The sequence below is a fragment of the Talpa occidentalis genome, unplaced genomic scaffold (genome assembly GCF_014898055.3).
Source record: "Talpa occidentalis isolate TD23 unplaced genomic scaffold, MPIMG_talOcc4v2.1 talOcc4.2, whole genome shotgun sequence".
Classification (NCBI taxonomy): Eukaryota; Metazoa; Chordata; class Mammalia; order Eulipotyphla; family Talpidae; genus Talpa; species Talpa occidentalis.
The window spans coordinates 50,246,614-50,318,702 of record NW_023602073.1 but is presented as its reverse complement, the minus strand read 5'-3'; the positions used below and the strand labels follow the sequence as shown (position 1 = coordinate 50,318,702).

General features: G+C 46.5%; 1 protein-coding gene across 1 annotated transcript; it reads right to left on the bottom strand.

The window, feature by feature from the left end:
• Positions 1-15,394: 15,394 nt before the first annotated feature.
• Positions 15,395-25,237, bottom strand: LOC119251366 (butyrophilin-like protein 1). Its single transcript, XM_037518680.2, has 7 exons — positions 24,936-25,237; positions 23,661-23,758; positions 19,895-20,242; positions 16,889-17,170; positions 16,513-16,539; positions 15,519-15,545; positions 15,395-15,456 (listed from the first exon to the last, which is right to left on the bottom strand). Exons 2-7 carry the CDS (start codon positions 23,746-23,748, stop codon positions 15,395-15,397), a joined length of 834 nt encoding a protein of 277 aa, XP_037374577.2. The 5' UTR covers positions 23,749-23,758; positions 24,936-25,237.
• Positions 25,238-72,089: the final 46,852 nt, after the last annotated feature.

Below are 72,089 nucleotides of genomic sequence, written 5' to 3'. Positions count from 1 at the left end.
TGAAATTGTCCTCTCTCATGACAAGAAGAGTCTGACCTTTTCCATCTGATGATGGAAAAGAATCAGGATACAGTGTTTGGGGTCTTGAGGGCATTACATCAGGGCGCTGTTACTGGGAAGTAGAGGTCAGAAATGCAGAAAAAACCTGGTGGGTGTTGGGGGTCTGGAGGAAAGATGAGGAAAATAGATACGGTGATGTGTCCCCACTGACAGGGAATTGGGTTTTTGGCCAGCACAGTAATGATTTCCAAGCCTTTACTGACCGTCTTACTTCACTACCCCTTAGGCAGATTCCCCACAGGGTGGGGGTTTTCCTGAACTATGCTTACGGGGACATCTCCTTCTATGACATGACTGATGGCTCCCACATCTTCTCCTTCCCTCCTGAGTCCTTCTCTGGGACCCTCCTTCTATGCTTCATCTATTATTCAGGAGATGTGTTCATGACCCTCTGCCCACTGGATGCTGGGCCCCAGAAGCCCTCTGTGCCCATGAACAATCCCCCTTCTTTGGAGGAGCCTGCGAGTTCCCCAGGGGTGGGGATCCCCTCAGGCTCTGGTGTGGGTGGGGCTCCCCCAGGGCCTGACGCCCCCCTCCTCCCCTGCAACCCTGAGACTGTGTCCCCATGAGGCCCCTCCCCACCCAGCCCTGCCCTGGGCTCTTCTTGGGGCTGCAGGTTCCCTGTGGACAAACCTGTGAGTGAGTCCTGGATGCTGGAGTCTTGTCCTCCTCCTCTGGATGCAGATTCCTGGGCCGTGGCTGTGAGGTCAGGTCAGGCCTTGTGCTGAGACACAACTTTGAACCTGTTTAGGGTATGTGAATTCTTTCATGAGAAATCATTTATCATTTGGTAAAGAATATATTTAATAGGGATTTTATGCTGTTAGGACAAGAAAAGGCATGAGCTCTGAATGGAGTTTACTAAATTAATTGAGTTTACTTTATCCAACTTGACTTTGTGTGGAGGAAACTAGAGCCTGATGGAGGGTCCCCAGATCTATTTTTAGGGGTCTGGAATATCTACCAGGAAAATCTGCCTCCAAAATATTTGGGGAAATGGCAGACAATGGACTTTACAGGAGCCTAATATTCTGTTATCTGCTTCCTACTCTGGAATGGATGAAAAACACTTCATTTAATTAAGCCTGATGAATTTCTGTTACCAGTGATAAACTTGCAGTGTGTTAATTTGGTGAACTCAGGAGAAGGATCTTGGTTCTTCTTTTGTGTCAACACCATTTGGAAAGCAGATAACTGCTCCCTGAATTAAGATGAGAATGAAGAAGAGACTCTCAGACTCAGCGTGACTTGGGGAGCTGGGACCTGATCTCCAGGGATCCCTGTGCTAACTTGGTCCTTCCACACACTGTGGCAAAGGGTCAAGGGAACCACAGCTGCCAGAGGACTTGGGATCCTGAGCCCCAGACCTGCAGGGAGGAAGGTGTGATCCTCGCCCAGGGGACACTGGGGTTCTGGTGGGAGGAGAAGACAGAGAAGGGGTGGGTGGGGGAGGAGTCAGACACCATGACAGTGTGTAAATATAAAGAGACTGTAATGGTTTTAACAATTTCTCTTGTGTGTGTTAATTTGTATTTATTACCCATTGTCTTCATTTGTCATCTTCCCTTGTGCTTATACAAGTTGCTGCAGTCTATGTGTATAATAGAGTGTTGGTAACAGAATAGATAAAGGTATTGTGAGCCATTTTGAGAAATACTTACTATGGCATGTTAGATACAAAAATTGGGGCTGTCTGTCCCCTCATGTTGGGGAAAGGTGAGCACTTCTTCACTTGTAAAGGCAGCTTTCCCTTGATATTTAAAGATAAGCCATGTATACACTGTGAGTGTGGGGCTGAGTAGTCGAATGCGTGGACTCTACCATCACCCCTTCACTGCAGTGGCTGTGAGAACAGTCAGGTCAGGCCTCATGCTGAGGCCACAGATGGTGAAATTGACTGACTTGAACCTCTTTGGGATAGGAAGAGTGTTACCATGGGAGACCATTTTTCTTTTCATAAAGAAAATATTTCAGGGCCTCCCCGGTGGCGCAGCAGTTGAGCGCTTGGTTGCGAAGCTGCCCGCAGCCTCTGAAGCGCCAGTTCGATCCCCGGAAGCTCCCCGGCCACCAGAGGAGGGTCCCACGTGGCGCGCAGACCTCTCCTGCCGCCCGCTGCTCCCCTCAGCAGTGTACTTCGGTCCTTCTGCCTGCTCTGCTCCCCGCTCTGGCTCTGGTGAATTCCCTCTCCCTCCCGTGCTTCTGACTGTACCCAGTGCTTGTATAAATTTAAAAATAAATAAATAAATAAAACACAAATGTTTAAAAAAAGAAAATATTTCAAGGGGTTTTCACACTGTTTTGACAAGGAAGGAAATGAGCTATGAATTTGTGTCCTAAATTAACTGGAGTTTATCCAACTTGAGCTTGTGCTGAGGAATCCAGATGCTGAAGAATACCTTATGTTTATGATGTATTTTTTGGGTAACAGATGAACAGTTGGATTGTGACTGAACTTGAGAAATAAGTAATATAGATACAAAGATTGGCACTGTCTGTTTTGGAGACGTGTAAAGGGAGCTTACTCTTGGTAGTTAAAAACACACAATTGTATTGTGTGGTTGTTCAAGTGTGTGTGAATTGTGCATATGGAGCTGAGTAGTCACAGGTGTGGACTCTCCCATCACCCATGTGTCGCTTCCTGGCCCACATCCCCCATGTGCCCTCCTGTGTGACCTGGAGCTGGACCCCAGGAGCGTGTCCCTTGGCCCCCTGCACAGTGTCAGGATGAGCCCTGGAGGGGACACTCCAGTCACAGCTGAGGACACGCGTCTCTCCTTGTAGTGCTGCTTTTCTTCTAGATCTTGCGATGGGATGTTTGTCTTTTTTAAGATTTACCCTCAGCTCTATCCATGAAATGTTTCCTTCTATTGTTCCACAAAACTTTTAAAAACTGATAAGTAAGCTGTGTGTCATGTCTTTTGATCAATGAGGCATTACAGAGATTTTGTAATTAGATTCAAACTTATGGAACTATTTAGAAAATGCAAAAGGTTTGACTTGGGTTTTTATCATTAATTAAGGATGTGTTTGCTGTGAAGTCACATACTGTCTGTAAAGCAAAGAAGAGAATTCCAAAGACTAATTTTTTTATCCATAGATAGTACAAGTTTTGTTCTTTCTTAGTATATTTTATTTTAAGTTGCTTTCATGCTGGACAACAAAGGATCTATTCTTCAAAATCCTCTTTGTAGCCTGTTGGAATAATACCAGTGCTGTCACTGATTAATTAATAATATTAACTGTTTATGTATTTGCTGAGAGTCATGTTTATGATTTCAAAGACATTACACAAGATGACTTATTTCAAGACAGATTTTTATACAGGAAACTTTGTATTGATTATAGTAGAAAACTTTTATGCTAACCATTTTAAAGTAAATGCATTAAAAATCCCCTGCTTTTAACATAAAAATGAGAAACTGAAATCCCAGCTATCACACAGCTCAGCACCTCCCCCTGCAGGCCTGAGGAGCAGCCTGAGGAGAGGAGGAGACACCAGGCCCCAGACAGGACGGGGCAGACCCTGGGTCTAGACTGAAGCTGCTCCTCTAACACTCATGGTCCTTCTCACCTCAGGAGCTTGTCCACTCCCAGCTGAGCCCCAGAGTCCATGTCCCCAGAGTCCTGGGCGGGGCTTGTCCCGTTGTTTTCTGTGAGCTGTTCCCCATCCCTCCTCTCTCTCTCTTTGGGCTCTGGGAGAGTCATCTGAGGAGGTGAGATCTTCATCCAGAGGGAGAGGAGCCCCCAAGTGGGCATGTCAGGGGGGATTCATGAGATTCAGAGTGTCCTCAGGATCCTCCTTCCAATATGGCTTCTGATTCCTCTCATGGGGACCCCAACCCTCTCCCAGCTCTGCGGGGACCATGTCATCACTGTGATCTCAGGCAGAGCAGATATGGCTCCCTCAGCCCTGGGCCATTCTTGTCTCATCTTTCACTCTACTGGGCTCATATCTCATCCTTCTGTGTCTGTCCTTTCCTTCCTTCATATTCCATCTCTTACAGTCACTTGGTCTTTCCCATGTACTTGTCATAATCCTGTGTTGATCAGGAAGATGATCCATGTTACACCTGATCATCCTCTCAGGTGCCCCAGAGACATGAACCCCAAGTTTGGAATCTTGCCTCTGGCCAGCTGCCCTGGGAAGCCAGAGGTCACCCTGCCCAGGGGAGGAGTGTCCCCTGCTGAGAGCAGCCCCAGGGCAGGAGGCCTCACCCTGCAGGGGGAGGGGAAGGGAAGGCCCAGGACCAGGGGCAGGTCCCCTTGGGGAGGGACAGTCTGTCTCAGTATTGGGGCCTCTCCTCTGCCCTCCTGCACTTTAGTCAAGGGAGAAGTCTTCTCAGAAGATCTGGGGATAGAGGGGGATGGTGAGGGGGGATCAGGGGACCACTTGGACCTGTGGGTGTGAATAGAAGATTCTAGTGCCACTTGGGTCTCCTGTGTGACCCCTGATGCAGGGAACAGCTGGTGGAGGAACCCAGAGAACTGACTGCCAGGAAAAAGACTTGTGGGGAGCTGGTCAGGGCAAAGAGAGGCTGCTTCTCTCCCACAGAAACCCATTTCTTGGGGGACAGTGAGGGAGGAGCAAGCCTGAGAGCAGTGCAGGGGGGCAGGTGGACCAGGTGAGGGGAGTGGGCAGGGCAGAGCTGAGTCCCCCTGGGCAGGCAGAGGGTGGGTAGGAAACAGAACAGAGGGACACTGCCCTGTGAGCCAGGGCCCTGGGCAGAGCCTGAGAGCTCATTGGCAGGAGAATGGGGAACAGGAGTGTCTGGTGTGATCTGAGGCTTTTTCCCAGCCCCAGCTCTGCGGGGACCAATGTCATCACTGTGACCTCAGGCAGAGCTCAGCTAAGGGTCTGCTCAGCCAGGGAGCTGCCACTGGTTTTCAGAGTAATGTGGACACAGCTCAGAGCCTCATGCTCTGAAAACCTTATTCCCTTTTACATTTCTTACAAGTTCTTTAAAACCCTCTGCATCTTTGTGTGTGTGTGTGTGTGTGTGTGTGTGTGTGTGTGTGTGTGTGTAGAAAATGGCTGTAGGCCAGAGGTGGGTGGGGAGAGGATTCACCAGAGACAGAGTGGTGAACCCCTCTAACTCTTGATTGTGAATGGAAGGGACAGTGGAGGCCACGCCTGTGGTCTCAGGAGAGGTGGTGGCAGAAGTAGGTGAGGGTGTCCCTGGGATGAGTGTAGAGAACCCACACCTCAGGTCTGTTTTCACTTCTGGGAGCCCCCGGCCTCCCAGCCAAGGAGTCCCCCTGTTGCTGGAGACCCTGTCAGCTGGAGGGCTGGGGAGAGCTGGGTCTGCAGGCCCCACAGTGGCTGGGCTGTGACTTGGGCCTGGAGAAGTCAGGGCTCTGCTGTGTCCTGCTCCAGAGCTGCCCTGGGGACTGTCCACGTTCCCCCTCCACGGGCACCTGGATCCCCGCACTGGGCTTGAACCCTTCTCACTGGTGTCACATCTGGGAGGAAGGAGAGGGTGGGGTGTCTTCCCAGACTCCCACCTTGACAGGCTCCCCCTTTCCTGTCCCTTCCTCTCTCAGCAGGGGGTGAAGCTCCTGCTCCTCAGCACCCTGTGCCCCCTCAGCTGCCCCCCCAGACACAGGACCTCCTCACAAGGCTGCAGGGGAGCAGCTCAGAGGAACATGTATCCCCCTGACCCCCATCTCCCCTTCTTCTCTTCTCCCTCCGCTTCTGTCCAATCAAACATTATCCAGGAGGCTGCTCCCGGCAGAGGTGCTGAGACGCTCCCTCAGCTCCAGCCCCGAGTCTCCAGGGAAGCCACATCCCCTGGTTTCCACAGCACTGTCTCATCCCCGTGTCTCTGCTCTGAGTGCTGGGAGCCCTCCCCCTCCTCTCCCCTCCCTCCCACCTGCCTTTTGCTTTCTTTTCTTACACATCTTTCCCTCAACAGGAAAGGAGGAACCTGTCAGGGAGGGAGTCTGGGGAGACACCCCACCCTCTCCTTCCTCCCAGATGTGACACCAGTGAGAGGGGGACAAGCCCACTGTGGGGATCCAGATGCCCATGGAGGAAGGAAGTGGATGGTCCCCAGGGTAGTTCTGGAGCAGGACACAGCGGAGCCCTGACTTCTCCAGGCCCAAGTCACAGCCCAGCCACTGTGGGGCCTGCAGACCCAGCTCTCCTCAGCCCTCCAGCTGACAGGGTCTCCAGCGACAGGGGGACTCCTTGGCTGGGAGGGTGGGGGCTCCCAGATGTGAAAACAGACCTGAGGTGTGGGTTCTCTACACTCACCCCAGGGACACCCCCACCCACTTCTGCCACCACCTCCCCTGAGACCACAGGCGTGGCCTCCACTGTCCCTTCCATTCACAATCAAGAGGGAGAGGGGTTCACCACTCTGTCTCTAGTGAATCCTCTTCCCACACACCTCTGGCCTACAACCATTTTCTACACACACACACACATACAAAAGTTGCAGAGGGTTTTAAGAAATGTAAAAGGGAACAAGGTTTTCAGAGCATGAGGCTCTGAACTCTGTGTCCACATTACTCTGAAAACCAGTGGCAGCTCCCTGGCTGAGCAGACCCTTGCTGAGCTCTGCCTGAGGTCACAGTGATGACATTGGTTCCCGCAGAGCTGGGGCTGGGAAAAAGCCTCAGATCACACCAGAAACTCCTGTTCCCCATTCTTCTGCCAATGAGCTCTCAGGCTCCTCCCAGAGCCCTGGCTCATAGGGCAGTATCCCTCTGTCCTGCTGCACTTCCCATCCACCCCCTGCCTGCCCAGGGAGACTCAGCTCTGCCCTGTCCTCTCCCCTCACCTGGTCCACCTGACCCCCTGCACTGCTCTCAGGCTTGCTCCTCCCTCACTGTTCCCCAAGAGACCAGCTTCTGTGGGAGAGAAGCAGCCTCTCTTTGCCCTGACCAGCTCCACACAAGTCTTTTTCCTGGCAGTCAGTTCTCTGGGTTCCTCCACCAGCTGCTCCCTGCATCGGGGGTCACAAAGGAGACCCAAGTGGCACTAGAATCTTCTATTCACACCCACAGGTCCAAGTGGTCCCCTGATCCCCCTTCACCATCCCCCCTCTATTCCCAGATCTTCTGAGACAACCCCTCCCTTGACTAAAGAGCAGGAGGGCAGAGGAGAGACCCCAGTACTGAGACAGACTGTCCCTCCCCAAGGGGACCTGCCCCCTGGGCTTGGGCCTTCCCTTCCTCTCCCCCTTCAGGGTAAGGCCTCCTGCCTGGGGCTGCTCTCAGCAGGGGACACTCCTGCCCTGGAGCAGGGTGACCTCTGGCTTCCCAGGGCAGCTGGTCAAAGAGCAGATTCCAGTTATTCCCAAATTAGGGGTTCATGTCTCTGGGACACCTGAGAGGATGATTCGGTGGAACATGGATCATCTTCCCGATCAACACAGAATTATTACAAGTACATGGGAAAGGCCAAGTGTCTATAAGAGGTGGAATATGAAGGAAGGAAAGGACAGACATAGAAGGATGAGAGATGGGCCCAGTGGGATTGAGAGATGAGGCAGGAATGGCCCAGGGCTGAGGGAGCCATGTCTGCTCTGCCTGAGGTCACAGTGATGACATGGTCCCCACAGAGCTGTGAGAGGATTGGGGTCCCCATGAGAGGAATCAGAAGCCATATTGGGAGGAGGATCCTGAGGACACTCTCACTCTCCCAAGTCCCCCCTGACCTGCCCACTTGGGGGTTCCCCTCCCTCTGGATGAAGGTCTCACCTCCTCAGATGACTCTCCCTGAGCCCAAAGAGAGAGAGAGAGAGAGAGAGAGAGAAGAGGAGGGATGGGGAACAGCTCACAGAAGACAAGGGGACAAGCCCCACCCAGGACTCTGGGTACATGGGCTCTGGGGCTCAGCTGGGGGTGGACAAGCTCCTGAGGTGAGAAGGACCATGAGTGTCAGATGAGCAGCTTCAGTCTAGACCCAGGGTCTGCCCCATCCTGTCTGGGGCCTGGTGTCTCCTCCTCTCCTCAGGTTGCTCCTCAGCTCTGCAGGGGAAGGTGCTGAGCTATGTGATAGCTGGGATTTCAGTTTCTCATTTTTATGTTGAAAGCAGGGGATTTTTAATGCATTTACTTTAAAATGACTACAATAAAAGTTTTCTACTATAATCAATACAAAGTTTCCCGTATAAAAATCTGTCTTGAAATAAGTAATCTTGTGTAAAGTTTATGAAATCATAAACATGACTCTCAGCAAATATATAAACAGTTAATAATATTAATTAATCAATGACAGCACTGGTATTATTGCAACAGGCTACAAAGAGGATTTTGAAGAATAGATCCTTTGTTGTCCAGCATGAAAGCAACTTAAAATAAAATATACTAAGAAAGAACAAAACTTGTACTATCTATGGATAAAAAAATTAGTCTTTGGAATTCTCCTTTTTGTGTTACAGACAGCATGTGATTTCACAGCAAACACATCCTTAATTAATGATAAAAACCCAAGTCAAACCTTGTACATTTTCTAAATAGTTACATAAGTTTGAATCTAATTACAAAATCTCTGTAATGCCCCATTAGATCAAAAGACATGACACACAGCTTACTTATCAGTTTTTAATAGTTTTGTGGAACAATAGAAGGAAAAATTTCATGGATAGTAGCTGAGGGTAAATCTTAAAAAAGACAAACATCCCATCGCAGGATCCAGAAGAAAAGCAGTACGATCAGGAGAGACGCGTGTCCTCGGCTGTGACTGGAGTGTCCCCTCCAGGGCTCATCCTGACTCTGTGCAGGGGGCCAAGGGACACGCTCCTGGGGTCCAGCTCCAGGTCACACAGGAGGGCACGTGGGGGATGTGGGCCAGGAAGCGACACATGGGTGATGGGAGAGTCCACACCTGTGACTACTCAGCTCCACACACACAATTCACACACATATGAACAACCACACAACACAAGTGTATGTTTTTAAGTACCAAGAGAAGCTCCCTTTACACGTCTCCAAAACAGACAGCGCCAATCTTTGTATCTATATTACTTATTTCTCAAGTTCAGTCACAATCCAACTGTTTATCTGTTACCCAAAAAATACATCATAAACATAAGGTATTCCTCAGCATCTGGATTCCTCAGCACAAGCTCAAGTTGGATAAACTCCAGTTAATTTAGGACACAAATTCATAGCTCATTTCCTTCCTTGTCAAAACAGCGTGAAAACCCCTTGAAATATTTTCTTTATGAAAAGAAAAATGATCTCCCATGGTAACATTCTTCCTACCCCAAACAGGTTCAAGTCAGTCAATTTCACCATCTGTGGCCTCAGCATGAGGCCTGACCTGACTGTTCTCACAGCCAGGGCAGTAAAGGGGTGATGGGCGAGCGAGTCAACGCATTCGACTCCTCAGCCCCACACTCACAGTGTGTACATGGCTTATCTTTAAATATCTTTAAAGCTGCCTTTACAAGTGAAGAAGTGCTCACCTTTCCCTAACATGAGGGGCCAGACAGCCCCAATTTTTGCATCTAACATGCCATAGTAAGTATTTCTCAAAATGGCTCACAATACCTTCATCTATTCTGTTACCCAACATTATATTATATACATAAAGTACAGCAACTTGTATAAAAGCACAAGGGAAAATGAAAAATGGGTAATAAATAAACAATGGGTAATAAATACAAATTAACACACACAAGAGAAATTGTTAAAACCATTACAGTCTCTTTATATTTACATACCATCATGATGTCTGACACCTCCCCCACCCACCCCCTTCTCTGTCTTCTCCTCCCACCAGAACCACGTCAGTGTCCCCTGGGGGAGGATCACACCTTCCTCCCTGCAGGTCTGGGGCTCAGGATCCTGCTTCTTCTGGCAGCTGTGGTTCCCCTGACCCTTTACCACAGGGTGTGGAAGGACCAAATTAGCACAGGGATCCCTGGAAATCAGGTCCCAGCTCCCCAAGTCACTCGGAGTGTGAGAGTCTCTTCTTCATTCTCATCTTAATTCAGGGAGCAGTTATCTGCTATCCAAATGCTGTTGACACAGAAGAAGAACCAAGATCCTTCTCCTGAGTTCACCAAATTAACACACCACAAGTTTATCACTGGTAACAGAAATTCATCAGGCTTGATAAAATTAAGCATGTTTCATCCATTTCATAATAGGAAGCAGATAACAGAATATTAGGCTCCTCTAAAAGCCTATTGTCTGCCATTTCCCCAAATATTTTAGAGGCAGATTTTCCTGGTAGATAGTCCAGACCCCTAAAAATACATCTGGGGACCCTCCATCAGGCTCTAGTTTCCGCCACACAAAGTCACATTGGATAAAGTAAACTCCAATTAATTTAGTGAACTCCATTCAGAGCTCATGCCTTTTCTTGTCCTAACAGCTAAAATCCCTATTAAATATATTCTTTACCAAATGATAAATTATTTCTCGTGAAAAAATTCACGCTGCCCTAAACGGGTTCAAAGTTGTGACTCAGCACAAGGCCTGGCCTGACCTGACTGTTCTCTCAGCCACGGCCCAGGAATCTGCACCCAGAGCAGGAGGACAAGACTCCAGCATCCAGGACTCATGCACAGGTTTGTCCACAGGGAACCTGCAGCCCCAAGAAGAGCCCAGGGCAGGGCTGGGCAGGGAGGGGCCTCATGGGGACACGGTCTCAGGGGTTTAGGGGAGGAGGGGGGCTTCAGGCCCTGGGGGAGCCCCATCCACACCAGAGCCTGAGGGGATCCCCTCCCCTGGGGGACTCACAGGCTCCTCCAGAGAAGGAGGATTGTTCATGGGCACAGAGGGCTTCCGGGGTCCAGTCTCCAGGGGACAGAGTGTCATGGACACGTCTCCTAAATAACAGATGAAGTATGGAAGGAGAGTCCCAGAGAAGGACTCAGGAGGGAAAGAGAAGATGTGGGAGCCATCGGTAATATCATAGAAGGAGACATCCCCGTGATCATAGTCCAGGAAAACCCCCACCCTGTGGGGAACCTGCCTAAGGGGTAGCGGAGTACGAGGGTCAGTGAAGGCTTTGAAAACATTTCTGTGCCGGCCAAAAACCCATTTCCCTTTCAGTGGGGACACAGCACCGCGTCTATTTTCCTCATCTTTCCTCCAGACCCCCAGTGCCCACCAGGTTTTGTCTGCATTTCTGACCTCTACTTCCCAGTAACAGCGCCCTGATGTGATGCCCTCAAGACCCAAAACACAGGATCCTGATTCTTTTCCATCATGATGACAGGTCAGACTCTTCTTGTCATGAGAGAGGACAATTCTACTGTGGCAAAAACCTGGATCCAGAGTGACAGGCCCTGCAGAGAGAGAACCCATGCACCAGCCTGACATAACAAGGGCACACACCTCCTTACCCCAGATACTCAGCTTTATGGGGAGAGGGATATGTTCCCTGAAATGAGAGCCTGGTGACCCAAGCCCACAGCCCCCAAGCAAGAGAAGGAGCCACAATATTATTGGGGGTCAAGTATGTCACAGGACCCCTGGGGACCCACCTGGACCCCAACGACTGAGGAGCCCCTTCAGCACCCTTGACCGGTCACCCCCAACCCAGCTGTGTGACATCACAGCTGCACCAACCCCACCCCACGGAAGGTCCAGAGTCTGTGTCCACACAGAGAAGAGAAGGAAATTCCAGAAGCTGAGCAGCCCCAGAGAGAATAGAGTCACTCACAGGCCCAGAACCGCTCCTTCCGCCAATCTGCAAGAGACACACATGTCACGTGAGGGACTCTAGATACTCACACATCAGGGCCCATGCCTTGTTTTCTACAAGACAGTGATACAGAGTTCACGGGGAAAATATTTGGATTTAGTGGATGCATTTAACTTTTAGATTCATACACACGCACACACACACACACACACACACAGTTCTTATGCTGCAAATTTCCCATGATTTAAGACATAAAGCTTAATACTCAGGGGTGACAGGCTGAACACCCACTCAACAGAAAGGTCTTTACCCGGATACGACCATCAAATTATACTTTCAGGTTACCGGCCAAGACGTATCCTGGAAACTAGGTTTTCTTGAACAGGTTCTATGGAGATGAAATGCCCAGCACTGCATGTGCTTGTGAAGAACTAACAAACCTGGACGTGCAGGTTTTCTCTGAGCCACGGGGCTTAGAGATACAACCAGCCCAGGCCTGTGTGTGGCCCGATGCTCCTGCCTCCCGGGGCAGCAAAGGCCTGCAGAAGCCTGGAGACGTGGGGGCTGGTGGGCAGAGCTTTCCCCTCTGATTGTGAATAAATCTGTTTGTCAAACAAGGGGAGAGAGACAGACAGAGAGAGAATGAAACAACGTGACTGAGCTGCACGTGGGGGTGACTGTGACATGAGTGAGGGGACAAAGGACACTCAGCACAGGGCCCTGCCCACTCAGGAGGGGGTGGAGAGGGTTCTAGGGGGAGAGAGACATGCAGAGTAGGGAACATGGACACACACTGAGAGGATCAAACACTAGTGACAACTTTCCACATTTTCATGTGTGGTGGAAACAAAACCATCCCTGCAGACAGAGAAGAACACAAACACATTGGATTGACACAACTGTTTCCTTCAAGAAGAGCCCAGAAAGATGGAAGCTTCATAGTAAGACCTCTCTGTATAAGCAGAATAATGACTTCAATGATGTCCGTATCCCCATCCCATGGCCCTGTAAATTGTGTCCTTGACAGAGGAAAGAGAAATCTGCAGGTGGGGCAGAGACAGGACCTGGACACAAGGATGGTACTGTGGATCATCAGGGGGAACCAATCACATGAGCCTTAACAGCCATGACCCTGCACCTGTGCTTAGAGATAGTCGCAAGGCAGGCTGTGTAGACAGAGGATGGGATCCCCAGTCAGTGCAGGGAGCCCTAGATCCTGGGAGAAGAAGGGGCTCCTGGAAGGAAGGAGCTGCCAGATGCTGGAGTTGCTCCCAAGACATGGTCTCTGATGTCTGTCCGGCAGGCGTGTGAGATGATAAACTGTGTGGGTGACGCTGCTCAGGGTGTGGTGACGTGTGTCAGCAGCAGCTGGAGCTCTGATGCCCCATGTGGGGGCCCAGGCAGGTGAGCAGGGCCCTGGCAGGGGAGGGTCTGGAGGGAGCACCAGGACCCCATGATGCACGTGGACAGATGAGGACCCAGAAGTCACCTGCTCTGGGGGAGAAGGAGGGAGAGAGAGGAGCCTGGAGACCAGGGAGGGAGGAAGGACAGGTGAGGAGAGGAGTTCAAGGATGTGGGACAGGAGGAAGGAACGAGAAGGTTGATCAATTTGCTGACCAGAGACAGACCAGACCCTGACTGTGCTGAAGAGGGAGGGTCACCCGCAAGCCCTAATGACCAGACAGGACGAGCTCTACCCACCTCAACGTGTGCCACACAGGCTCTTTAGACCAGTGGCCTTGAGAGAGCCCCTGAAATGACTGAAAGGGGAGTACAGGTCCCTCTACCCCAGAGCCCCAAGGCCATGTCGTCTCCCACCCCACCCCTGCCTGGGAAGGAGGAAGCAGGTCATTCCCCAACACTCAGGTCAGACACAGCAAGACTCTGAGGCTGTCAGAGGAGAGCCTGAGCTTCCCAACCGTGTGAGCAGAGAGGCAGAGACAGGAGAATCCAGGATCCACATTTATAGGAATAAGGAACATTTCTTGTGCACAAGGTGTGTAAATGTGTGACACCAGGCACACCTGCACAAGCTCACTCAGAGAAACTGGCATTTCCATCTTTGCTTGCAATGATTAGGTGGCATATGTGTGACCTCTTTGTGAAAAAAGGAGATTTTCAATTTTCTTGTTTTTCCCGAGACATTAGTTGACATCCGCTATAATGCTCTACACCACACTTCTTCATACAACAATAAAAAAAGAGGGCGTGGAGGAGAACAGGAACAGGAGCAGCAGGAACAAATGTAGAAAATCCAGTGACATTTAATGTGAGACACAGCGTGCCCAGTACTGTGTGTGCACTGACTGCGCTAGTCAGTTAATTTTTGTAGCAAAACCTTAAGTAAAAAATTTTTGTTAAATTTCACAAATAATACGAGATCACACATGTATCCATCTGTGAATCTGTCAATATCAAAATGTTGATTCTAGTGTATTCATGGTGTTTCATTCAAACACATCATTCCTTTTGCATGCCAAAGAAAAGTTTATGTTAAAATGCATGAGACATGAACTCAGCAGAGGCTGGAATGATGGTAAAGACTCTGCTCCTCACTGTATGGAAATGAGTCCTAGGGGAACCAGGAAGACTCTCAGGAGGGTCCTCACTCCCTGGTCCCCAGGCCCCTCCCCTACAGCCCCCCTCTCTGTGTCTCAGGGTCTGTGTCCAGGACCATAAACAAACCCCTGAGCAGGGAAAGGGTGTGTGACTCAGGCTCAGGAGGCTCAGATCTCCCTTCACCAGCATCTCTGACCTTCCCCGCAGGACCCAGCGCAGACCCTGCTCTGGGGTTACGGGGGGAGCTAATGTGAGAGGAAGCATAATTAGATGGTCACCTCAATAATGGTTTTCAAAGTGTAAGTTTATCTGAAGTACTTCAAAAGGCCCACTGTGTTTCATCCCCAAGCCTTGCACAGCGTCTGCACAGCACAGATTCAAACTGGTGACTGTGCCCAAAACCTCTAGAAGGCTCTTCTCCCACACACCCCTCTCCTTCCTTCCCCTCTCTATCTCCATCCAGACGTTTCTTTCAAATTTCACCCCTGTTCTTTGGAAATGGATTATAACCATTTTAGGTTTGATCTTTTCCAGTCTACATAGTTGCCTCTTAAAAAAAAAAAAAAACCCTAAATAATAGCAACCAGCAACCATGAGACTGTCAGAATTCTCCTTAAAAAAAATGATGATTCTGAAAATCATACATTGTTTATCTTGTTACAAAGACACAAAAAGTACACACACACACACAAAAACTGGATTTTACAGTAATTTCAGAACTTTTACAGGCCTCTGCCCAAGAGTCATAAACATCCCAGAAGCTCTGACCCAGACTCAGAACACCTCAGCAACCACAAGGGATTGGAAGAAAAAAACCAGCTTGGACATAAATCAGAGCATGCATGAGAAGACAGAGAATTAAGAGGAAATAGGAAACAAATACTAGATCCCAAATTGGACTGGGATTTTGAATCCAGAATGATCCATAAGCAGGACCCCTTAGCAAGACCTAATTCTGAAGCAGGAACCAGCATGTCTGGAATTTTCAAGAGATCAGTAAAATCCTGAACCCCAAACCTGCCCCTGCTGCAGCCTCTCTTCACACTGACCCCCACTGTCCTCACCCACAAGAAATTACCAGGTGACAAGTGGTCAGAGGGTGTCCTGACCCAGCATGACCTGCAGGGAGGACAGGGCAGATAGAGGCAGGTAGAGGCCCTGTTGTTCTCAGATGGAGGCTCCAGAGTGAGAGGAGACCAGGAACCCCAGGTCCTTCCTGGTGGGGTCCCCTGATAGAGAAGGGGCAGAGGGGAGGCTGGGAGGTGGTCCCAGGACCCTCAGGGCCACTCACCTGCATACAGCTGGGCCTTCCTCCAGGCTGAAAGGGAACACACAGGTGAGACCTCAGCACAAACATCTGTTTATGTGATGCAGGGGCCTTGGTCTTCCTGTGTTCTGCAGGTGAGACTCTAGAGGGTGGAGGGGGAGAGGCTGGAGAGGTCATGACCTCCTGCCCTGTGCAGAGAGCAGGGGGTGGTGGGAAATCCCTGGGTCAGGTCAGGAGCCTGCAGGACAGACTGACTGCTGCTGTTGGGCTTTGGCAAGTCACTGAGCAGTTCTGGGCCTCAGTGACTTCAAAGCTCCTGCTTCACCTGCTACTCAGTGTGGCTACACAGGATCAAAAACAGTACATGGAAAGATATTTTTTAATGGACATATTATTCCATAATTATTACATTCAGTATTTCCTTGGAAATTAATGGGAAGATGAAATAAAAACACAACATGAACATCACACCAGCTCCAGAGTAGAAATGGCCCATCTTCCTCCAATGCAGTATTTCTAGTGATAAAAACTTTCTGGGAGATGGAAAGTCCCCCCACACCTTCACAGGCAAGGTCACCCCATCCTCTCCCAGCACTACTGATCAGCATCTTCAGGAATAGAGTGAACAGACTTTTCTTGGGGTTGTTTGGGGGAAAAGGGCAGGAGGAGGTCACACTCCTAAACTTTAAGAGTCCATTTACTTATAAAAATCCCAGAGCAGCTGCTTCACTTCCAGGTGCTGACCAAGAACAAGATGCATTGAGGACTAAAAAGCCAGCACAATGATGGGAAAGTCAGGACTGGAATGAGACCAGGATGCAGGAGACTCCAATGGTCACCATCCACCAAGATCCCACGAATGGAGGGAAAGCAGCACCCAGATCTGGAGCCCATGGAGCAGGGTCCTGCCTCCTACCAGCCCCCAGGGAAGGGACCACATGTCTGTGCTGAGACACCCAAGGGGAGGGACCCCTGGGCACAGGGGACAGGGACCCAGGACCCCTGGAGCATCACTCACCAGCCAGGTAAGCTGCCTTCCTCTGGTCTGAAAGACAACATAGGACACAGGTGAGCTAAGAACCAGAATGTCACCAATAAAGGAGACAGGAGAGTTCAGGAGGGAGAGCAGAGCTTACCTAGAGCTTCCTGGAGATCCTGTATATCTGTGGAATATTCTCTCCAGGTGTAGCAGGCAGCCCCCAGGAGCAGGAGCAGCAGCAAGGGCAGGCTCACCAGGAAAGCCGGCTTCCAGGGAGAGGCCCGGGGGAAGAAGGGCTCTGCAGACAGAGACCCCACAGAGACCCCATCAGGACACAGCCCAGCCCAGCACACCTGGGGGTGCTGGTCCCCCATCTGATACTGCAGGAAGCATGGAGTGGGGGAGCAGCACTGACCTGGGATGACCATGGCCATGACCTTCTCTTGAAGCAGGACTGGGTTGAGGATGGAGCAGGTCACGCTCCCCACAGAGCTGTCTCTCACCACCAGAGCAGACTCCACGCTGAACAGCCCCTCAGTGTCCTGGGCATGGACCTTGGAGAAGTTCTGGAACTGCTCCCCATGGGGGTGTCTCCACTGCACCTGGGGCTCCGGGAACCAGCCCGAGGCCATGCACACCACACGCACCCCGTCCTCCTCTGGCCCCATGATGTGCACTTGGGGGCCAGAGCCCACACCTGCAGAAGGAAGAAGAGAGCCAAGTGGGGCAGGGCCTCCTGTGCACACCTCCAGGGGAGGCTGTCAAGATTCACTCTGAGGGATCTGGGGAAGACCTGGAGCAAGATGAATAACCTGACATGTTCATCTCTACCTTTCTACCTATTGTTGTAATAAATATATAAACATGTTCAAATCTATGTAGAATGTTTTTCTTGTTAGAAGAGGACACCTTATTATACATAAAAGCTGTTTTCTCATTTCTCACCAACATTTTAGCCTCCATAGTGCAGCTTCTCCTTCTAGTCTATTCAGTTCTGGGTGATACATCAAAAATCTCCCATTTGACAACCGCAGTCTCCAAGGTCCTCTCACCCAGTCTCCCTTCATTCAAGACACTCCTGAGGTGACCTTGAAACCACCTTCATCTTGGACTGGTCACTTCCCTCTGAGAGTGGCTTTTTGTGATTTGGACCCCCTCTGGCCCCTTTCCGGACTTTTCTCCCTGCAACTGCCCCTTGAAGGCAGCACAGTCCCATGTTCCAGTCCTTAAAGCCCCGTCTTATCTCACACCCTCTCCCAGGGCTTCTTCTCCCTCAGCTCCTGTGTCTCCTCACACATCACTTCCAGATATCACCTCACCAGCCTCCCACCTCCCTCCCTGATAGCCCCATCCCTGTGGGTTACATCTGCCAGGATTCCTCACATGCTTTTCACAACCAAAATTCTGCCTCTGAACTCATGCTGTTGTCTCATCTGAGGTAAATTAGTAATACAAATGTTCCTAATTCTTCATCCTTCCTCATATCAGGCTCACACTTTGCCATTTTACTCACTCTGACTCTGGGATCAGTCATGTGACTTCACTTGTCTAATGAGAGATCAGCTCATGTGACTCAGCAGAGGTTTAAAGTGTTGGCCCCATGGGTCTTCCCTCTGCCACCTCCATGGAAGGACACTGTAGTTCAGGTGGAGCAGGGCCTGTCACCAGCCTTTCCCCTGAAGCTCCTCCCTCAGCCAGGAGCCTGTGACCATTCATGTAACAAGCCCAGCCAAGGTCCACGTGGTGACATTTTCATCTGACCAAAAAATGTAGGAGTAAGTTCAGTGGAGAGTAGTCAAGTCCATGCCAGGTTAACTGAAGTCTCATGTGAATACAAGTCCATTTCTACAGGCCACTGAGAGATTTTTCCTGTGGTTCTTTGTTACACAGCAGCACTATGGTGACAAGTAACTGATATACATTATTAATCTTCCTGACATTAAATACCAAACAGAATCTACAAAGCCTCGGAAACCTCTGCAATCCCTTCTTCCACTTTAAATTCTGTGACCCAATTCTCCTCATTCAATTGGGTTATTTCCAAACCTCACTGACGGCACCTCCTGTGCATCCACCGCCACTGTGTGAACCAGCCCCCCTCTCCACCCCGTAGCTGCAGCCACAACTCCAGATATTGTCTCCACCCTTGTCGTCCCCACTCCTGCCAGAGTCACATGCTAAGCGCTGCTGTGCTGAAAATCCCCAACAGCTCCACATGCAAACACCACAACATGTGCACCAGGACTCCTCATCTGTGACTGATCCTCCCCAGCCTCTTCTCTCTGCAGTGCTCACACTTTTTACACTGTTCCCTCAAGGCCCAACACCCCAAACTAAAGAATCTAACTGCTGTTGTCCACAATCACCAGGCTCTGTGGACTCCATCGTCCTTTCTTCATCTGCTCTGAGGGGCTTTATAGACCCTGTTAGATAAAATGACATTCCAGCTCAAATATCAACATCACATGGAGGTTTTTATGATTACCTTTGGGAGCATTCATCAGCCACCCTTGACCTCTCTGCCATGTACTCACAACATTTTTTATTAGAGTATTTGTCACCTCACAACACCCTGCTCCTCACTCTCTCCTACCAGCCACGAGGATCCATGTGAGCAGATCACACACCAAACACACGCTCCCCCCAGGTCATTCACACAGGCTGTGCCTCCACGTAGAAATTCCCTTCCCTGTAATGTACAACATGCCTGTAGCCAACATTGCTCTGTGACATGTAGGGAAATTGTTAAAGGACAAATTCCAAAGAATTTTTTTTCACAATGAGGATATTTTCCTTTTTTTGCCTCTTTTTCTTTCTTTTTATTAAACCTATAATAGCAGACAGATGTAATTTAACCTATTCTGGCCATCAATTCACTATATATATAAATCAGTCATTATGCTGTATGCCTCACATTACATATGATACATAGTAATTATCTTGTCTATAAAACTAGGGAGAAAGGAACACCCACACATCAGATATCTACTCAGCTGTATTCCCACTTCCCTGGAGTCTTTGCTCCCATGGCACCAGCCTGAGCTACTATTTATTACTGTAACCTCCCCTCAGCCCCAGCCCCACATTGCTCACCCATCTCCCTGCTCCATTTAGCTTCCTGTCCTCACCACTTCTCACTTTGAAAAGTCATTTAGGCCCTGGTTATTTATTACAATTGCTCTCTCTCCCACTACAAATATAAACTCACAGAGTGAAGAACTTTATTAGATTTGCTTTTGTATCCAAGAGTTTAGACCAGGCCAGACATGAAGTAGGTCCCCTGTATATTTGCGTTTCATAAAACATGAATTAATAAGCCTTTTCTTACTCATAAATGAAATGAAAAACTAAATTGCATTGCCCTTATTTTCTCCCCAATTCCAAAACTCCAGGACTCTGAGATATTTAACATGTCACCAACCTGCCACCTGCAGCTCCAAGCTGGCTTGCCCATGGAAGACTCCGTTGCTGAAGAAGCAGGTGTACAGCCCGTTGTCAGCAGCCTGGACCTTGTGGATGCGCACAGCAGCCTCCCCCTCACTGAGGAATTCCCCCACCAGCGAGGTCCGCCCTGCGTACTCGGCCATCAGCTCCTCATTCCACTCCTGCTGGTCTTGATAGGTGAACACTGACTCCCAGACATTGGACCGGAACCACCTCAACTCCATGTTCTCTGCACTCATGACTGGGTCCAGGGAGCAGGGCAGTGTGGCATCCTCACCCAGCTCTGCCACTATGGGGTCTGGGGGGCCAAGCACACGGAACCTCTCTGTGAACACAGACATGGGAGATAGAAAGGCTGAGAGACACAGTCATATCACAGAACACACACCATCTCTGTGGGAGGCCCAGGCAGGCTGAGGGAAGCTGTCTGATGAGCAGAAAGCTTGTCACAGGGCTAACCCAGATATAAAATGAGATTTCTTGACTGGGTTGTCACCCACGTGCTTAAAAGGGGACTTATTAATGCTAAACTGCAGACACACACAAAAAGTTGATAAAAGGTTTATTTACAAGGGAAGGGGAACTGGGGAAATGAATAACTCAGGGAGAAAAAGAGGGAGATAACTTTATAAATGCGTCCTCCCCATTCTGCTGACCTGCAATCCCAATGACCCCCCAAGCTGGCAAAAACCTATCACGCCTTGTGGCCAAGAGGGCGACCCCCAGCCACATGGCCAGTTAAATACCCAAACCCAGAGCCTAGTTGCTTAACCACGCCCTCAAGTCCTGGGAACCTTCCCTTGGTGATCATGGGATTTTCAGTTCCCAGTGTCATGAGGGTGGAGTCCACAAAGCCTGTATGGAGTTTGCTGAGGACAGCCTTTCCCCCTATCAATTCCCTCCTTTCTCTTTCTGCCATTTCCATGGTGATGAAGAGCAAATATATGGATGTTGGGATACAGTCTCAGATGAAAATTTTCAGGTTTCCAGTGTGAAAGAAAACCAGTCTCTCCATGTATTGTCCATTGTGGAAAGCAAAAGTCCTCCATTTCTGAAAAAACAGTTCAGCAGTCCAAGCCAAAAAAATAAATAAATAAAAACAAAAACAAAAAAGACTTTCTCCTAAGACTACACACTGAGATTGTGCCACCATAGATATGTTGGAATAAAAATATAGAGTGGGCATTGTAACAGGGTGGTCCCCAGGAAAGGGGGAGGTTCCAGGTTCTCTACCACACCCAAAAAAGGAGGGTGGAGCTGAGCAGGGAGAGAAGAGGAGACTGAGGAAGGAAGGAAGAATATGGATCCAGAAGGCGACCTGGAAAAGGCACATGGAGCCGAGAGACACGTGAAGAAAATACATTGCCTTTTGGTCGTAGACTGGGTGACACAGATGTGGGTGAGAGACCCGTGGGGAGGTGACAATGGCGGTATTTGCCTTGATTTTGATTTTGCTCTTTTCCTCCCAGACTTGTCTGATTGTTTCTGATCCTTTTCTGTGGGTCTCCACTGGAAGGTGCCTTAGACTTGTGGCAGGTTTGTAGGCCTTGCTCTGGGCCAATCCCATTTGGGTGGACTTTTACCCATGAGGGGACAGGTAACTTTGGGTGCTTGATTGATTTAGAAACTATGTTCTTTGTTTTTTTCTGCATTGTTTCCTCCCATTAAAATTTCCTCCCATTAAAATCTCATATATTTTGTGTTGATGCGGCAGATGGCAGAAAATATTTAGAGCAGGCAGGTTTGCGGGGTCTGGGCTGCCCCTCTCCGTGCCCTGTAACAAGCTGACATGAAGGATTAACAGTGACAATTCTGAATCTGGGAAAGATCTTCCACACAACTTGTGGTCCAGAAATAATGTCAAGGATGCTCCCTCATTCACCAGCAGGACCTTCCATAAAATACTCTAACTCCATGGTTCTCACATTCAGCATCACAATCTCTAGGAGGGCTTGTAACTGTAAAATGCAGGGACCCTACCCCAGGTCTGATGCAGCAGCTTGGGATGTGCAAAAGAATGTACATTTCAAAAGAGTTCTTGGGGGACTAAGAAGGTGTCTGAGGAAATCCATTTCATTGCACAGAGGATCATCAATGTGAATGAGTGGACAGGGCACCCAGAGAACACCAGGCTTGCAACAAAACTGGATACTCTCATACAGAGGTCACCAGGCAGACAGCACCAAAAGGGACATAGAGGAGAGTCATCCTTCACTGACTAGAGGTAGGCAGAGAGAGATACCTGGAGGCTGTGGTCAGGGTGGGGGAGGCTGCAGCACACACTGTGGGGCTGTCACTCAACCAGGCATGTGACCCTGGGCAGGGGAGCTGACAGTGAGGAGGCTCACAGCTCTGACTGGCGCTCCCAGCTAACAAAGTCCCCAGTGAAGAAACAAGGCACAGAGCTGGATGCACCCCCACTTCCCCTCAGGACTGGCCCTGCCCTTCTGAAGCTCAGGGACAGTGTGCACCGGGAAGCATTTCAGGGCTGGACTGAGAGAGGCGGTGTCAGGGGAGCCACAAACATGAGCTCACACGCCCCAGCCAGAGCACCCACACTAGAAGCTGGATGACTGCAGGCCCCACAGTCTCTGACTCAGCATCTCAAGGATCAGGTCTCTAGTCCTACATAAGTTACAAATCTAAAAACACAACAGGGTCACCTGATGGAAAGTTACAAGTAGTTCAACTCTCTAAGTTACCACTACAGATGTTTTTTTTTTTTTTCAAAAATAGGAAATTAAAGCAGCAAAATAAGCCCCAGAAATGTGAGATCTCAAGACAAGACCAACTCTGCAATATATAACTACAAAGATCATATCTTACTATCAAGTAGAGCTCAAATTGCCGTAATAAAGAAAGTCAAAGAAATGGAGAAAACACAGAAAAGTGAATCAAAAAGAAAACAAAATTCAGAACAATAAATGAATGACTTGGAAAACAAAATGAGTAAAAAAAAAAAACAAATTGAAGCCTTAAATTAAAATCACAGAGATGGGGCTGTAAAAAGATTAGCAGAGAAGCTACTCACTCCTGGAGAAGCTCTTGGAGCAGAATAGACCAAATGAAAGATCAAATCAGTGACCTGGCTGTAATAATGAACAATGGACCAAAATAGAAGAAAAAAGAGAAAAATGAAGAAAAACTGGAAGAACTAACCAATCTATGAGGAAAGGCTACATAAGCATAATGGATATTCCACAATTTGAAGAGAGACAGGAACAGAGATTCATTCAAAGAAATAGAGTAACATTACATATATACACACACTTAATGAAATAGTACTCAGATTTTTTAAAAAGATTTTTTTTATTTATGTATGCATACACGAGCTGGGGTGTAGGCCAGAGGTACGGGGGTGGGGGGGGTAAAGGGATTCACCAGAGACAGAGTGGGGAGCAGAACAGGCAGACTCACAGAAATAGACTGTTGAGGGGAGCAACTAGCAAGACAGGAGAGGTCTGCTACAAGATGTGGATCAGCTCCCTGGCCAGGGATCAAGCTCCTGTTACAAAGGCTAGTGATAGCTTGATAATGGTGAGACTTAACTCCTTCACCACCAGGGAGGACCACAGATTTTTTTTTTTTAAATAAGTAAAATCATGTCATTTAAAACAACATGGATGGAACTTGAAGACATTATGCTAAAACAAATGAACAAAGGCAATTCCTGAAGGAGGAGCTCCCAGAGCCCCTGGGCCCCACCCACCCGAGGGAGATAGGACAGGGAGGGACACACTCACCTTGGGATCCCCCAAGGGGCAGCTGGAGGAGGAGCAGCAGGGAGGGGAGGATGCAGAGCACAGAGCTGGGGCAGGAGCAGGGCGCCATCTCCTCGGGGCTGGGGAGAGACAGGACAGGAGGCAGCCAGGCCCACAAAGAGGAGCAGGGCAGCCAGGAGGTCTGCGCTCAGGGGGAAGCAGAGCCCAAGGGACCCCCACCAGCAGGAGCAGGGCCCTTCCTAGTGACTCTTTAGGCCCTGAGACCAAGAAGGACAGACCTGGCTCCTCTTGGGGATTCTGAGCCTCTGTGCTGCTAGAGACCATGACTTTTACTGGAGAAAAACATCCTCCCTTCCCTTCATACAGTGTGTAATCCACACCCCAGACCCACTCTGCTCAGAGCACCAGGCCCCTCCATTCCCAGCACCAGGGCCCAGGGTGCAAACTGCCTTCCCCTCCCCATCATCACACCCAAACCCAGGCCCCCATGAAGGACAGGCCAGTGCCTGCTTGTGGTCCTGTCCCCCTCAGTGTTACCAGGTGACCCTGAGAAGCATCAGGACACATGACACTGTCCCCAAGGAGTCAGTGTCCCCTCACAGGCTGTTCTCCTCTGTATGCTCTTCCAGCTCACCTGAAGGTGTGTCCCTCCCCAGCCATGACCTGCCAGGGCCAAAGACAAGGTCCTTCCCCAAACACAACAGGAACCGTGTCAGATCCCCACTGAGGGCCTCTTCCTCTTTTCTCTAACTCTGTGGGGATTTATGCCTCGGGATGAGGGACCCAGTGAGACAGAGCAGCAGAGAAAGGATATGAGGCCTGCTCAGAAAAAACACCCTCAAACCACACACCTCTGGGGTTGTGGGGGAGGCAGGCGATGGTCCTGGGAGGGCAGATTCTGGGGCTGACTCTGAGGTCATCTCTAGACTCAGCCACTCTCTGTGTGACCATCTTCATCAAGTCTCTTAACCTTCCTGCCTCACTTTCCCCACAGGAAAATGGGAAAGTATCAGCATCTCCCAACCAAGGTTGGAACGAGAATTACGTGAATTATATTTGAAGAGTCACTACCTAAAATTCTAGAACAGGGTCCTGCCCCAGGATGTTACAGACACATTATTAAAATAAGTGAAGTACAATCTTCAAGGAGGTTGTGCTGGGAGCTCTCAGACCTGCACCATTTCCTGTGCCACCTCCAGTCACACCCAAGCCCCACTACCTTCTTAGCCCCTCCTTGCAGTCAGCGGCTCCCCACTTTCTTTTCTTAAAAGAAACATGTCTTCAAAACTGACATACCTGCTCTGAAATGGCGGTGCTTCTAGGGCATCCCATCGAACTTGAGAAGTTTCAGTGCTTCCCAAATCTTCTTACAGAGTTAGCACCTGCTGTTAGCTGCTCGGGAGCCCTGCTGGGTGCCAAGGGAGTCTCATGGCTCAGAGAAGATGGCTCTTAAGAGAGCAGACAGGCAGAATTCAGCACTCGTTGAGGGGTGTCTCACCAGGGGTGGGATCCCTGGGATCCTCCTAATTTTCTCTTAAAAACCCAATCACCCTTCTCTGGCTCCTACATGATCTGAAAGTGAAAGCTGAAATGCAATCCCAGCAGCCTCCACCCTGCCCTCTAGACAGTGCACCCAAGAGAGAACTTCCTTCCTGTTTCAGGAAGGAAACAGCATATCAGATGGGTCAGAAGAGGGGAGGGACAGGCACCCCGAAACCCCTGCAGGCACAGGGGAGGGGCCCACCCCGCACCCACTGTGAACAACCACTGTGCTCCAGGCTGCTTGGCTCCCAGACCCAGAACTAGAAGTGAGTGTGGGGCCCAGTCAGGACTGACTCTGAGCCCCATGAAGGGCTCAGTCTGTGCCACCCCATTGACCCCAGGTCAGCTGTCACCCCACTTGGCAGAGCCTGTGAGGAGCCCCCAGGGGACTTGTTTTCTTCTCCTCACAGCAGCTGACCCAGGAGCCCCCACAATCTGGACACCAGGAGTCAGCACTGGGCACCAGGAGCTGCCAGGACCTGGTCCTGCCCACACTGCGTGGACGGGGCCTGCAGCTTGTTCAGATGTTAATGTCACCTGGTCACAGTGACCAGACCCTGCCCACCAGGACACAGGGTCACCAGGAAGACCAGATTCTATGTCTCACAGGAAACCATGGGACCTGGGCCTCCCCTCCCCCCTCACTCCCTGTGGTTTCCCTTCTCAGTGAAGGGCACCTTTGTCATCCCCAGTTATCTCTGCCAGAGACTCCAGGGTCATTTTCACAGTCCACTCCCCACCCAGTCTACTTACCATGCACCCAAATTTTCAGTCCATGTCCATGATGAGCACCTATTCCACATCACCTTCATTTCTCACCTGGCCCAAGGGTCACCCCACCCCACCTCAAGCCTCATGTCCCCCAGCCCATTTCCTTCCAAGATCATGACCCTTTCCAGTCAGCTCATGTCAACTCCCTGTCTCATCCCTTCAGGGGATCCCTCTGCTTAAAGGAAGGGCTCCCAGGGCTCCCCCTCCCTCTCTGACCCCCTTCCCATTGCTCTCCCAGGAGCCCCCTCTGGCTATAGTGACTCTTCCAATTCAGGGAGGTCTCCCAGCCTCAGGCCTCCTCACAGTCCCTGATGCTCCTGCTGCCTCTGCTCCCCATACCCCTCAACTTTTAGGCCTCAGCTGAAACGACCTCCTCCAAGGGGCCACCCCAAATCTCTCCATCCCCATTGAACATGCTGGTTGGGGAGAGGAGGCCTGTTCTTGACCACAGCCCTGACACGTGTCTTCTGGGGAACAATGTGGGATCCCTGGTGGAGGCTCTGTGAGTCCAGCAAGGAGGGGCCTCACCAGCCTCAGCTGAGCTCTTCTGCAGAGGAGATGCTGCTGCTGCCCATCGGCTCCTTGGCCTCGTCCACTCAGAAAACCCCTCAGTCCCCTGAGAACACGAGATGCCATCTCTGACCTGAGCACCAGCCCCTGATGGACACGGAGTCTAGCACGCTCCCCTGTTTTCCTATACCCCCAAAGGAGGCCCTGGGAATCCAGTAATGAGGGGTCTCACCAGCCTCAGCAGAGCTCATCTGCAGAGGAGATGCTGCTGCTGCCCATCGGCTCCTTCCAAACATAACTGAGTCACTAGTCACATCTCACTCACCAGGAAACAGTGAGGTCAGCACCAGTGTCTGCCCCCCGAGGCCTGCCCAGGGCTCAGGGTCACCAGGCAGTGACTCCTGAGAGTGTGGCCCTTACCACAGTCCTGCCAGGTTGTCGTCCTCACATCACCTTCTACACACCAGCGACCCAACTCCTCGCAGGGTCATAGCCTCACACCAGCAGGACTGTCCTGCCAGGGCTCACTCTCCCTGTCCTGAGGGGCCTGCTGTGTCTGTTTTTTTTTTTTTTTTTAGGATTTATTTTATTTACTTATGCATACAAGAGCAAAGGTATAGGTCAGAGATGCAGGGTTGTGGGGGTGAGAGGACTCACCAGAGACAGAGCAGAACAGGCAGACTGACTGAAATATACTGCTGAGGGGAGCAGCAGGCAAGACAGGAGAGGTCTGCTGCACCACGTGGGTCAGCTCCCTGGCCGGACATGGAACTTCTGCTGAAGTGGCTGCAGGGATAGCTTCATAATGTTGCAACTTAACCCCTTGCTCCACCAGGGAGTCCTGTGTCTGTCTTCATGGAGCAAGGAGTGTTCTTTTATCTCTGAAATCCAAATCCATGATTTCTGCCTGGAAGTCAACTATGAGATATTAAAATGCTGGTACAACCCAGGAGTTCTAGAAATACCTAACACATCCCAGGTTGTTATCCTTAAAGTTTCCTTTGTGACAATCTCCCCTTAGACTCAGGAATATTGGGAAAATCCATCTTTATCTGAAAAAAACTGAAGAGAAAGGAAAATACTCTCCACTGTGTTTACCTCATCTGCCACCACATACCTGCAGAGGAGACACCTCTCAGGGATGCCTTTCAGCCTAGAGACATTAGGAAAATTTGATGAACACACAGAGGGAAGAAAAACAAACTTCACTGAGCACCTAGTAGGTGCCATGAGCTGGGCTGCATAGGTGGTGTCTGTGGCCCCTGATTCTCACACCTGCAGACAGAGATGAAGGCACCTGAGTCCTGCCCTCTGTGTAGTGACATAATCCAGGACCTTCCTGGGGGAGGGGCTAAGGCTGCAGGATGTGCCCCACCCCCACCCCTGCTTTCAGCTCAGCCAGCCCCCAGCTCCACACCCCTGGTGGGGGGAGTAGGAAGGGGACCTCCAACTGTCCCAGGAGGACACACCCAGAAACCTCACCTCCCCCTGAATGCTGCCCTTGGGCCCCTGTGGGGAGGGGAGGGAAGGAGGGACAGAGCACAGGGCAGGTGTCCCTGGACAACCCTGGGGGACACTGGACACCCTGCAGGAAGGACACTCACCCCCCTCACTGCCTCTCCAGCTCCTCAGGGCTTGTTCCTGCTGCTCTATCAACACACACTGTTCACTGTTCTGTCTTGTTCAAATATAAATTGTCCTGGTGCTGGTGGGCTAATAATTTACTTTCCTGTTCAACCAAGGTATAATACCTGTAATCTTTTCATGGTGTCAAGTACTTAGGAAATAGTTTCAGGTAAATACATGAGGAAGCCTGAAACAGTGGTAAATATAAAATGAGTTGTAATTTTAAAATACAACTATTGATGGGAGGATTAAACCCCTTTACATGAACTTGCAATCCAGTAAAATTTAATTTATCTTGACTCTGTTAACATGACGAGTTCACTGGATTCTCCTCCATGGCAGAAAAATGATCAAAACAGTGTCAAATTACTTCATTGCTGGGCAGGGTGGGGGAGCCAGGGGGAGGAGGAGATGGGAAAGTAAAAGATACACACACACACACACACACACACACACACACACAGGTTCTACAGGTTTCAATATGTGGCATAAGGGAACCAGGACACTGAGCCTAACAAACAAGAAGCAGGTTTTTTGTACACATACTTGATCCGGGATCTCCACACAAAGGCTGAGCACCCCTCCAAGAAGTTATGGGCTTCTGTACATTTCAGCTTGTGCTAGAGTGTTAACACTGTAACTGTTCAAGGGCAGACATGGGCTGAGTCACAGCCCAAGAAATGCAGGAAGTTGCTTATCACAGGACCCAGGGCTGCCTACTCAAGTGCCTTCACTTTCATTGAGCAAAACCACTGGGCTTGTTGTGCCCAGCATCAACAAGTGCAGCCCACAAGGACACACAGACAGCCAATGCGAGAACACAAAAGAGTTTATTATGGGCTCGAGTCCAGGCTAACGACACGCACGGAAGCAGCGGCAGAGATTGAGAGCCCCGAACAAAAGAAGCAGGGGTTTTTTATAAGGTTACAGACCAACTCAAAAATCAAATCATGCTAGTTGTCACCCATTGGCTACTAGAGTGCATCTTGGCACGCATGGTTGTAGTCTTAAGCTGATTGGACGAGTAGAGATGCAGCCCCATTTATGGATAAGACCGCCCTCATTGGCAGTTGGGGATGGTTTGACTTTATGTCAACAAGTGGGGTGAGGGCTGTGACTGTTGAAACTATCTCTGGAATGCAGTTTTGCAAAAACTAAAATATCAAGATAGTGGATATACAAAACGGCGAAGCCTTGGCTAAGCTTATTTCCACAGGCTTCCTTTGGGGAAGTTTGGAGAGAAGTTTTACATCCAGTGGAGCCCAGGGTGAGATAAGGGTCTAGAGGGACAGGGCTGGGGTCTCCCTGCTTTGGCATGTGCAAAGCTGGTTTTTCAGTTACTGGATGGGAAAAGGGCATGGAGATAGGGCTGCAGCCTTTGTGCTAAATTCCCAGCCTACCTCAAAACTGGGGCTCAGAGGGGAGGCGAAAACTTATTAGAAAATCCATTTAAAATAATGTAACCTCATCTCTTTTAATGTGTTGTTTGTTTGTTTTATAATCTGCATAATATTTCTACATACATATTAGCGGAGCTGCATCCTGCTAGGATATCACTGAAAAGAGTGAATGAGCAAAGGAATTAAGATCCCAGCCCCAAACCCCAACTCCTGAGTATCATTGAAGCAGCAGGTCCCAGGGGGAAGCAGGGCCATCTTGCAGCTCCCGCCTGGGGGCACCAGAAAGGGGGGCTACTTGGTGGGGGAGGAGCCCAGGGGCCAATAGAAAGGCCACCAGGCTTGTCCCCAGGTTCCATGAGGCTCTGCTGCCCCCTTGTGGCCAGTTCAGGGTGGACACCGAGGGAGGGAAAGGAGGATGCAGACAAGGAATCTTGGAATGAACCCAGGAGAGCTGGACCCAGGGACAAAAATACAACCCTTGCAGGATACTGAGGTATGAAGTTAAAAAAGCCAAAACAGCTCAATGATGGCAGAAGTCAGATGAGCAGTTTCCCGGCAGGTTATAAGCACAGGGAGGGACACCAGGGGGACTCCTGGGTGGTGAGACTTCATCACGTGCACATTCACTTACTGTCCTTTTCAAGAACAAAGAACAAAGAAACTGAGTACCTGTTACAGGGCAGCCCCGATATGAAACGGGTTGCCTGACTGAGTCCTCACCTGCGCGCTTTAAAGGGACTTTTTTCTTTAAAAACACATGCAATGAGAATAAAAAGAACAGAGGCAGAAGGACGAAAGGTAGAAAACAGAAGTGGCATTTTATTATTTTATTTTTGAGATTAGTCAATGAAAATTTATGGCAAGACTTTAATTCAGAAAATATTTTTCAACTTTATAAATGAGATAATACCTGTATCCATATGTGAACATGTGAGTCTGAAAATGTTGATTCTAGTGTATTAATTGGTGTATCTTTAAATAAAAGGGGGGCATACCAACAAAAATATGTATATGTTAAAATACATGACATATAAACTCAGCAGAGCCTGGAATGATGGTGAAGAGACCATACAATCTTCACTTTGTGGAAATAAATACCAGGGGAACCAGGGAGACTCTCCGGAGGGTCCTCACACTGCTGGTCCCAGGCCCCTCCCCACAGACTCCTCTCTGTGACTCAGGGTCTGTGTCCAGGACCATAAACAAAGCCCTGAGCAGGGAAAGGGCATCTGACTCAGGTCTCAGGTGCAGGCCCTGTCTTGGGAGCACCGGGGAGTGGGGGGGAGAGGGGTTCATATCAAAGACAAACTCGATTAGATAGTTGCCAAAAAATGGTGCATAAAAATGTAATTTTTCTGTAGTACTTCAAAAGGGGTCAAGGAGCCCAATATATACCATGACCAAGTTTTGCACAGCCCCTGCACTATCGAAATTCAAACAGGGCGACTCTGCTCTTTGGCCTCCCTTCAGTCCCTCTGTGGATTCAAACCTCAGAAGGCATTTCTCCAACACAACCCTCTCTTCCTTCCAATCACCTCTCCTCCGCCATCTGGATGTCACTTTCCTAAATGTCTCCCTACCCTTTGTCCAGGAAATGATTAAAACCATTCTAGGCCTCTCTTTTTCCAATACTCACACTTCACCTCCAAAAAGTAAATAATAAATATGACCCTCAGACATTCAGCCAACAGAAAATTCTCCTAAAATGGAAGGCAATAGTTCTGAACAATCCCAGATTACATATTTCATCATTTTATAGAAACATACACACATCCAGGATTTTACATATAAATTCATGTCTTTCAGGGCCTCCCTTGATGTCACAGGCAGTTGAGCACCTCGCTGTAAAGTTGTCCCGCATCTCTGCAGTACCTCTTCGATCCCAGCCGGCTGGTGAGGGTCCCACATGGTGCAACAGACCTCTCCTGTCTCTCCCACTGTTCCCCTCAGCAGTGTATATCAGTCAGTTTGACTGTTCTGTTCCCCACTCTGTCTCTGGTGAATCCTCTCACCATCTCTTGAATCTGGCCTGTACCCCATTTCTTGTATAAATAAATAAATAAATCTTAAAAATAAAAATCCTGTCTTTCATTAGGTCCTAAGCCAGGAGTCCATAACCTGCCCAGAAGCTATGACCCCAGACTCAGAACCCCTGCTCTAAAGCAATTGATTCCTCAGCAACCAAAAAGGCTTAGAGGGAAAATTCAGCTTGGAAATGGATCAGAGCATGAGGAGACAGAGAAACAAGAGGAAACAGGAAAAAACAAAACTGAATACACAGAAGGACAGGGATTGTGGGTTCAGAAGGATCCAACCAAGGGCTCAGTTAGTAAGACCAGCTACCTAGGTGAGAAGTAGGACTCCTGAAATCCAGAGATCAGCCATGCCTGATCCACACAGTTGTTCCTGCACAGCTTCTCCTCACACTGACCCCCACTGTCCTCACCCACAGGAAGGACCATGACCTGCAGGGAGGACAGGGCACATGGAGGCAGGTCTGTGCTCACAAGTGGGAAGAATTGCAGTTCTCAGATGGAAGCTCCAGAGTGAGAGGAGACCAGGAACCCCAACCCCTTCCTGGTGGGGTCCCCTGACAGAAAAGGGGCAGAGGGGAGGATGGAGGAGGTCCTGTGACCTTCAGGGCCACTCACCGGCATACAGCTGGGCCTTCCTCCAGGCTGAAACGGAACACACAGCTAGGTAAGACCTCAGCACAACAACCTGCTCATGTGATCCAGGTACCCTGGTCTCCCCCTGTTATATACCTAACATGCTTCGGGGAGAGTAAAGGAAAGGTTCAAGAGGTCATGACCCCCAGCCCTGTGCAGACAGCAGGGGGTGGTGGGAAATCCCTGGCTCAGATCAGGACCCTGCAGGACAGACTGACCCAGCCCTGCCTGCTGCTGCTTGGGGGTGGGGGCTTTGGGCAAGTCACTGAGTGCCTCTGGGCCTCAGCCTTCAAAAACTACTGTTTTACTCACAATTCATTGTTTCTTCATGATTATAAGCAGTACATGGGAAGATGTTGTTGTAGTATATTCATTAGTCCATAATAAATATGTAAGTATTTTGTAACAAATATACCTGGGAATTTAAAGGGAACATTAAATAAAAATATGACATGTCCATAAGACCAGCTCCAGGGTGAAAGTTGCCCATCTTCTCAGGTGAAATATTCCTCTGAGATAAACACTCTCTGAGAGATGGAAAGTCTCCCCACCTCCTCCCATGTCAGGTCCCCCCTCCCTCTCCCATCACTACTGATGAGCTTCTTCAGGAGCAGAGAGAACAGACTCCCTGGGTGGGGTACTGGGGAGAGAGGGCAGGAGGAAGTCATGCTCCTAAACTTAAGAGTCAATAGATTTGTAACACCTGGAGCAGCTGCTTCTGCTTCCAGGTGCTGACCAAGAACCAGATGCACTGAAGATCAGAAAGCCAGCACCATGGTGGGAGCGTCAGGGCTGGAAGGTCTGAGACCCAGGTTTCAAGAGACTCCTGTGGTCACCAACCCACCAAGATCTCCAGACTAGGTAGTTGTAGGGGCAAACAGTCCAGATCTGAGAGAGCCCATGCAGCAGGCTCCTGTCTCCCACCCGCTCCCACTTCCACCCCAGGGAAGGGTCCACATGTCTGTGCTGAGACAAAAAATGGAGATGGACCCCTGGGCACTGGAAGGAGAGGAGACCGAGGACACCTGGAGCATCACTCGCCAGCCAGGTAAGCTGCCTTCCTTCGGTCTGAAAAGCAACACAGAAGTCAGATGAGCTAAGAACCAGAATCTCCTGTGAAGGGGACACAGAGTTCAGAAGGGAAAACAGAGCTTACCTAGAATTGCCGGGAACTCATCTGAAAGAGTAAGAAAAAAAAAAAAAAGAAAAGAAAAAGCATAAACTCCATCCTTATGGATAAAAACTGTGAGGTTGAGAACAAAAAAAACGGTTCTCTCCGTGTCCTGGTAGTTCCACCTCCAGACCCATCTAAGCCTCCGAGATCTACTGTCCTCTCTGGGTCTTTCCAATTACCTGCTCTGATCTCCCTGCAGAGGGACCCTGGGCCCTGGCTCTGGTGTCAGCTTGTCCCTCTCAGCGCACACTGTCATACTCACCAGCCTGGCCCCTGTCCTGCCTTACCTGTGTCCTTCGGGGCCTCCTCCTTAGCCTGGCACAGATTCCTCTGTTCCTGCTGCTCACACATCTCTGTGGAATGTTCTCTCTGGATGTAGCAGGCAGCCCCCAGGAGCAGGAGCAGCAGCAAGGACAGGATCACCAGGAAAGCCGGCTTCCAGGGAGAGGCCCGGGGGAAGAAGGGCTCTGCAGACAGAGACCCCACAGAGACCCCATCAGGACACAGCCCAGGACACCCCCGGCCAGCACACCTGGGCAAGCGGGCCCCTCCTCTGACCCTTCAGGGAGTGTGGATGGGGAGCAGTGCTGACCTGGGATGACAATGGCCATGGCCTTCTGGTGCAGAATGGAGATGCAGATGGAGCAGGTCACGCTCCCCACAGAGCTGTCTCTCACCACCAGAGTGGCCTCCACGCTGAATAGCCCTTCAGTGTCTTGTGCCTGGACCTTGGAGAAGTTCTGGAACTCCTACCCACGGTGGTTTTTCCACTGCCCCTGGGACTCCTGGAACCAGCCCGAGGCTGTGCATACCACGTGCACCCCATCCTCCTCTGGCCCTGAGATGTGCACTTGGGGGGCAGAGCCCACACCTGCGGCGGAAGATGAGAGCCAGGTGGGGCAGGGCCCACCTGTGCACACCTCCAGGGGAGGCTGTCAAGGTACATTCTGGGTGGTCTCACCACCTCTGGTGGGTAGCAAGATGATGACCCCCACACAGAACTGAAGGAAGGAGCAGAAGAAACTGGAAGGGCCTGTGCCCCTCTCCTAACCCTACAGTAAAAAAGACTGATTCACACAGAAGAGAAGGAATTTCAAATCACTTTTTTCTAAAAAAGATAAATCATCAGGATAAATTAATAAAGGATAAAACTAAGATCAGCCTACAAGAATAGACATGTATTACCAAAATATTCAAGTGCATAAGTTATACTTATCCATGCATTTTTGACAGTACGAAATCATGAGTTGACTTTATTGAGATAGCAGAAAATATTTGATATTATAAGGTTTCTGGATTATATATTGTTAAATTTGTTTTAATCATCCCCAAACTCTTGCTGATCCAAACTGATCTCCCTCCCACCCTCCTGTGGTTCAGTGAGAGGGAATTTCCCCACCAAGGATGACGATTCCCTTAGGTCTCACCCCACAGGTCATCATCTCTCCTGAGGGTTGTTCCATGCATTGTCTTCTCTCTCTCTCACTCTCTCTCATACCCCCAGGACATCTCCACCAAAGCTTCCTGTTTCGCCTTATGTATCACTTTCAAAATAATTCACCACATCTCCTCAACCCCACCAACATTATACAACCATCCTTAGGGGTTACATCTAACAGGATTTCTCACATACACTTCAAACTCAAAATTCTACATCTGAATTAATGATTTTGCCTCATCTGTGGTAGGTTGTTTATAACAATAGTCATGCTTCTTCATAGAAAGCTCACACTCTGCCACCTACATTTTATTTCCCTCACACTCTGACTCTGGGTTCAGGTATGTGACTTCATTCGTGAGAGATCAGCTCATGTGACTCATCAGTGATTTAAAGTGCTGGCCCCATGGGTCCTCCCCCCTGCCATTTCCATGGAAGGTGCTGGAGTATGAGCTCATGGAGCAGGGCCTGTCACCAGCCTTTCCAGCTGAAGCTGCCCTCCCTCAGCCAGAAGCCAGTGACTGTTCATGTGAACCAGCCAGCCCAGTGTCCACCTGGTCACCTTTTCATCTGATCAAAGATGCATGAGTAAGGTCAGTGGAGTTTAGTCAAGTCCATCCCAGGTTAGCTGAAGTGTCCATAGGCCCAAAGTGAATACAAGTCCATTACTATAGGCCGCTAATATATTTTCTGTGGTTGTTTGTTACCCAGCATCATTAAGGTGATAGGTAACTGATACACATTAACATTAAATAACAAACAGAACAAAAGCTTGGAAGCCTCTTCAATTCCTTCTTCCCCTTAAAACACTTTGTGTCCCAATTTAATTCATTCCATTGGGTACTCACTCACTGTGTGAGTCAGGCAGTGCTCCATCCACACCATAATTGCACTCGATGCCCCAGATGGTCTCTCCTCTCATTAACCTCCCCACTACTGCCAAGGTCATCATTCTAAAACTGCTGTGCTTAAAATTTTCAACAGCTCCAATCCAACACCATAACATGCACACCAAGCTTTCTCTATCTGCCAACTGCTTTCCTTGCCATCTCTCAAGGACAAATACTAAAAACCCAAGAATTTAACTGCTATTAACCACAAACAGCATGCTCTAAACACTTTCTCATCCTTTCTTCCTCTGCTCCGAACTGGTTTAATGAACCCTATCTGATAAAACTAAGTTCTACCTCAAGAGTCCACTTCCTATGGAGTTTTTTAAAGATTAAATTTGGTAGTATTAATCAACCACCCTTGACTTGTGTACCTTGAACTCATGACATCTTTTCATAAAGTATTTTCATCTCTTTTTTTCCAAAGATTTATTTATTTATGCATACAAGAACTGGGGTGTAAGCCAGAGGTGTGGAAGGTGAGAGGATTTGCCAGAGACAGTGGGGAGAAGAACAGACAGATCTACTGAAATACACTGCTGAGGGGATTAGCAGGTGAGTCGGGAGAGGTCTGCTGCTCCATGTGGGTTATTTCCCTGGCTGGGGATCGAACTCATGCTGTCGTAGCTGGCAGTAGCTTGATAGCACTGTCTTTTACCAGTGTGCCACCAGTGAGGCCCCCACTTTTGTAATCTCTCAACACTCTGTCTCCTCATTCTCTCCCACCAGACATGAGGACTCCATGTGACCCAAGAACAGAAACACATACTCACTCCAGGTTATTCACATCGGCTGATCCCTCTATTTAAAAATTCCTTCCCTGTGATTTACAACATGATTACTGTAGCTATCACTGCTGTGTGATGTGTAGGAAAGTTGCTAAAAGAGTAACTCCTAAGACTTATTTTCCTGATCAGAAAATATTTCCTATCTTTCATCTTTATCTTTTCTTTTCATTGTATCTATATTAGAAGATGGATGTTGGCTAAACTATTGTGGCAAACATCTCACTATATATGTAATTCAAATCATTATGCTATATGCCTCAGACTAATACAATGATGAGTATTGCGTCTCAATAATGCCAGTGGAGAGAGAGAAGAAAATCCAATACCCCAGATATCTACTTAGCTAAATCCCCACTTCCCTTGAGTCTTTGCTCCAATGTGACCATCCTGATCTTCTATTTATTACTGTAACCTGCCCTCACTCCCAGACACATGTTGCTGACCCATTTTCCCTGTTCCATTTAACTTCTTATCCTCATGACTTGTCACTTTCTTAAATCATATGTAACTTGTTTATTTATTGTGATAGCTCTATCTCACTCTTGAAAATAAAAACTCACAGTGTGCAAACTTTATTAGGTTCACTGATGTATCCACGTTCTTAGAACAGTCCCAGATATATAGTAGGTGCTTTATATATTTATATTCAAAGCAACAATGAATTAATAAGCCTTTTCTGCCTCGTGAATGAAGCAAGAGACTAAATAACATTGTCCTTAGGTTCTTCTCAGCTCCAAACTCCAAAACTCAGATATTTAACCATATTACCAACCTGCCACCTGCAGCTCCAAACTGGCTTGCCCATCGAAGACTCCATTGCTGAAGAAGCAGGTGTACAGCCCATTGTCAGAGGCCTGGACCTTGTGGATAGTCACAGCAGCCTCACCCTTTCTGAGGAATTCCCCCATCAGTGAGGTTCTCCCTGCATACTGGGCCATCAGCTTCTCATTTAGCTCCTGTCTGTCTTGATAGATGAACACTGACTCTGAGAAATGTGACCAGAACCACCTCACCTCCATGTTCTCTGCACTCATGACGGGGAACAGGGAGCAGGGCAGATTGATGTCCTCACCCAGCTCTGCCACAATAGGTTCTGAGGGGCCAATCACCTGGAACTTCTCTGCAAACACAGAAAAAAGAGTGACACAGCTTAAAGGTGCATGCATGGCATGAAACTCACACCATTGTTGGGGAAGCGTTGGGAAAGTGTCAAATAAGACTAATAAAGTGAAGAATTGAGCAGTAACAAATATGAATCTGGAAACGATGTTTCAACAACTCATGGTCCAGAAATAATTGTGAAGATACTCCTTCATTCACTGCTATACCTGATAGCAGGAATTTCCATGGAGAATTCTAACTCCAAGGTTCTCACCTTCAGCATAATCACCTGCATCAGAATCTCCTCACCTGCATCAGAATCACCAGGAGGGCTTGTAAACATAGAATGTGGGAACCATAAACCAGAGCTGATGCAGTAGATCAGGATGTACCCTACAATGTACATTTCAAAAGAGTTCTTGGGGATACTCAGTTGGTGTCAGAAGAGGTTCATGACTTCATTCCCCAGAGGATCATCAAGGTTAATGAAAAGAACAGTGCATCCAGAGAATACTGTTCTTGCAACAAAACTAGAACACCTCTTGGAATTCAGTCCCCAGAAAGACACCAAAAGGGATAGAGAGGAAATTAATACTTCACTGACAAAAAAAAAAAAGGTATGTGGAAAGAGACACATGGAGTCTGTCATCAGGGATGGGAATCTACAGAACAAATTGCGGTGCTGCCGTTCAACCAGCCACTTGACCAGTGGTCCTGGGGTGGGTAGAACTGAATGGTATGAAGCCACATATCCTCAAATAATGGCAAATATTTGCAAAGACTCTTTGTGGTCCCAACAGACTAGGTCCCCAGTGAAAACAACAGCTGGAGCGCACTATCTCTCTCCCCACTGAGGACTGGTACTAACCTACTGAAGCACACTGATAATGAGAACATGACAAAGTCTCAGGCCTGGAACCAAGAGGATCTGGCCATCTATGGTGCCAAAAACCTGAGACAGCAGGCCCCCTGCCTTAGCATCCACACCACAGTTTGGATGACTGCAGATCCCACATAAATCCTTTGACTCAGCATCTCAAAGATCAGGTCTCCTCACCTGCATAATCCAAAACTCTAAACTCACATAAAACTGAAGTGCCTCCTGATAGAAAGCTAGAAGAAGTTCAAATCTCTAAGTTACTACTACAGATGCATTAAAAAAAAAGGAATCTAAAGCAGCAAATTAAGCACCAATAAATACATTACATGTAAACTTGAGACCTCAGGGGAATAAGAAATGACAAAAAAGAGAATAACTTCCATTATATAAATACAAATATATGGAAGATGTTTTCTTCCTACCAGACAGAGAGTTCAAAATTGCCATAATAAAGAAAACCAAAGATATGGAATAAAACATAGAAAAGTGAATCAAAGTGATATAGCAAATTCAAAAACACTTCAAGAACTAAACAAATACATGAGGAAAGGCAGCATAAGGATAGTATATATTTCAGAAGAATAGAGAAGGGAACACAGAACTATTCAAAGAAATTGAGGAAAAGTTCCCAACCAGGGGGAGGAACTGTCTATACATGTCCATGAAGATAAAAGAACACCTTGCTAAATATTGTAGACAATTAGGGGAGAATAAAGTAAGTAACCTACAAGGGTATTCCTACAAAGCATACATCAGACTTCTCTGAGGAAACCCTACAAGCAAGGAGAGAATGCAATGATTCAAAATATTGTAATACAAAAACTCCCAGCCAAGAATGCAATATCCTTCAAACTCTCCCACAGATATCAGGACAAAATAAAGACCTTCCCAAACAAAATTGTTGATGGAGTATAAACTGTAGAACTCCACTGCAAGAAATGTTAAAAAGAGCTCTTCTATGAAAATCAGAGTGAAATAAATTTTAAGATATTAAAAAGGATATAGATAAAAGCAGATAACTAATGACAAAAGGGCAGTAGTAAACCCACATGGATCAATAATCATCCTATACATAACTACACCAAACCCACCCATATAAAAGGATCACAATGGCTGGATGGATAAGAAAACAAAACCCACTTTCTGCTGTATCCAGGAGACCCATCATCTCTCCAAAGACAAAGAAACATAGGCTCAAAAATGTGGTTGGAAAACAAGAAAATGAGGCCCACAAAAAAGGGCATGGACAGCCATATGAGTTAATATAGACTTCCAGATAAAAAAGTTAAGGAGACAGGGATAGACTTCATATAATGATTTCACTAGTGAGGTCTACAATAATTTCAAAGACAAATTAATACCTACACATCTCAAAGTCTTCCAAAAAAAAATGAGGAAGAGGAAATGCTTCCAAACACACTTTATGGGTCCAACATTACTTTGATGTCAAAAGAGAGAACATTGCCAAAAAAAAAAAAAAAAAAGAACACTACACACTAATATCCCTGATGAAAATATATACAAATCCTCAACAAAATCTTACCAAAGCAAATTCACTACTACCTTAAAAAGATCACATCTCCTGACCAAGTGGGATTTATCCCAGCAACACAAGGATGGTTCAACACTTGAAAATCAATCGATGAAATTTAAGCTCACATGAGTAGAAAAGGCTAAAATCAAAATGCCAAAAAATAATAAATGTTGGTGAGGATTAGGGGATAAAAGACCTTTGTGCATTATTGGGAATGTTATTGGTGCAGCCACTTTGGAAAAGAGTATGGCAGTTTCTCAAAACAATAAAAATAGAATAACATATGATCCAGTAATACCACTTCTGGGCATTTACTGAAGAATAAGAAAACACGTACAGTGCCCTTAATTTAATTGACACACTATTCACAAAGTTGTTCCAAAGTATGGAAAACCCAAGTCCTTAAGGGCAGAGGAATAGTTTGAGTGTCATATGTACACACAATGGAATAATCAGATATTTTAAAAAATATGTAATCTTGCCATTTTGAACAATATGGATAGAATTGGAGGGAACTGTGCTAAGAAAAATGGAGAACGACAAATACAGTGTCCTTGCAATCATTTTGGGCTATGGAAATAAAAGCAATCAACAAACAAGCAGAGGTAGATCAACATGGTGGTGAGAAAACGCTGCGAGTAAGATCTCCCATTAAAAAAAAAAAGTTAATAGGGAGGAAAAGCGGCAGGTCCCAGTGAGAGCTGGGACACGGATGATAAACAGGCTACTCCAGCAAACTACCTGAAGAAAGTTGCCATAAAAGAGGACTAGAAGGGAGAAAAGCTCAGAACTCTGCTACCCTCCCCGACCCACAAAGTCGGCACATTCCCACCAACAGAAATGAGGAAAAAACAAAAAAACTAAAACAACCAACAAGAACAAACTACACATCAAGCGGGACTGTGAGTGGAAAGGAACTATTTCAGCCACCACACCCCCTGAACTGGAGCTGTGGAGAACCCTGAAGAATTCACCACAGAGGTGAGCGAATGGCTCTGGGCGCCATTGGAGAAAACAAAGACTCCAGGAGACCTACAAACAGCTCCAGGCCAGCTGGTAAGCTTGTGCGGAAAAGCGGCATGCTTGAAAATGGTACGCGGATTGTGCAGCTGCCCAGGTCCCCACAACTGTGACCTAGGCTTGTGGGGAGATGCGCAGGGGGCGGGGTGGGGGGCTCATTGAGGTGAATGTCCCTCACTGAGTAATCAGAAACCAGGTGCCCGGACATGGGAGTGGCGTGCAAAAGATGCCATTTCTGTGGACACTGAACTGGGCTACAGCCCACGTCCTGGACCTGAGGGCTTTGGAACTGAGACCCGCGGCACAAAATTCGGGGCGTGGGTTCCCCACGACGGTGGGTTACAAGGCAGACACAGCACACAAAAGCCGTTGAGGCTTTCCCCACCACTCCCACTCTGTTCCCCTGTCCCATGGGGTAAGGAAAAAAAAACAGCTCCCTAAGTATACTAGGAGAGATCTCTGTTGCCACCTAGAGACCAGAAAAAAAAATCACCAACACCCCATAGTATAGGGACCTTTCTTCAGTAAAGATTGCTTGAAACCGGCAGAAGGCTCCCAGAGGAGTCAGAGGTGAACTGGGAAGTTTGCCCACGTCAGGCCCCTTCTGACAAGCAGTCCGAGCCCAGAGGGGGAGCAGGCACCCATGGCTGGGGCAGACTGGGAGCATGGAAGTGTGTGCCTATCTCCAAATCCCCATTTTAGAATTGGGACCTTTCTTCAGTAAAGAGTGCTTGAAACTGGCAGAAGGCTCCCGGAGGAGCCAGAGGTTAGCTGGGAAGTTTGCCCATTCCAGGCCCCTTCTGGCCAGCAGTCTGAGCCCAGAGGGGGAGCGGGCACCCAGGCGGGCAGACCAGGTGCTCAGGGGAGTGCATACCTGCATCGCCTTTTTAGAACAGGGACCTTTCTTCAATAAAGACTGCTTGAAACCAGTAGAAGTCTCCTGGAGGAGCCAGAGGTAAGCTGGGAAGTTTGCCCAGACCAGGCCCCTTCTGGCCAGCAGTCCGAACCCTGAGGGGGAGCAGGCACCAAGGGCTGGGGCAGATACAGCGTGTGGGAGAGTGTGCCTGTCTCTGAATCGCCATTTTAGAATAGGGACCTTTCTTCAATAAAGATGGCTGAAACCAGCAGAAGGCTCCCGGAGGAGCCAGAGGTGAGCTGGAAAGTTTGCCCATGCCAGGCCCCTTCAGGCCAGCAGTCCAAACCCAGAGGGGTAGAGGGCACCCACGGCCAGGGCAGACCGGGTGCACGGAAGAGTGTGACTGTCTCCAAAGCGCCATTTTAGAACAGGGACCATTCTTCAATAAAAACTATTTGAATCTACCAGAAGGCTCCCTGTGGAGCCAGAGGGAGTCAGAGGTGAGCTGAAGGCCCGCACAAGACTGGTCCCACCTGGCAGGAAGTCAGAGCCCAGAGGAGGATCCAGAGATTTGGAACCAAGAGTGCAATCCAGCTGCCCCACCTGTAGGGAAGTCTGAGGGACTTCAAGACACACGTTTGTAACTAAACACAGAAGGAGGAGAGATTCCATGACAGACCCATTAACATACTCAAAGTACCACTTCCTCACTAGACTTCTGGTATAACAGTTTTTGACTCTAAACTTCCACAACGAAAGGAGAAATACAGCAAGACACATAATAGTAAAGTTCCCAAGAATCTAAAACAAGGAAAAAATAATGAAGCTGACAAGAGGGAAGAAACAAATAACATTCAAAGGAAAACCAATCACACTGACATCAGACTTCTCCGAAGAAACACCACGGGCAAGGAGAGAGTGGAGGGACATAGTCAACAGACTCCAAGAAAACAGATGCCAACCAAGAATACTCTATCCCGCAAAGCTCTCCTTCCTCTATGAAGAAAGAATAAGGACCTTCTCAGACAAACAGAAACTCTGGAATTTCATTACGACTAAACCTCCACTCCAAAAAATACTACAAGGAGTCCTAAAGCCAGAAACTCAGAGGGATGAATAACAACAAAAGAAGGCCCTCCAAAAAAAAAATGTTATGAAAAGAATAAATAAATAAAATCAAAGGAAAGACAAGCACAATGGCAAATACAGATGCTAACATATCAATATTAACTTTATATTTTTTTTAATTTTTTTAAGAGGCATGTATTATTTATTTATTTGTTTGTTTGTTTGTTCATTTACACATGCACTGGGTACAGTCAGAAGCGCGGGAGGGTGAGAGAATTCACCAGAGGCAGAGCGGGGAGCAGAGCAGGCAGAAGGACCGAAGTACACTGCTGAGGGGAGCAGCGGGCGGCAGGAGAGGTCTGTGCGCCATGTGGGACCCTCCTCAGGTGGCCGGGGAACAGCTGGGGATCAAACCGGCGCCACAGAGGCTGCGGGCAGCTTGGCAACCCAGCGCTCAACTGCTGCGCCACCGGGGAGGCCCTCAATATTAACTTTAAATGTAAATGGACTAAACTCTTCAATAAAAAGACACAGAGTTGCAAGCTGAATTAAGAAACAAAACCCAAACTTTTGCTGTCTCCAGGAAACACATTTAGCTATAAAAGATAAAAATAGACTTAAAGTTAAAGGATGGAAAACAATCTACAAGTGAATGGACCAAAAAAGAAAGCAGGAACAGCTATACTTATATCAGAAAAAAACAGATTTCAAACTCAAAAAGGTAAAAAGAGACCTCAATGGTCACTACATTATGATCAAGGGGACAATACTTCAAGAAGAAATAACACTCATTAACATATATTCACCAAACGAAGGAGCAACAAAATATATCAGACAACTATTATCGTCTTTGAAAACAGACATCAGAGAAAACACATACATAGTGGGAGACTTCAACACACCACTATCAACATTGGATAGATCAATGAGACAAAAAATAAGTAAAGACACTAAAGCTTTAAATAAGGATCTAGAGTGCTTGGGCTTAACAGACATCTATAGAACACTAAACCCAAAAACTTTGCGTACACATTTTTCTCAAGTGCACACGGATCATTTTCCAGGATTGATCTCATACTGGGGCACAAGACAAACATCAACAGATACACCAAGTTTGAAATTATACCAAGCATCTTTACTGACCATGAAAGCATCAAACTAGAAATAAACCATTAAAAGAAGGCAAGGAACTCTCCTAACTCATGGAGATTGAAACCCACACTACTGGAAGTCCACTGGACTAATGAGGAGATCAAAGAAGAAATTAAAAAATTCTTTGAATTGAATGACAAGGAGGACACCAATTTTCTAAATGTATGAGATGCAGCAAAAGCAGTAATAAGAGGAAAATATATAGCAATAGAGGCTCACATCAAGAAACAAGAAAGAACTCAAAGAAACAACCTAATCTCAAAGCTCAAATATCTAGAAAAAGAACAACAACAAAAAAACCAAAACCAGTAGAAGAAAAGAAATAATAAAAACCAAAGCAGAAATAAACAAAATTGAAACTAAAAAAAAAAAAAAACAATCCAAAAGATCAATGAAACCAAGAGCTGGTTCTTCAAAAAAATCAATAAAATAGACAAACCCCTAGCCAGGCTCACAAAAGAAAAAAAGGAGAAAGCACAAATAAAAAGGATCATAAATGAAAGAGGAGAAATCACAATGGTCACAGCAGAAATCAAAAGAATAATCAGAAACTACTATGAACAGTTATATGTAAATAAATTCAACAATCTAGAGGAGATGGACAAATTCCTACAACTCCACAATCACCCAAAGGTAGAGAAAGAAGAAATAGAACACCTAAACAGACCAATTACAAGCAGCGAAATTGAAAGGGTAATCAAAAACTTCCCCAAAAACAAAAGCCCAGGACCTGATGGATTTACAAATGAATTCTACCAAACGTTCAGAAACAAATTAGTGCCTATCCTTCAAAAAATTGAGAAGGAAGGGACAATACCAAACACGTTCTATGAAGCCAACATTACAATAATACCAAAACTGAACAAGGACAACATAAAAAAAGAAAACTACAGACCAATCTCCCTAATGAACACTGATGCAAAAATCCTCAATAAAATTTTAGCTATCAGAATCCAACAATGTATCGATAAGATAATTTACCACGACCAAGTAGGATTCATTCCAGGAACACAAGGATGGTTCAACATCTGAAAATCAATCAATGTTATCCAACACATCAACAAAAAGTAATATAAAAACCATATGATACTATCAATAGATGCTGAGAAAGCTCTTGACAAAGTACAACACACATTCATGATTAAAGCCCTTGAAATTCTTGGGATACAAGGAACATACCTCAACATCATAAAGGCCATATACGACAAGCCAACAGCCAGTATCATTCTCAATGGTGAAAAGCTGAAAGCATTCCCATTAAGATCTGGGACAAGACAAGGATGTCCACTCTCATGACTGCTTTTCAATATAATACTGAAAGTCCTAGCCAGAGCAATAAGACAAGAGAAAGACATCCAAGGAATCCAAATAGGAAAAGAAGAAGTCAAACTATCACTATTTGCAGATGATATGATGATAATATACATAGAGAACCCCAAAAACTCCACAGAAAAACTAATGCAACTCATCAATCAGTTCAGTAAAGTAGCAGGATACAAAATCAACATGCAAAAATCAGTAGCCTACCTATACACAAACAATAAATCTGAAGAAGAAGAAATAAGAAAAAAACATCCCTTTTATTACTGAAACAACAAAAAAATCAAATACTTGGGAATTAACCTAACAAAATAGGTAAAGGACCTATACAAGGAAAACTATAAAACACTATTAAAAGAAATAGAAGAAGACACAAAGAAATGGAAAGACATCCCTGTTCATGGATTGGAACAATAAACATTATTAAAATGGCCATCCTACCAAAAGCAATATACCGATTCAATGCTATTCCAATAAAAATTTCAATGTCGTTCTTCAAAGAAATAGAACAATTATTGATGAAATTCATATGGAATCACCAAAAACCCCGAATAGCCAAAGCTCTCCTGGAAAAAAAAAGAAGGGAATGGAGGCATCACAGTCCCAGACTTCAAACTACACTACAAAGCCATAATCATCAAAACTGCATGGTATTGGAACAAGAACAGTCACACAGACCAATGGAATCAAATAGAAAACCCAGAAGTAAACCCACAAATTTATGGTCAACTTATCTTTGCAAAGAAGCAGAGAATATGCATTGGAGCAAATAAAGTCTGTTCAATAAATGGTGCTGGGGAAACTGGGTTACTACGTGCAAAAGAATGAAATTTGACTACTACCTAACACCATACACAAACACCAACTCAAAATGGATTAAAGAACTAGACATAAGACCTGAAACCATAAAATATATAGAAGGAAATATAGGCAAAACACTACGTGATATGCACATCAAAGACATCTTTACAGACACATCACCCAAAGCAGTGATAGTGAAGGCAAAAATCAACAGCTGGGACTACATCAAATTAAAGAGCTTCTGCACAGCAAAAGAGACAATAACAAAAACAAAGAGAAACCACACCCGCTGGGAGAACATTTTTGCACACAACACAAACGATAAAGGACTGATCACAAATATCTGCAAAGAGCTGATGAGACTCAACAACAACAAATAAAATAATCCTGTCAAAAAACGGGCAGTAGAGCTAAAAAGAAACTTCTCTGAAGAGGAAATGCAAATGGCCAACAGCCATATGAAAAATTGTTCAAGATCACTTGTAATCAGGGACATGCAAACCAAAACTACAATGAGATATCACCTTACACTAGTGAGAATGGCACATATTAAAAAAAAAAAAACTAGCAACAACAAATATTGGCAAGGTTGTGGAGAAAAAGGAAGTCTCCTGCACTGTTGGTGGGAGTGCAAACTGGTCCCACTATGGAGAGTTGTGTGGAGATTTCTTGACCTACTAAAAATAGAGGTTCCATATGATCCAACAATTCCACTCCTAGGTATTTACCCAAAGGACACAGAAACATCAATTCCAAAGAGCACCTGCACCCCTATGTTTATAGCAGCACTGTTTACAATAGCTAAGCTTTGGAAACAACCCAAATGCCCAAAAACAGATGAGTGGATCAAGAAGATGTGGTACATATACACCATGGAATATTACTCAGCATTCAAAAAAGATAAACACATGCAATTTGCAGCAACATGGATGGCACTGGAAGGGATCATGCTCAGCGAAATAAGCCAGAAAGTAAAAGAAAAATACCGGATGGTCTCACTCATAGCAGGAATCTAGAGAACTTAAATAAGGGACAAGGAAACAGAATAACTATAAGAAAAAAAAATCAAAATCAACAAACAACTATGAACAAGAGATACTCTATGGGGCTGGGGGGCGTGGAAAGGAGGGCTTGGGGTAAAAATAAGGGGTTGCAATTGTATGGGGAATATAAAAATACAATTTAAATTTAAAAAAAAGACTCACACTGGGGGGCTGAAGATTCCTTGTGCCTCACACCATGGGGCTGATGATTAACATCCTGTTACAGGGCAGGGAGAGGGGCAGCCCAGACCCCAAAAACTTGCCTGCTCTAAATTGGTTCTGCCATCTGCTGCATCAACACAAAACATATGTGACTTTAATGGGAAGGAACTTTAATACAACTAGGAAACAATACAGGAAAGGCAAAGAATCTAGTTTCTAAATCAAGCACCCATAGTTACCCGTCCTCTCATGGGTAAAAGTCCATCCAAATGGGATTGGCCCAGAGCAAGGCCCCAAAACCTGCCACAAGTCTAAAGCATCTTCCAGCGGGGACCCACAGAAAAGGGTCAGAAACAACCAGACAAGCCCAGAAGGAAAAGAGCAAAATCAAGATAAAAAGCTGCCATTGACACCTCCCCACGTGTCTCACCCACATCTGTGTCACCCAGTTCTGCCACCAAAAGGCAAGTGCAGTTTCTTCACATGTCTCTAGCCTCCACGCGCCTCCTCCAGGTCTCCTTCTGGCTCCATCCTGCTTCCTTCCTTCCTCAGTCTCCTCTGCAGCTTCTTCTCTCCCTGCTCAGCTCCAACCTCCATTTGGGTGGTGCAGGGAACCTGGAACCTCCCCCTTTCCCTGTTACAATCCCTTTGTTTTTTGTTCTTGGTCATATAAGAAAAAATTCTTGGAAAGTACATTGGGCAATAAATCATGCATATAGAATACTGTAAGTAGATGGCACAAAGAAATACCTGCTTAAAAATTAAACACTGTAAATTTGGCCTGCCTGACTATGGGAAAGAGTTTGTTATACATGAACATGCCTGACAAGCAACCCAGGACAACGACTAATGTAATTCCTTCTTTTGCCTTTTTTAGAAGTTTTTTAGGAAAGTTTTTTAATGCTCTATGAAGTTAATTGTATTAAGAAGATTCTAGGTAGAAAACCCTGTTAGCTGATAACCGGAAAGCAGCTGGTCTCCAGCTGAAGGCCATACGAATAGAGGAGTCCTTTGATGCTTAGGCGTTAGCTGATAGGAGTGTACTGGCGGCTATCAACTGTCTTAGGTAATTGTCTAGCTGAAATAATGAGTTTCAGTGTAAGGCTTAGTTTTTTTTGCTATTAACCTTGAAGGTTGCCTTCTTGCTGAGAGCACACAGCAGCCAAAAGTCTATGGAAAAAGAATGCACAGATTGCTTCTGCTTTGCTTCCATATGATGATGTCATCTCACTACTTGCCTTAGTGTAAATAAAGACCCCCTGAGGTCCTCAGGAGGAGATACTAACACAAGGCATTGTGTGAGTCTGCCTCATTCCTCAATTGCGCCTATGCCGTCCCATCCTTCAGGAACCCCTGACACCCAGTTTGCCGAGGCTGGCTCCCAGCAAGAAAATGGAAATTGAAGCCTTAAATGAACATCACAGAGACAGAGGCATTAAAAAGATCAACAGAGAAGCTGCTCGCTCCTGTATAAGCTACTGGAGCAGAAAAGACCAGATAGAAGATCAAATCAGTGACCTCCAATAATAATGAACAATTGACCGAATTAGAAGAAAATGGAGAAAATTGAAGAAAAATCGGAAGAACTAACCAACTCTATGAGGAAAGGCAACATAAGTATAATGGATACTCCACAATTTGGAAGAGAGACAGGAACAGGGGTATATTAAAAGAAATAGTAAAATTACATATATATACACACACGATGAAATAGTACTCAGATTTTTTTTTAAAGCTTCATTTTTATTTATGCATACAAGAACTGGGGTGTAGGCCAGAGGTGCGGGGGGTGAGAAGATTCACCAGAGACAGAGTGGGGAACAGGACAGGCAGATCTACTGAAATACACTGCTGAGGGGAATAGCAGGTGAGTCAGGAGAGGTCATGATGCGCCATGTGGGTTGCTCACTGGCCGGAGAACAAACTCATGTTGCAGTGGCTGGTGATAGCTTGATAATGCTGAGACTTAACCTTTTGAGTCCCCAGGGAGGCCCTTAGATTTTTTTTAAAAAAAGTAAAATCATGCCATTTAAAACAATATGAATGGAACTTGAGGACATTATGCTAAGACAAATGAACAAAGGCAATTCCTGAAGGAGGCGCTCCCAGAGGCCCTGAGCACCACCCACCCAAAGGAGACACAGGAACAGGGAGGGACACACTCACCTGGGGAATCCCCAGGGGGCAGCTGAGGAGGAGCAGCAGGGAGGGGAGGAGGCAAAGCACAGAGCTGGGGCAAGAGCAGGGCACCATCTCCTCAGGGCTGGGGAGAGACAGGGCAGAAGGTAGCCAGCCCACACAGAGGAGCAGGGCAGCCAGGAACTCTGGGATCAGTGGGGAGCAGGCCCAGGGACCCCCACCAGCAGGAGCAGGGCCCTTCCTGGTGACTCCTTAGGCCCTGAGACTAAGGAGGACAAAACTGACCCTTAGAACCCCTGAACAAGCAGAGAGCAGGACAGGGGCCTGTAGGGGGCCCCTGATTCCTTGGGGACAATGTCATGTGTCATGATGCTTCTCAGGGACACCTGATCACACTGAGGCTTTGTCTCAGGGCTTCTAAGCCTCTGTACTGCTAGAGACCATGAGGTTTATTGGAGAAAAACATCCTCCCTTCCCTTCCTACCCTGTGGAACCCACACCCCAGACCCACCTGCTCAGTACACTAGGCCCCTCAATTCCTAGCACCTGGGCCCGGGGTGCAAACTGCCCTCCCCTCCCCATCATCACACCCAGTGACTCCCCAGGACAGAGGCCCAGACCCAGGCCCCCATGAAGGACAGGCCAGCGCCTGCTTGTGTCCTGTCCCCCTCAGTGTGAGCAGGTGTCCCTGAGAAGCCTCAGGACACACGACACTGTCCCCAAGGAGTTGGGGCCCCCCTACAGTTCCCTGTTCCTGCTCTGTCTGCTTGTTCAGTTCACCTGAAGGTCAGTCCCTCCCCAGCCCTGACCTGCCAGGGACAAGGACAAGGTCCTTCCCCAAACACAGCAGGAGCCGGGTCAGATCCCCACTGAGGGCTCATCCTTGTCCTCTCTAACTCTGATGATTTCTGCCTCATGGTGAGGGACACAGTGAGTCACAACAACAGAGAAGGGAAATGAGTCCTGCTCAGAGAATACACCCTCAAACCACACATTGCTGGGGTTGGGGAGAGGCAGGCCATGGTCCTGGGAGGGCTGATTCTCGGGCTGACAATGAAGTCATCTCTAGACTTAGCCATTCTCTGTGTGACCATCTTCATCAAGTCACTTAACCTCTCTGCCACACTTTCCCTACCAGAAATATGGGTGAGTATCAGCATCTCCCAACCAAGGTTGGAATGAGAATTACATGGACAATATTTGAAGAGTCACTACCTGTAATTCCAGAACAGACTCCTGCCCCTGGAGTGTTACAGACACATTATTAAAATAAGTGAAGTACAAGACCGGGTGTGCAGGGGAGCGCATTCCCGCATCGCCATTTTGCAGCAGGGACCTTTATTTGGTGGAGACTGTGTCAAACAAGCAGAAGGCTCACCGAGGAGCCAGAGGTAAGCTGGGAGGCTTGCCCATGCCGGGCGCCTTCTAGCCTGCAGTTCCAGCCCAGAGGGGAGCAGCACCCACGGCAGGGGCAGACCGGGCGTGCAGGGGAGCACGTCCCCTGCACCGGCATTTTGCAGCAGGGACCTTTCTTTGCTGGAGACTGTGTGAAACAAGCAGAAGGCTCACCGAGGAGCCAGAGGTAAGCTGGGAGGCTTGCCCATGATGGGCGCCTTCTAGCCTGCAACTCAGCCCAGAGGAGAGCAGCACCCACCACTGGGGCAGACCGAGCGTGCAGGGGAGGGCGTCCCCGGCACCGGCATTTTGCAGCAGGAACCTTTCTTGCTGGAGACTGTGTGAAACAAGCAGAAGGCTCACCAAGGAGCCAGAGCAGGGACCTTTATTTGGTGGAGACTGTGTGAACCCAGCAGAAGTTCCCCGGAGGAGCCAGAGGTGAGCTGGGAAGGTCACCCAAGATGCCGGTCAGCACCAGCAACACAGTGTCACAAGGAGTACGGCAAATTAGAAAACAGGCAGTAGGGAGTAGAAAAACCACATGCAACCCAGCAACTCCTCAGCAAAAAAGCACACCGCAAAAAGGAAACCATCTACCAGATTGCAACAACAGTAACTTGGATGAACTTCTGAGCCTTCCAGATAGAGAATTTAAAATTGCTGTGATTAAAAAACTGACAGAAGTCATAAAGGAAAACAATGATAAGGGGAAAATAATTAATGACCAGAAGAATGAAATTGAGTCCCTAAAGAGGGAAGTAAAAGAAATGCAGGAGATCAAAGAATTAATGGAGATGCTAAAGAACTCTGGGAAAAGCAATGAAAGCAGAATAGATGAAATGGAAGAACGAATACGTACTCTTGAAGACGCAGAAATAAAAAGAACTAAAACAGAAAAGAAAGGAGAAGTACGAAGGAAAAAGACCGAAGAAAGACTTTGGGAATTATCTGACTCCATGAGGAAAGGAAATATAAGAGTTATAGGAATACCAGAAGGAGAGGAGAGAGATGTAGGAACAGAGAAAATATTCAAGGATATAATTGAAGAGAACTTCCCAAATGCGAATAAGGAGCTGAAAATTGATATACAAGAAGCAAGAAGAACACCAAACTTCCATGACGAAAGGAAAAATACAGCAAGACACATAATAGTAAAGCTCCCAAGACTCCAAGACAAGGAAAAAATAATGAAGCTGACAAGAGGGAAGAAACAGATAACATTCAAAGGGAAACCAATCAGACTGACATCAGACTTCTCTGAAGAAACACTATGGGCAAGGAGAGAGTGGAGGGACATAGTCAACAGACTCCAAGAAAACAGATGCCAACCAAGAACACTCTATCCCGCAAAGATCTCCTTCCTCTATGAAGAAAGAATAAGAACTTTCCCAGACAAACAGAAACTCCAGAATTTTATTACGACTAACCCCCCACTCCAAAAAATACTACAAGGAGTCCTAAAGCCAGAACCTCAGAGGGACAAATAACAACAAAAGAAGGCCAAAAAAAAGAAAAGTTATTAAAAGAATAAATAAATAAAATCAAAGGAAAGACAAACACAATGGCAAATACAGATGCTAACATATCAATATTAACTCTAAATGTAAATGGACTAAACTCTTCAATAAAAAGACACAGAGTTGCAGGCTGGATTAAGAAACAAAACCCAACCTTTTGCTGTCTCCAGGAAACACATTTAGCTGCAAAAGATAAAAATAGACTCAAAGGTAACGGATAGAAAACAATTCTACAAGCAAATGGACCAAAAAAGAAGGCAGGAACAGCTATACTCATATCAGATAAAACAGATTTCAAACTTAAAAAGATAAAAAGAGACCCCAGTGGTCATTACATTATGATCAAGGGGACAATACTTCAAGAAGAAATAACACTCATTAACATATATTCACCAAATGAAGGAGCACCAAAATATATCAGACAACTATTGGCATCACTGAAAACAGACATCAGAGAAAACACATACGTAGTGGGAGACTTCAACACACCACTATCAACAAAGGATAGATCAACAAGACAAAAAATAAGTAAAGACACTAAAGCTCTATATAAGGATCTAGAGTGCTTGGGCTTAAAAGACATATATAGAACACTAAACCCAAAAAAATCTGAGTATACATTTTTCTCAAGCACACACGGATCATTCTCCAGGATCGATCATATACTGGGGCACAAGACAAACATCACCAGATACACCAAGATTGAAATCATATCAACCATCTTTTCTGACCATGAAGGCATCAAACTAGAAATAAACCATAAAATGAAGGCAAGGTACTCTCCTTCCTCATGGAGATTAAAACCCACACTACTGGAAGTCCACTGGACTAACGAGGAGATAAAAGAAGAAATTTAAAAATTCTTTGAATTGAATGACAAGGAGGACACCAATTTCCTAAATGTATGGGATGCAGCAAAAGCAGTAATAAGAGGAAAATATATAGCAATAGATGCTCAAATCAAGAAACAAGAAAGAACTCAAAGAAACAACCTAATCTCAAAGCTCAAAGATCTAGAAAGAGAACAACAAAAAAACCCCAAAACCAGTAGAAGAAAAGAAATAATAAAAAAACAAAGCAGAAATAAATGAAATCGAAACTAAAAAAACAATCCAAAAGATCAATGAAACCAAGAGCTGGTTCTCTGAAAAAATAAATAAAATAGATAAACCCCTAGCCAGGCTCACAAGGGAAAAAAGGGAAAAAGCACAAATAAACAGGATCATAAATGAAAGAGGAGAAATCACAACGGACACAGCAGAAATGAAAAGAATAATTCATAACTACTATGAACAGTTATATGGAAACAAGTTCAACAATCTAGAGGAGATGGAAAAATTCCTACAACTCTACAATCACCCAAAGCTAGATAAAGAAGAAATAGAACACCTAAACAGACCAATTACAAGCAGCGAAATTGAAATGGTAATCAAAAACCTCCCCAAAAACAAAAGCCCAGGACCTGATGGATTTACAAATGAATTCTACCAAACATTCAGAGATGAATTGGTGCCTATCCTTCACAAACTCTTCCAAAAAATTGAGAAGGAAGGTATAATACCTAACATGTTCTATGAAGCCAACATTACACTAATTCCAAAACAGAACAAGGACAACACAAAAAAAGAAAACTATATGCCAATCTCCCTAATCAACACTGATGCAAAAATCCTCAATAAAATTTTAGCTATCAGAATCCAACAATGTATCCATAAGATAATTCACCACGACCAAGTAGGATTCATTCCAGGGACACAAGGATGGTTCAACATCCGAAAATCAATCAACGTTATCCAACACATCAACAAAAAGAAATATAAAAACCATATGATAATATCAACAGATGCCGAGAAAGCTTTCGACAAAGTGCAACACCCATTCATGATAAAAGCCCTTGAAATTCTTGGGATACAAGGAACATACCTCAACATCATAAAGGCCATATACGACAAGCCAACAGCCAGTATCATTCTCAATGGTAAAAAGCTGAAAGCATTTCCATTAAGATCTGGAACAAGACAAGGATGTCCACTCTCACCACTGCTTTTCAATATAATACTGAAAGTCCTAGCCAGAGCAATAAGACAAGAGAAAGACATCCAAGGAATCCAAATAGGAAAAGAAGAAGTCAAACTATCACTACTTGCAGATGATATGATAATATACATAGAGAACCCCAAAAACTCCATAGAAAAACTAATTAAACTCATCAATCAGTTCAGCAAAGTGGCAGGATACAAAATCAACATGCAAAAGTCAGAAGCCTTCCTATACACTAACAATAAATCTGAAGAAGAAGAAATGAAAAAAAAAATCCCCTTTATTATCGAAACAAAAAAAAATCAAATACTTGGGAATAAATCTAATAAAAGAGGTAAAGGACCTTTACAAAGAAAACTATAAAACACTGTTAAAAGAAATAGAAGAAGATACAAAGAAATGGAAAGACATCCCTTGCTCATGGATTGGAAGAATAAACATTATTAAAATGGCCATCCTACAAAAAGCAATATACCGATTCAATGCTATTCCAATAAAAATTTAAATGTTATTCTTCAAAGAAATAGAACAATTATTGATGAAATTCATATGGAATCACCAAAAACCCCGAATAGCCAAAGCTCTCCTGAAAAAAAAAAAAGAAGGGAATGGAGGCATCACACTCCCAGATTTCAGGCTATACTACAAAGCCATAATCATCAAAACTGCATGGTATTGGGACAAGAACAGACATACAGACCAATGGAATCGAATAGAAAATCCAGAAATAAACCCACAGATTTATGGTCAACTGATATTTGACAAAGGAGCAAAGAATATGCATTGGAGCAAAGAAAGTTTGTTCAATAAATGGTGCTGGGAAAACTGGGTCGCTACATGCAAAAGAATGAAGCTTGACTACTACCTCACACCATACACAAAAACCAACTCAAAATGGATTAAAGAGCTAGACATAAAACCTGAAACCATAAAATACATAGAAGGAAATATAGGCAAAACACTACGGGATATGCACATCAAAAACATCTTTACAGATACATCACCCAAAGCAGTGATAGTGAAGGCAAAGATAAGCAGCTGGGACTACATCAAATTAAAGAGCTTCTGCACAGCAAAAGAGACAATAACAAAAACAAAGAGAAACCTATTGGGAGCCATGCTACTCATGCCGTCTGACAAAAGTCCGGGCTTGGGGCAGATTTCTGAAAAATCAGGAATCTCGTTAGCTGACTCCAAGATTTTCCTCATTTGTTTATGGCTAGTTTCTACCATTGCTAAAATACGCATTTAAAAGTAAAACTGCAAATACTGATCAATCACTGAATAACCAATTTAATGACAAATGACACTGCACGATACAAATATTACATTTTTTATAAAATTAGTCCTTCTCTGCCAAAAGGCAGTCAACATTTGGCCTTACATTAACAAGTGAAAAAACTTCTGGGAACAAAAGGCTATAAACATCCCTTGGCCAAGTCTTTAATATGGAGATGTGGTCTTTTGAGGCAAGAGCTAATTGGAGAAGGAAATTCTATTACTTTATAGATAGCAGTTGGGTGGCAGACGTGATCCATGCTCCAAGTGTAAGAAAATTCCTGATGAGCCAGGAGGCACCATAGCTAACTCCTGCTAAATTCTTCCTGTTTGTTTAGAGCTGATTCCCCTGGAGGTGACAATTGGTATGGTAGCTGTTAGAGTGTGCATTCAAGAATAAGTCAACAGCAATTTTATGACTGGTCAAGCTAAAACAATATAGATAATAATTTCTAAATAAAAGCCTTCTGTTTTTTACTTTAATCAATTAGTTATATGTTGGTCTAAACTTTGTAGGTTAGTTAGAAAAAATTCCTTTGTCTCCCTTCCCCCAGGTAACTTCCTGCCCTTTGTTTCCCTCAGCCCATAGTTAATCATTCACCATGGCAAACTTAGAAATGTTAATTGTAGACACATACCCTTTTTGCTAGTAATAAAATAACTGTTAGATTGTTTAAAGTAAATAACTATTTTGAAAACATTTGTTTAGCAACTGTGCCTTCTTTAAGACAAAGAATAATAAATGTTACACCTCTGCTGGAAGGCAAACAGACCCTTGGCGGCTCCTGAAAAAGGACATGTGATGATTGTTATCTTCCTACCTTATGCTTGTGTACTCACGATTTGCTTAGTATAAATAAAGGGCTGCTGAGCCCCTCAGCAGGATGATGTCAGCACCTGATCAAGTGTCTGCGTCTCCTCATTCCCTCTCCCCCTTCCCTTACTATTTTTCTCTACAATTGCCCTGACGCCTTCCCATCCTTCAGGAACCCCTGACACCCAGACTGCTGCGGCTGGCTTACAACAGAAACCCCACCAACTGGGAGAACATTTTTGCACACAACACTAATGATAAAGGATTGATCACAAAAATCTGCAAAGAGCTGATGAGACTCAACAACAACAAAGAAAATAATCCAGTCAAAAAATGGGCAGAAGAGCTAAAAAGAAACTTCTCTGAAGAGGAAATGCAAATGGCCAACAGGCATATGAAAAAATGTTCAACATCACTTGTCATCAGGGAAATGCAAATCAAAACTACCATGAGATACCATCTCACACCAGTGAGAATGGCACATATTAAAAAAACTAGCAACAACAAATGTTGGCGAGGGTGTGGAGAAAAAGGAACTCTTCTGCACTGTTGGTGGGAGTGCAAACTGGTCCAACCACTATGGAGAGCTGTGTGGAGATTTCTGGACCTACTAAACATAGAGCTTCCATATGATCCAGCAATTCCACTCCTAGGTATTTACCCAAAGAACACAGAAACATCAATTCCAAAGAGCACCTGCACCCCTATGTTTATAGCAGCACTGTTTACAATAGCTAAGCTTTGGAAACAGCCCAAATGCCCAAAAATAGATGACTGGATCAAGAAGATGTGGTACATATATACCGTGGAATATTACTCAGCATTCAAAAAAGATAAACACATGCAATTTGCAGCAACATGGATGGCGCTGGAAGGGATCATGCTCAGCGAAATAAGCCAGAAAGAAAAAGAAAAATACCGGATGGTCTCACTCATAGCAGGAATCTAGAAAACTTAAATAAGGGACCAGGACAATGAATAACTATAAGAAAGTAAAAATCAAAATCAACAAAAAACTATGAACCAGAGACACTTTTGGGGGGTGGGTGGCGGGAGGGGAGGGATTGGGGTCAGAATGGGGGGGTTGCAATTGTATGGGGAATATAAAAATAAAGTTTATTATTTAAAAAAATATAAGTGAAGTACAACCTTCAATGAGGTTGTGCTAGGTCCCCTTAGAGCTGTACCATTTCCTGTGACACCTCCCACCCCACCCAGCCTCACCACATTCTCAGCCCTTCCTTACGGTCATCTGCTCCCCACTTCCGTCTTCTTAAAAGAAACATGTCTTCAAATCTGACATACCTGCTTTGAAATGGTGGGGCTTCTAGGGCGTCCCTTCAAGCTTGTGTTTCCAGCAGACACGAAATCTTCCCCTGCTGTTAGCTGCTCAGGAGCCATTCTGGATGCCAAGGGGGTCTCATGGCTCAGAGAAAATGGTTCCAGGGGGCGTCGACAAGCAGAATCTGGCACATGTTGAGGAGAGTGTGCAGAGGACAGCCCGCGGGTCCTCACAAATTTCTCCCAGAGAAACCAATCATACTTCCCTGGCTCCTTCCGCCATCTGAAAGTAAAAGATGAAACGCAATCCCAGCAGCCTCCACCCTGCCCTCTGGACAGTGCACCCCGGGTATCAGCAGGGAAACAACAGGATCAGAGGAGCCAGCAGAGGGGAAGGGCAGGGACCCTGACACCGCTGCAGTCACAGGAGAGGAGCCCACCCAGCACACACTCTTGAGCACCCACTGCACTCCAGGCTGCTTGGCTCCCAGACCCAGAACTAGGGGTGAGTGTGGGGCACAGTCAGGACAGACTCTGAGCCCCATGCAGGGCTCTGCCTGTGCCCGATGTGACCCCAGTGACCCCATGGCAGCTGTCACCCCACATGGCAGAGCCTGCGAGGAGTCCCAAGGGAGCTGTTATTCTTTTCCTCACAGCAGCTGACCCAGAAGCCCCACACCCTGGACACCAGGAGTCAGCACTGGGCATCAGGAGCTGCCAGGACCTGGTCCTGCCCACACTGCCTGGATGGGGCCTGCAATTTGTTCAGATGTTAATGTCACCTGAGACCTGGTCACAGTGACCAGACCCTGTCCCTCCAGGACACGGGGTCACCAGGAAGGCCCCATTCTATGTCTCCAAGGAAACTATGGGGTGTGGGCCTCCCTCCCCCCTCACTTCCTGTGGTTCTCCCTTCTCAGTGAAGGGCACCTGTGTCCCCCAGTTATCTCTACCTCAAACTTCAGTGTCATCTTCACAGTCCAATCCCCACCCAGTCTACTGACAATGCACCCAAATATTCAATCCACGTCCATTGCCAGCACCTATTCCGCATCACCCATGTTTCTCACTTGGCCCAAGGGTCACCCCACCCCACCTCCAGTCTCACCTCCCCCAGCCAATTTCCTTCCAAGACCATGACCCTCTCCAGTCAGCTCATGTCATCTCCCTGTCTCATCCTTTCAGGGGATCCCTTAGCTTATAGGAAGTGCTCCTAGGCCTCCCCCTCCCTCTCTGATCCCCTCCCATCACTCTCTCAGGGGCCCCCTCTGTCTCAAGTGACTTCTCCAATTCAGAGAGCTCTCCCAGCCTCAGGATCCCTTATATCCCTGATGTTCCTGTTGCCTCTGCTCCCCAAACCCTCACCTTTCAGGCCACATCTGAAATGACCTGCCAAAGGGGCCTCTGCCAACCTGTTGACCCACTTTGCACCCCACACCTGCTTATTAGGCTTGGGGGTCCTGTGTTCCACTCAAGCCTTGACGTGTGTCATCTGGGAACCATGTGGGATCCCGGGAGGAAGCCCTGTGTGTCTTGCTCCATGTCCAGCAGGGAGGGTTTTCACCAGCCTCAGCTGAGCTCGTCTGCAGAGGAGACACTGCTGCTGCCCCTTGGACCCTTGGCCTCATCCACTCAGAAAAGCCCTCAGTCCACAGAGAACATGAGACGTCACCTCTGACCTGAGCACCAGCCTCTGATAGACACAGTGTCCATCATGCTAGCCTGTCTGCTATTCTATCCCCCCAAATATAACTGAGTCACTAATCACATCTCACTGAGCTGGAATCATTCAGGGCAGCACCTATGTCTGTCGCCCAGACTCTCCCAGGGCTCAGTCCCCACAGTCACTACCTGGTGACTGAGGCCCTCTCCACACTCCTGCCAGGTTGTAGAATTCACAGCATGTTCTACACACCAGGAATCCGACTCCTCACACAGTCCCTGCCTCACACCAGCAGGACTGTCCTGCCAGGGCTCACTGTCCCTCTCCTGAGGGGCCTGCTCTGTCTGTCTTCATGGCGCCAGACTGGCTAATCCTGATGCACAGAATTGCTTGGTTTCTGCTGAAGTCTGGTCTGACATATTAAAACTCGAAGGTTTCTGTATATTCTTGAACACATCCCACTTTGCCATCTTTAAAATTTCATTTACGATCCTATCGACTTAGAGTCCATCTTGGAATCTCCAATTGAATTTGAAAATAAAGAAAGAGACAAGGAATAATTCTCTCTTCCATATTTACCCCATCAAACATCACCAATCACTGTCCAGTAGGGACAATTCTTAAGGCTTAAAGGCATTAAGAGTATTTGATGAATAAACAGAGTGGAAAAAACACTGTATTGAGCACCTAAGTGCCAGGAGCTGGGCTGCACAGGTGGTGTTGTAACAGGGTGGCCCCTGATTCTCACACCTGCAGGCAGAGATGAAGGCACCTGAGTCCTGCCCTCTGTGTAGTGACATGATCCAAGACCTTCCTGGGGGGAGGGGCTGCAGCTACAGGATTTTCCCCACTCCCACCCCAGCTCTCAACAACTCAGTGCCCAGATCCACACCCCTCAGGGGGAGGGGAGCAGGAAGGGAAATTTGGACTCAGAACTGCTCCAGGAGGACACATCCAGAAACCTCATCTCCCCTCAATGCTTTCATTGGGTCAATGTGGAGAGCGGAAGGGAGTAGGGAGAGAGCACAGGGCAGGTGTCCCTGGACAACAATGGGGGGCACTGGACACCCTGCAGGAAGGACACTCACCCTCCCCACTGCCCCTTCCAGCTCCTCAGGGCCTGTTCCTGCTGCTTTGTCAGCACACACTGTTCCCTGTTCCCTGTTCACTGTTCTGTCTTGTCAGATATAAATTGTTCTGATGCTGATGGGTTAATAATTTACTTTTCTGTTCAACCAAGGTATAGTACCCGTAATCTTTTTATGGTGTCAATAAAGGTTCGGCGTGGTAAAGAAAAGGAGAGCCAGGCTAAATTTCTCAAAGGCAGGGAAAGTTTATTGCGTCCCTGGCAGACCTCACACACCCAAGGTGGGGGTCAGTGAAGCCTCACATGTTGTCAGGGGGAAGCAGGGTTTTATAGGATGAGGAGGGGTCAGGTGGGAAACTGGGCTCTTAAGGTGGGAAACAGTTTGTTGGGCGGGGGAAGTTTCTTTGTCTGAGAAGAGACCCATGTGGGGGGAGGGAGGCTCATTGTCTGAATCCTCCAGGCAGGCTTCTGCATTCCTGTTCCCAGGTGGGCTACCTGGTGGGTTTTGGAATTCAGGCCTCCTGCATGGACCTTTCATACCAGCCTTTTGTTGATAAGCAAAGGGGCAACGTTTTTCTCTTTGGCTACTTCCTGCTGAAAGGGGGCAAAGACCAAGGGGGTGACTCAGGCCTGGTTATGAGGGTCTTCTGCAGGGATGTGAGAATGTGGGTGGAGAGGGAGTTGGTTAAAGGTGGTAGGAGACATTTCCCGAATGTGAGCCTGTATGAATTCTAGGAAGCAAGGAGGAAAAAGAAAAAAAAAAAAGGTTATTATTAATATTGGCCCTAAGAATGGGAGGAGCCATGACACTATAGGATTTTGAAACCATGTCAGTGCAGAGTTGGAGCCCCGGCTTTTACTAGTAATAACATTCTTCCCTGAGGAACAGGCAGGTACCCCCCTTATCAGATATTAATAGGTCCAGAGCCCAGCGGTTTTGGAGAGTGACCTGTGCCAGGAGATGACCTGTCTTTTAATGATGCTAAAGACAGAGGTTTTTTCTAAGGATATATTTATTTGTTAACCAAAATGTTAGAAGTACAGGAATGAAAGCTGGCAAGGACATCAGTTTGTTAGCAGGTGTAGCTGTGATTGGAGTCCCATGTCGGGGACTGAGAGTTGGGGAGCCTGGCAAGCAATGGCCGTTATCTTGGTTGTAGTGGTATCGAGATTAATTGGAACTGCCGCCAGTAGAGGCCTCTGAAGGGAAGCACAGAGGAAACAAGAGGAGGTGTTAGTCCCAAAAGAGTCATTTAGGAAAGTTATAGTATTTTGGATTATATGAATCCAGGTTGAGGGTGTCTCGGTTTTTTCTGATGATGTTAGCTAATTTTATAGGACTTGTTCTGAATGGAGCGTTTCCTGGGAGACTTGGACTGTGGCATTTTGTGTCTGGACATATTTCCTTGAGATGGACAGTGTTGCCACGGGTTAGGAATGCCAACCAGTGTACAATGCGGCTTGGACTCCCTGTACCCAACATTGGTCCCAAGGATCTGAAATAGCATAGCTAACTTGATTCATATTGAAGCCCATATTATGACAGACCAGAGAGAACATTTGGCCTTTGTCTGGAAGGTGCACTGTACATGACTGTTAAGGGCACCCCCATATTCTTTATAGGTATTTTTGTAGTGATATAAGGTTTGATGGTAAAGAAACAAAACAAGGTGTTCATTGGGTTATTAATCGTTGAAAGAGTTAGGGTGAGAGTGATAGGTGCTGTCCATCTGGCCTGTGGGCACTCCGCAGTACCCACTTAGTGGGTAGTCTCAGTGGATCCTGAGACAAAGGTCTCCCTAACTTTGAATTTCCATACACAGGACACTGAGCTAGGGGAGATTTTGACAAGAAATGCTCATCCTAGTAGGACCCAGGTTATGACATACATACTGTTTGTCTTAGAGGGCACGTTTGACCCGTGATAGATGGAGCCAGGATGGGTCTCCCAGAAGTTTTACCGCTGTAGGCGTGCTGAGAATGACTGTGTGCAGACTGGTTCACGGAGGCTGCAGTGGTTTCGGTTGAAGCATTTTGAGCAGGACTTGGTCCCCCGGATGCAGTGGTGGGGAATGTCAGTTGAGGAGGTCGAGATCCGAGGCAGGACTGGGTAAGTACCTGTCTGCGTGTTCCCGGAGCAGTTGTCTGAGTAGGGAGAAGTCAATCCTGTCCGGGTAGGTGTCCATGCAGTTGGTAAGCTGCAAAAGAAGAAGGTGGGCGAACTCACCCTTTAGGTGACATGCGAGCACAGGTTTTGCACTCAAGGTGGGGTGGAAGAAAAGCAGACTCAGGAATTGGTGTTCATTAGGCTCATAAGTCAGAGTGATAGAGGGGACAGAAAGAGAATAGGGGCAGGGTCTTTAGCAGAGTCAGTTGTGAGAGCGAGAGCCCTTGCATCCGCCTTGTTATTCTCTGTGGTAACAGAATTGTCAGCTGGGTTCCTTTACAGTGGATGATGGCGACTTCAGTTGGAAGCTGCAAGGCTGCTAAAAGCTTAAGGATAAGTTTAGCATTCATGATGGGGGACCCCAGGTGGAAAGGAACCCCCTTTCTTGCCAAATCACAGCATGACTGTGAGCAATAAGGAAGGCATATTTCGAATCCGTATAGATGTTACTTTATTATGTTTGCTGAGGGTAAGGTCCCCGGTTAAGTCCTATGAGTTTTGCCTTTTGGGAGGTGGTTCTTCCGGGCAGTTTTCCTGTGTTAATGACCTGATCAATGGTAACAGTGGCCTAAGCAGCCCTTCTTTTGTTAGGGGGAAAAGGATGTCCTAAAGCTAATTCCATACAGGCTTTGTAGACTCCACCCCCGACTCCAGACCAAAGCCAAAAGACACTGGGAACTCCAAATCCCATCCCCACCAAAGGGAAGGTGGCTGGGACCTGAGGGTGGGGTTAAGCAGCCAGGTGTGGTATAAAGCCAGACACGTGGGCTTTGGAGGGGATCCCCCATTTTGGCTCCCCACCAGCTCGCAGCATTTGGCCAGCTCTGAGAGTGCCTTTGGGTTTCAAAGTCGGAGGATCGGGTAGGACACATTAAAGACTTTATTTCCCTATTTTCTCCCTGAGTTGTACATTTCCTTAATTCCCTTTCCCTTGTAAATAAACTTTTTATTAACCTTTTGTGTGTGCCTGTAGCGGAGTATTAATAAGTCCCTTTTAAGCACGCGGGTGAGGACCCACAGGCAGGCAACCCATTTTATTTTATATCGGGGTTGTCCTATAACAGTTTGGCGCCCAAATAACACGCTGACTGCCCGCATCTTTGCAAGAGCTGCCAGTCTACAAACACAGTAAGCATCTGACAAAGGAGAGTCAGTCTGGAGGTTTGCATTTCTTCCAGGATTTTAGGACCCGAAGGAGGCCAGAGACAGGCAGAAGAGGGACTGGGTTGAGAGAATTAGGCTGAGTGAGACTCACCAGGGAGTTTTCAATAAAGAGCATAGGGAAATCCTGTAAATGGGAAGGAGTGAGAGTGGAGAGCGAGGGTGAGATAGGAGGTCCTGAAGGTGGTGCGAGGAATGTGCTTGGACGGGTCTTCCCAGAGTAAGTTTCAGGTATTCCCAGGTGAGTAGAGTTGCTGCTGCCAGGGCTCTAAGGCAGGGTTGCCAGCCCCTTATGGTGGGATCCATCTGCTTGGAGAGATAAGCGACAGAACACAGGGCTGGGCCCAGAGGCTAGGAAAGGACACCTGCCGCAATACCCCAATGTTCGGCTGTGAACAGGAGGAAAGGCTTTTCTGGATCAGGAAGGGCAAGGGCAGGTGCCTTAAGAAGGGTATTTCTGAGTAAAAGGAAGGCCCTGCGTATCTCCCCAGGGGATTGGAGAGGGCCTTCCAGGGAGGCTATTGCTGCGTTGTACAGTGGCTTGGCTAGGGAAGCAAAATTAGGGATCCAGTGTCGGAAGAATCCGAACAAACCTAGGAAGGAAAGGATTTGTTCTGCCGATTCAGGGGACGGAAGGTCCTGGATGGCCTGTTTATGGTCCACCACCAGCTGTTTGCAGGAAGGAGTTAGTCAGAGACCCAGATAGACGACTGTGGGAACTGAAAGTTGGGCTTTGGATGGGGAGACATGGTATCCTTTTGAGCACAGGAAGTTGAGGAGTTGTGCAGTGTGTCGCTGAGATTGTGGCAGATAAGGACTGCAGAGGAGGAGTCAGCAACATACTGAAGGAGTGCTGGGTGGAGTATTACAGGGCGAGGAGTCCCTTTCCCAGGAGTCGTTGGATGATGGGTTTGAGACCCTGAGTGTGAATGAGGGAGACTGGAAACTGGAGGCGAGAGGGAAAAGAAGAGGGATCCTTAAGGCAAATGAGGACTGGGGTATGACTGGTGTCAACATTCTGGATAGAGATATTGCAGACCAGGGGGTTGACAGTGGAAGGAGACAGTGGGACAACAGGTAGTCCTGAGGAGGATTAGGAGATGTATGGAGCCATGGAAGGATGAGAGATGCTCTAGGGTCTTGAAAAACATGAGAGAGTAGCCCTGAGTTTGGTCAGGAGGTCGTGACCCAGGAGTGGTGTGGGGAAAGAAGTCATGACTAGGAAAGAGTGGACCAGTGGTCCTGAGCTGAGAAGGAAGGCCGTCAACACCCATAACCAAAGCCTGAAAAGGATAAACTTGACCAGAATAGGAGAGGACAGAGAATGTAGCCCCCGTGTCAACCAGAAAGGAGATGTACTTACTTGACCATTACCCTGGGCTCCTCAAAGGTTATCGGAGTTGATGAGTCCCGGCCTCTTCAGTCCTCAGCCACCAAACCCAAGACCACTGGTGGCAAGAGTTGCAGGGACTGGAAGTGTTAGGGGGAAAGGATGTCCTGAGCTAAACCCATGCAGGCTTTGTGGACTCCACTCCCACTCCAGACTAAAGCCATCAGGACATAGGGAAAGACAAATCCTGTCACCACCAAAGGGAAGGTGACAGGGACCCGAGGGTGGAGTTAAGCAGCCAGAGTTGGTATAAAAAACCAAACATGTGGGCCTTGGGGTGGCTCGCTATCGCTTGCCTACTGGCTTCACAGCTCCTGGCCTGTGGCCAGCTCTCAGAGTGCCATTTGGGATTCCTGATCGGCGGATTGGATAGGACGCATTTAAAACTTTGTCTCCCACTTTTCCCCCTGAGCTGTACATTTCCTCATTTCCCCTTCCCTTGTAAATAAACCTTTTATTAACCTTTCACGTGTGCCTGCAATAGAGTATTGATAAGTCCTTTTAAGTGCGCAGGTGAGGACCCACAGTCAGGCACCCTGTTTTGTATCGGGGCTGCCCTATAACAAACAGTTTGGCGCCCAGTGTGGTTTCCAAGTTACACCCGAGGTTGACCAGCCCAAAGTAACATTCCTTGCATTGGTCACCATAAGCGCCCTAGTTCTGCAGGACTCACAGTGCAATCTTCGTCTCAAGTCCTGAAAAGTCTGTTTTTTTCCCTGTGCGTACAGCCCTTGTGGGTGCGTTTTTGACTCAAATATGGCTTCGACCATGAGCTTATACAGTTTCATCCCTAGCTTGAGTTCTTTCAGTTTCCTTCCGGCCTTGAATTTAAGTAGCCTTCTTCCATTAAATATCACCGCCAGTTTCATTAATGTAAATAATTTGATGAAGCCTGGTGTATGGCACGTGATTTTACTATTGTATACATACATGGGTGGTTTACAAGCCATCCATTTACAGTCTGTGCTTCTGGGTGTTTTTTTTGGTAATATGTGTGAGCACCATTTGCTACATTCTTGTTTCTATGAGAGGTAGATGTTCTACTTAACATACTGAGAATGTGCAACAACACATTCAGGCTCTTAACTTAGCCATGCAACAACAAATTCGGGCTTTAACGTGGCCATACAACAACACAATCAGACCTTTGATTTAACTATTAAGTGCATGAGGGATGAGAACTGTAACATCTTTGAGACAGTTTATAAAAGCATGTGAGATCAAGCTTTTAAAAGTATGCAGGACCGGATAGAGGTCGCCCTCCATAAAGTGGAAATGGCAGAGGCTCGGCTTATGGCACAGAGTAAGGATAAACCTTCCCCTTCCCATGAGGACTGCCAGAGGGCAGAGTTAGAAGAGGAGGAGCATCATATTTTAAATACTTTAAATACATCAGGACAAAATCCTCTTCCATATGACAAGACCCCTCCCGTGCAGACTCCTGAGGCTGCACAGCCTCCACTGCCCTCTGGGGAGGACACTAAAATGGTGTCTCCGCCCCACACTAGACATGGCACCCATTTTGGCAGGAAGGATCACCCTGAGGCAGGATAGTTTCTCCTTCGCCAGATGCCAATGGGTGGCTTGAATGAAAGTGGGCGACCTGTTGGGTACTTTTGGTCGCACCATCCTTTCAGTACTGTGGACCTCCTAAATTGGAGGAGCTCTGTTCCCTCATACCGGCAGGCTCCTAAGAGGATGACAAACTTGTTTGCCTCTATCTTCATCTCCCACTGCCCTAACTGGGCAGATATACAGTCCATGCTCCATACTTTATTAACTCTGGATGAGCAGAGAATGGTTTTCAGAAAAGCCAGGGAGGAGGCTGACCATCTCCACCAACAGGATAGGCAGTCCCCAGAGCCAGAGGTTGTTGTCCCAGAGGAAGATCCTGGATGGGACCCTAAAAATGGAGGAACGGCTATGTTGGATCTGCATAAAAAATGTTTATTGGTAGGACTGCAGCAGAGATTCTGTATTTTCATTCTTTTTAAAAGATGTGATTTCAAGAGCTGTGAACCTATATCCCTAAATCACTTACAGTGTAAACCAATGTTACCTCAATAAAAAAATACATTTTTATAAATATGTGATGAAACAGAGGACAATTGTACAACACCATAAAACCCATACTAAAAAGGATTTCAAACATACACTAATTTTAAAATCATATTTAATGCTTAATATAATTGAGCTCACTATAGCAATCCAGTTTCCACAGCTCTCCTTTTAACACAGAACCAAAAATGGCACCGCTTTTTCCACAGAACTTGCTCATGCTATAGTGAAATTTCTATGTATCTGTCAAGCTGTCTTTCCCTCACTGGAGAGCCTGTCAGAAATAATCATTTCATGATCTCACATTCACAAAGGTGCAAAGCCCAGATATGCTTGCCTTTTGAACGTCAGAAATTGTGCCGACACAAGCCTCTTCATCAAGGACTGTGGACACCAACCCCCTGCTCCCAAAGTTTTTGTTCTGTGTTTTATTCAAGAGAAGGTCCTGCCACTTAGATTATCCTCAAGTTTTCAGAAATGTAGCCAGAATAATTTATTGCTTTACTGTGATGTTAGGTAAGAAATTCTTCTACTATATCACTGGATATTTTGTAAATATATAGAATTCCTAATCTAATGTTATTGATAGTTTCACTTAAAAAGGTCAACACTCTCAAGCTCCTTGTTTAAAAAAGAAACCTGTCATCTCACTGCATGTCGGAAAAGAAGGAAATGACAATAACACTCCTATGCTTCAATAAGAAAGCCCAGAACATGCATACACCGGAGAATGCAGAGCTGTCAGTCTACATATTATTATAGACAATACATAATTAAATAAATCATTTGAATTAATGACACAGATCTCAGGGATTAAATACCATTCCACAGTTTCCAGAGCCTAGGGGTCCTACAAAGCTCTTTTACTAGAAATTGTATTGCAGGGAAGTTTAGATTATGTAGAATAGCATCTGCTTTTCTGCAGCTGTAAGGAAAGTAGTATATATATTTCTGTATTTCCTTCCTCATCTTCACGATCTGTATTCCCCAACATTTAGTGGTTTCAGCACCAAGACAAAATGCTGTGATTCTGTTTGTTGGAGTAATAGACATGATAGCATAGTTTCTAGCTGCACAAGATAATTCCCACCATTTCTTCTTCCAAGAAATACTGATAAAATTTCCAGTGGTGCAACATTCAAATCAGTATGAGAAGGACATGATTTCATTGAGAAAAATTCCAATATCTATGCTAATTTCGCAAGATTGCACAACAGATGTTCATTTAGGATATAGCCTTAATGGGAATTATAAAGAGACCTACCAGCAGATTTTACCTCTGCTGTTGACTCATAAAGTGTTTGTTAAAAATATGAACCAGGTGTTCCTGTAAGGCTGGGATATGAATCTGGAACATGAGAGTAGGGCCAGAGCTCACCTTTCCCTCTCCTTCCTGCCTCCCTCACTCTCTCCTTCCTGCCCTTCTTTCTTGCTTTCTTTCTGAAATCTCCTTACTTCTAACCCATGGAGTGAACACATAGCTAGATAGCTGGAAGTAAAGGAAAAAGTCAGAAAAGGGTTTTATTTGTAGAACTAAGGACTAGTTCACTCTCTAGGCAAGTCCAGCCAGTGATCAGCATGCTCGAATTCCAATTCAGACTCCATTCCTGGTTAACTCAGCAAATTTAAATAAATTACTCAGCCTCCACTAAATAGGATTTTCCTTATCATTAACACAAGAACTGTAATGATATCCCTGCGCTGGGGAGAGGATTAACAGATCAGGAGAGTGCAATATTTAGAAGAGTGTGTGGTAAGGTATTTCTCTTTTCTAAGGTTGTTATTATGTGTTTATCGTCATTGCATTGATTACAGTTATTATTATAATGTTAATGTTGGCATTGAAACTCACACTCAATGAGTTCCAGTGGAAAAATAACAATTCCTTGGCACATTCATAACTCTGCAACAAAAAGCATAAAATTAGTGATACAATGCCACCCAGAAGCAAGGCAAGAGTGACTTGTCCTGGTTGGAGTAAGTTGCGACACGCTGCTTATTTCATGTGAAAACATAGAGCAGACAAACAAAAACAAGAGCAAGCCAGTCACACAACTTCTTTCCTTGCTCACTAGGTGGTTTTCCAATGAGAGGACCCACAGGTGGACCCACACTTCCTTCTGATTCTGAGTTACTACCCAAACATTTCCATGCTGAAAGAAATGCTGCTTTGGCACATAACACCTCAAAGGTGTGAAGGCCTTTGGGCAAAAAATAATAGCAGATTCTTTGTTAGAGTAAATAGTAAAAAGGGCTATATATAGAATTTGATACATTTTAAATGGATATTCTCTTTTTTTGTAGTTTCTGTTCTGAAGCCAATAAAATCTTAATGAGGGTCTTTGCTTTTATTACTTACTACTTATTCCTTCTATCTATATTCGACCTCCAATATTCCGTCACCTCCCACTTACAAGTGTCAATCCTCCACCCCTTCATTGATTTACTATTCATCCTTATGGCTCACCTCTTTCAAAATATGTTTTAATACTACTTTGGAAGGCAGATCAAAGTGATAAGATCTTAAACAAAAGGTTGTCTATACTGAATTGTCAAAGATAGAAATAATGCACAATACAGAGCACGGAGAGGTGTTCTGTACAGGTTGAAAATTTGAAGAATGTTAATGAAGAAAATGTAAGTACAGAATTTCCTGTCTCAATGTATATGTAAGGATAAGAGAGAGAAATAAGTTAAACAGTAATAATTTAAAGTATAACAATAGCTGAACAGAAGGGATTCCTCTTCCTTCATCTGCAGTATGACTTCACCTGTATCTACTCTTCACACAGCTACTGAAGCTTCCTTTTCAACTATGCACTTCTGAGTCATTGGCACAGAAGCTTCATACTTGGAAATTACATGGTTTCATCAAATGTTTTCCAGAATATCTGTAGTGAATTTTGTGCCACCCAAATCCATTCTACTGTCCACACCATCCCCTCGCCACCCCCCACCCCCGCCGCCTTGGAAGCCCTGCACTCGCACAGACTAAGTTGCTTATTGTTGCTCTAAATCATCCCATGCCTTGTTCAGTTCTTTTTCCTCATTCAAGAAATCTCTTGCCTTCTGCCTATGAAACATGATGCCAGTTTTCAAGAATTATGTCAAACTCATGAACTTACATACAACATCTCGGCTTACCCTACCATCAATCAGCATGGAATTGCACTAATCCTACCCAGCATGGAACTTCCCCTTTATCACCACTATTTCTTATTTCCCAATACTCATCAGCACGCCTGTTCGGTTTTTCTTTCTCTCACATTCTTATCACTGGCTCATGGTAAACTCACTCTGGGGGTACTCTACTCCCCATACCCCAGGCATTTTCAGGGTAGGGGCGGCAGATTATTTATAAAATAATAAAATAATAGCAGAAACTATTATTCATAATATCTTGAATAAAGTAGAGGAAAAAAAAGTAGTTAAAGAATTTGCTTAAAGGCTGGCATTTAACTGATGTTCCAAATTTGCCACATGAAGAATCATAAAGGTATTCTGACATCTATCCACAAAAATCTGAGCTCTTTTGTCCTTCAACACTGGGACCCTGACGTGAAGCTTACAGGGAAAGCTGTGTGCATCCTTGCTGTCTTATGAGCATTGCCTATTCATAGTCTGCATATCCTAAGTGATACCTAGTGGAACTCCATTGTATATTTCACACTTCCCACTTAGCCAGAGCTATTGATATTCAATGAATCCCATTTAAAATGCCTGGTTTTATTATCGCAGTCATCAAAAATTCTAACTATATCAACTCCTTGCTTAAAATACGTAATTGTTCACCTTGACACCAGAACTAAAATCATAAACCCCCTGAGGAGTGCATTTACCAGTTACAATACCTAACACTCCAGATTCATGCATTTGCCTTCTTGCAGGTGGAACAATAAAAGCAGAGGCTTCTACTGTTCAGAGTCCTTGTTGCTGCCGCTGGGGGGGATCCAGGATGGTTTTGCTGTTGTGCAAACAGACACACTGACTAGGCCCATAGGGGCTGGAGCTGGGAGAGAGGGGGTTTCACTGGTTCTGGTGACAAATGTGGAGAAATCGGGGAGCCTTTGATTGATGGGAGAGGACTTTGATTGACGTGAGACTGAGCAGCTACGGGCGCCAGCTGCTGGATCGTCCCCTGGACAGCGGCCTGGTCGAGGCTGCCCGCGTGTGCCGGGCGCTACGTCACCGTTTTGACGGTTTGAGTCAGCGGGGCCTGACGGTCATAAAAGCAGCCAGTAGAGGCCGTTGTCCAAGAAGAGCAGCTTGGGGTGCAGAGAGGGGAGGTCCCCAAACCTCAAAGGCGTGTGGGCGGAAGGTAAGGAGCATTGGCTGGAATGACGTCAGGCCCTCATTCCCCGCCCCTGACTGAAGGACTTTCTCGGTGGTGCTGAGAGTGGGTTGTCCGGGAGCCTGCCCGTGTGGCTGGCTTCGTCACTGAGCAGGGCCTGGGGGCGTGGGGGAGGCGTCCAGGTTCAGTGATTTCGTTTCCGATGCTTTATCGATGTCCCTTGAACACAGGCAGCGACACCTGCTACAGATCACACGCCGGGCATTGATCCTGCAACGCGAACTTGTTGCTTGTCACTGGCTGTCCCAGCAGGCGGGTTACTTGAGGGCTTGTCAATACAAAGCTCCAAAGTACATACACACCTTCATTTTCCACCTTTATCCTTGTGCACTTATCATTCACAGTCTGTTTAACTTCACTGCGG

Bases quoted from the DNA above. Each gene is read 5' to 3' on its own strand.
- LOC119251366 (XM_037518680.2), bottom strand. From the start codon at position 23,748: ATGGCGCCCTGCTCCTGCCCCAGCTCTGTGCTCTGCATCCTCCCCTCC. The intron at 16,540-16,888 runs GTCAGTGCTGCT...GTTGTCTTTCAG, and splicing joins CATGGCCATGGTCATCCCAG to ACCAGAGGAAGGCAGCTTAC. The intron at 15,546-16,512 runs GTGAGTGATGCT...GTTCCCTTTCAG, and splicing joins GAAGGCAGCTTACCTGGCTG to CCTGGAGGAAGGCCCAGCTG.